This window comes from Equus quagga, chromosome 4, assembly GCF_021613505.1.
Source record: "Equus quagga isolate Etosha38 chromosome 4, UCLA_HA_Equagga_1.0, whole genome shotgun sequence".
In the NCBI taxonomy this organism is placed as follows: domain Eukaryota; kingdom Metazoa; phylum Chordata; class Mammalia; order Perissodactyla; family Equidae; genus Equus; species Equus quagga.
In genome coordinates this window covers 41777238-41838185 of record NC_060270.1, presented here as the reverse complement: position 1 = coordinate 41838185, position 60948 = coordinate 41777238, and the positions used below count along the sequence as shown (strand labels likewise).

At 39.1% G+C, this 60948-nt stretch overlaps 1 protein-coding gene across 2 annotated transcripts; it reads right to left on the bottom strand.

Moving 5' to 3' along the window:
- Positions 1-1558: 1558 nt before the first annotated feature.
- ZMAT3 (zinc finger matrin-type 3) lies at positions 1559-33305 on the bottom strand. Of its 2 annotated transcripts, XM_046659224.1 has the most exons (7): positions 33109-33305; positions 32845-32934; positions 29281-29607; positions 14121-14240; positions 11620-11786; positions 11406-11506; positions 1559-9242 (listed from the first exon to the last, which is right to left on the bottom strand). In XM_046659224.1, the coding sequence occupies exons 3-7, from the start codon at positions 29548-29550 to the stop codon at positions 9034-9036; spliced, it is 867 nt and encodes a 288-aa protein (XP_046515180.1). In that variant the 5' UTR covers positions 29551-29607; positions 32845-32934; positions 33109-33305; the 3' UTR covers positions 1559-9033. The 2 variants fall into 2 exon arrangements, with proteins under 2 accessions (XP_046515180.1, XP_046515179.1); XM_046659223.1 differs by lacking the exon at positions 32845-32934.
- Positions 33306-60948: the final 27643 nt, after the last annotated feature.

Sequence of the window (60948 nt, the reverse complement as noted above, 5' to 3'; positions counted from 1 at the left end):
GTGGCACTAGATACCTTTGGTCAAAGTCCATACCCTAGTGAGCTATTTCTAGAAAACAGGGGTAGAGAAGAGCCTCTGGCATTAGCAAAAGATTAAAAATTGAAGCTAATATTAAAGACATCTTGTTCCTGTCTGGAGGGACGGCTGCCAGCCAAAACACATTTGAAGCTCTAATTACATACTTAAAGACATCCAAAATACCAAGCAGAAGTTATAGACTGCCTATCTGCCTATGGCGGAGCACATTTCTTCCAGTGGCAAAGTTACATCTGTTCCTTTGGACATACTTCATTACAAGTATTTGATAACCTTACACATATTTCCATTTACCCCTCACTAATGCACAACCTCCCTCTCCCTCTCTGCAACACACACACACGGACATACACACACATATATCATGGAGTGTATTTTTAGGTGACTTTTTATCTTTTTGGTAAGGACCCAATCACATCCCTATTAAATATTTACATTTCATAATTGTTACTTATCTTCATCTTTTTCTAAGTTCCCAACTTTCAACAGTTTATGAATATCTCATAAATAGAAATAAAACTTGCTGGGTTAAGTCTCAACTCAGACAACAAAAATCTTAAAACTCATCACAAAAAGATCTATTTCTTATCTCTTTACAATCATATCAATTTATAATAGATTGGGGAAGTTCATCGCAAGCCTTTTACATGCAGGCAATTTTAAAGGATAACACCCAGAGTTATTCTATTCTATTCTGATCTTGAATAGAATTTCAGTGAACGCGAAAGCCTCAGAAATGTCCGAAGAAAGAAAAGCTGAAAAGCTCTAGTGGCTTAAGACTTTTTTTTTAATACCCATTATCATGGCTTTCTTTTAAGCTAAAAAGCTCTTGGAGATGATTTAATAAAATGTGCTGATGCCTTGAGTATTTCACAACACAGAGACAGGCTCCATGTGATCTATTCATTTCATTCAGAAACATTTTTTTTGTGCAGACACAAGAATTTTTCCCACGACAGAAGTGTATGTGTCTTGCATCCCAATTAAACAGACCCTAACGTTAAGAACCTCCCAGGTCTATAATCTACTTTTTTGAATGAGCGTTGAAATTCAAAAGGACACTGCATACAGTAAACCAGAGTGCTTAAATGACCATATCCCAATAATATATTGGATACATAAGCTAATTACATTTCATATGTGAAACACCCAAAAGATTAACAGGTGTATGCCTTTTACTATAGGTTTATTTCCAGAAGCAGCAGTTATGGTCCTGCTAAGCCCAACTTTTCTCAGAATTTGAAGGGAAGATAAATTTTTAAATATATCAATAAAATGGAGAACTCACTCTAGTCCCAGGTTAACTCCAGCGATGCAGGGAGAGGGTAGCGTGGGAAGCTAGAACAATTCTACCGCAAACCCAAGAGCTGGCAACACTCTGCATGAGTTCAAGAAGTCCAAGGCAGATCGTGTGCAAACTGATGGGTGGGGAACCCACAGCCGTCGACCATCGGCATCGAAAATAACACCTCAGTGGTGACAATGTACCTTCTTCCCTTGATCTCCAATTATAACCAAACAATTTGCAGACAAGACTCAGAAATTGTTTTATTAAATTGAACACAAAATGCCTGTTATAATAACGTCAAGCCTTTATCAGAAATCATTACATAAGTGAGGATACACAGCCAAAATGAGCCATCAACATAAGCAGTGTAAATTTTAAATAACTTTCAGATTTCTATATTCAATATGCTGAAGAAAATAAAACCAAAAGAGCAATTTCAATTTCACAATTCACAGTTGATTGGTTTTAATCCCACGACACTTTTGTCATTTCTGGAGCCCCAGAACACAGATTTCCAAAGCAGTGACTGGCACTTGGCCCCAACAGCATACACAGATGTTAAGCCCCTGTACGACAGTTGCAGAAAATTTTAGGAAGCAATCCCAGTTTCATACAGTTTGGGCTGGCATTTATAAGCTATATCCTTTACCAGAGATATTGTTCTAGTGAAATAGCAGAAGCGGTTTTAAAAGTGTGCCATGCCATTAAATGAAGGGTTCTAAAGTCACCCTTGGTTTTTCATGATTTTATTCTCTAATTTAAAACAATAACTGCACTAAGATGCAACCTGAACAGTGGAGGCAAAATCAGTTTGCTTCTGGATCTAGAGCATACATCCAAGAGAGGCAACTTATTGTCCTAGCAAATACAGGGAATGCATTAGAGCAGAGTTGGACATCTCTAGTAAGGCATTTCAAAGCAGACACACCATACCCAAACTAAACAGATGATGATCAGCCGAGGATACCACAAGGTGAACACCAAGGAACAGAGAATCAACATGACATTCTTACAAAATGACACACTGATTTACAAAACCACAGAAAGGTGCTCAAGTAGCAAAAGAAGGAGAAACGACAACTAGCCACTCTAAAAGAGTTTTGTTCCTGGAAATGCCAGATTTGCAGAGTAGAAATAAACTTTATATGTGCTTTGCACAAGGATAATATCATTCATCCTGACACATGGGGTTACTTTTCCTTAAAAAAATATATCATGTAAAGAATATACATGTAATCAGTGATAGAGAACATCTGTTGTCACTAGTGAGGGGGTCACTTAAGCACTTACATAGAAAGAGCATTGTGTGAATCATGGTCATTTAAATGTAAAAAGAAATTTGATGAAAACTGCATTATTAGTATTCAACAGTGAAGTGAAATATTGAGCAATTGCATTGGCTTATTGAGGAATGTGACCATGAAAACATCCTTAAGTTCAAAGAATCATGAGATGCCTAAAAATGAAAGTCTAATTAGTAAAAATACATATTTTCATTTTAAGGGCCCCAAAGGAAGTGTTCAGCTATTTTGGAAGCCGTGAATAGGAACAAACAAGCACAAGAATATGAATCAGGAATACTGACGTTTCAATTCTGACTTATCCATTCAATCTTCATGACCTGGAGCAAGTTGCTTAAATTCTTCAGATTTTGTCCACAAAAAATTGACACAAAAATAAAGGCATATGTCAAAAAATTTTTCTAAACAGTACTAGAATAAAGCTAAAGATGGTTACTAAGGCTCACAATTTCAACAACTCATTGTACAGTACAATCGTTTTTAATCTTGCTAATTATGGCTAGAGGAAGCATGGGCAATTACAATTCTCAGGGAATGCAAAGGCTTTGGATAAATTAATGGTTTCAACTTTCTAAACCATTTAATCTGTTTTCTAGAGTTGTTTAAAACAGCTAACCATCTACGGGTTTGACTCTACTCCTCTCTACTTTCTGGCAGAACAGGTGACAATCACGAAAGGAGACGTGATAACATGGAGAAAAGCAGCAATAGGTTGAAATGAGGTATAAGCTGATTTAATAAACCCCAATCAGTAATTTACAGTTTCTTAAAGAAGCTGCATAGTTCATAATACGTCATAAGAAGAGGGGTAAAGAAAAAATTCTTATCATGAAACTTTAAAATGTATGACAACTAAGCTTTTCAAATGACCAACACCAGAAAACTTCGGTTTGAAAAGCTGTCTTCCCTCCCTCTAAGCACATACAAAAACAGAAACTGGAAGGCTTAAGTCCACAGGAGAAAAAACTGTATCTTAATTGGCTCAGGTTATCAACTTCATACACTGCTTTTTAAAAGATAATATTTAAACAAATATTAAAGTTAATGACATTTATGCTGAAGTGTTTAAAGGAAATGTATTGTCTGAAATTTACATCAAAATATATAAATTAAAAAAAACTCCATGGATTGATGGATGAATAGAGAAATGGACGGATATACGATAATACAAGTATATAGTAAAATGTTCATGGTAGAATCTAGTGGTGGGTATATTGTAAAAATTTTTTCAACTCTGATGTATGTTTGAAACTTTTCACAATAAAGTGTTGAGGAAAATGTTAATATTTCTACAACAAAATTAATTTACAAATGTGTTTTAAAAACTCAAAGTACTCAATTTAGAATTTTAAATTAATTGAAGTAGGGAAAATTTTGCTTTAAAAGGCCTCAAATCTGATTTGTGAAGATGCCTTTTTTTAACATAGAGATGAACTAACACAATAAATCTTGTGAAAAGCAATCTCTTCACATACTTCATTTGCAAATACATAATTTTCTCCTCTCTATAGAATAGACAAGTTTGAAAAAGACCACTGGAATAATGTTTTCCCAAAAATCGGCAGCAAGCTCCTCCCCAACCCCCCTCTCTATCATTCACTAAATATAAATGTAACACAGATCAAGGTGAAAAATAATCTATGACTGTTGCCCAACCTGGGACAACTGGATTCATTTTCAGGGTGTACAGTTCCTGATCAATAATGGTAGTTTTATTCAATATCAAATTGAGATTGCATTAAGGAAAAAAAAAAGATGTAGAACACAGAATCCACGCCAACCTTTGCTATTCCAAGCTCCTGTTTTATGAATTGTGAATAATGGCAATAATTCTATCGACTCTTCTCTCTGTGAAATGCGAAAACTTGCTAAAGGCACTCATATTCTGGGCTTAACGGAGACAGGGTCCCATAGGACCATAAGCCAGTATGTTTTTTGGTAGCGACCCAGAATGGGAGTTTACAAATGATTCTCCCATTCATAATGGGAAGAAAAAGTCAAACAGCTATCAGTAGAAATGTCAAATGAGAGGCTATTTACACAGCTATGTGTCCATTCAGCTAGACTGACAGTAACAGCTCACAATGTTAGGAATCCACCGCCAAAAACAAAAGCAACAACAAAACACTCTTTATTATGTAAGAAACTCCTAACCTGGCTGGTTAAACAAAAAGAAAAAATAGGTGGTAAGTTGGAATATTTTTTAAACATCTGTTCAAAGCCTGCATTAAATTTCTGCCTATATGGACAAAACATTTCTCTATTTCTAAAGCAGCTCTAACATCCTTAGTATATGACTCACCAAGTGCTTTAGAGAGCACTTCCAGCCTAAATTCCGACACTAAGGAAACAAAAGAGATTCAGTTTCAAACCCAGCATCCCTAAGCCTGTCTGTGAAGGATACCGTGTTGAACGGTTCCATGTGTCCCCTGACACAAGCAAGACTCATTTACATAGGTCACTGGACAGTCCTCAAACTGTCGTTGCTCATAGTCTCAGCCACTTCAGGCGTGAAAGAATCAAATTCCACTGCTAATCCTTCAAATCTATCTACAGAGGAAGATTTAACCAAATATACATATATGTTTATATATATATAGATATATAGATATATATAGTCATGCGACACTTAACAGGGATACGTTCTGAGAAATGCAGCATTAGGCAATTTTGTCACTGTGCAAAGATCATAGAGTGTACGTACACACACCTAGATGTATAGCCTACTACACACCTAGGCCACATGGTACTAATCTTGGGGGACCACCATCGTATATGCAGTCCATCATTGACCAAAACATCACTATGTGGCTCATGACTGTATATATGTTTATATATAAACATGAAATATATATATATATATATATATAATTTCTCCTTTTACCCTTGTTCAAAGTGTAGATATGGTAGCTATAAGCAAGCATACTAGTTCTGTAGAACAGCTTTGTAAAATAAGGTGGAAGATCTCATGCTTCCCTTTAGCTGTTTAAGTCAGAGGGACATAGGTTGATCTCAGACAGCCACACTTCTTCATTCAATCTCAGGGTTTCAAAAATCTTAAATGGTTTTCTAAATTTACCAACTAATTAGAAGAGGAAATAGTGAAGAAGAGTTGAAGAAGGAACTTTTTCAAAATGAATGGTATAAAAAAATATTCACCTTGCAGAATTCAGTGCAATAACAGACAAGCAGACAAACAATCATAATAAACAACATGCACCTATTTACAAGTTGCAGCACGTGATATACAAAGACGAGACCAACAAACTATTTTCTGGTCAGTGTCGAGTCAAAAGGATTACATGGCACACTCAGTTTTGTAGCTTAACTTTTTGAAAAAAGCATTTCGAAGGCATATGCAATCCAATCTTTTAATTGGAACATGGAATTATTCCTTTATGACTTTTTGCCCTCAATATCTTAGAAGAGGTCCTAAATGTTGTCTTCTAACATTGATTCTGAATGACAACTCACATGAAAATATTCACAGAGAAAAGAGACCTGGATGCTATGAGTTCTTGCAGATGATTACTGAAATCTACTTAACTCATTTAACTAAAGGTTTTCCGTCATTTAGGCCTCTGTCCGTCCTTATATACAGCATATAAAAAGATACTCACGTGATTCCTGGGGAGGACAGGGAGCAAACGCTAAAGCATATTACAGAGCAGGACTGGACTTCACAAATGAAACCAACGGAGATCACGTACCACTGACTGCAGTAGTAACAGCCTTCTTTGACAGGGAAAAAACACTGTCTCTCAGGAATGCATGAGTATGAGAAACTGTACCATGCAGAGATGTATTTATTTAGGCATTTCCTTTCTGGCAACCTCTGTCACCCTTTGTTTCACCTATGGAACACAGGAGAATTTTGCAAGGTAACAAGCCCAAAACACAACCCGCTGTCATAGGGATCTGAGATTCTTTGGGAGGGATGTGTATGTAACCTCTATAAATGATCACGGAACTTTGCATGGAACATCAACTTCCTAGAGTTTGGAAATCAAGGAGCAAACCGAGTATTGTAGGCAATATGGTATCTAAAGTGTCGTATAAAACAAACACATAGCTCTCTTTTAGTGCAAAAAAATACAGCAAGTAAGAAGGAACACTATAAATCTAACTTTTTCCTTTAAAAGAAGATGCATCTATGCATTCATAACATCCATTAAGGGCACTGGGAGACTGGAAACCTGAATACACAAGGCCAGGAAAAACATCAAGGCCTTAAGTCCACTGCTTTTTGTATAAATATCATGAAATCATTAAGTGGGCAGAGGGGGGGAAACCCTTCCTTTAGTTTTATTTGTAAAGCAAAAACTGAAAGTGAATGAATGCCACTTTTACAAAATGTAAATTCTTATCCACAATCTTTTACTATTTTCTGAAATAAGGATTCAATGGAATCTTCTCTATGGTATCACATAAAACTATATACACATAGTTTTATATATATATGTGTGCGTGTGTGTGTGTATATATACATACATACATGCATACACACACATACACAGAGAGAGAGGGGGGGAAAAAATGAGATTTTTAAATAATCATAGAACCAAGTGGCCAGCACTATAGTATTAAAATCTACCAAAAAATTATACTTAGCAGCAAAATGAGTAACCTACTAACCAACAAAATAAGCTCTAAATTGCCCTAAACTAACCAACTGTACTTTATAGATTACTGCAAAAAGAGTTTCTAGATTAAGAGTCACAGGTCTAGATAGAATCGCAACAGGACATTATTTCATTCTTCCGCGTCTAGAAGAAAAAAATTACTAAACAACTCTACTTTTCAAAAAACCACCACTTCAACAGAAGAGTAACTGTATATTGTACCAGAGGTTAATCACAAAACTGAATTTTAAGTATGGGTCTAGGTTGTTCAAAAATTGTTCAGAAGCATTAAAGGAAAGGAATGATGATTATAATTTCCCTTCTCTCCATCTCTTTGCCTACAGAATTCTCAAGGAAAAACAAGAGTTTTATATTTAATTAATAATATAAGCAATCAAATGTGAATTGACCATAGTGCAAAGATACTGCTCAATATAAACTTCCTGGTGAATGTGGCCTCTCAAAAGAAGTATGGATGAGCACCGGTCTTATCCACATAAATACAGTAAGTCGATAAAATACAGTCAGTCAAAGTTCATAGAGTGTTCCACTAGTTAATCTAGATATACACTAGAGCTTCTTATTTTAAAAACAGAAAACAAAAGTAATACTGCTGTAATTATCACATACCAAAATAATCAATAATGTATTTCTATTATCTTCATGGAAGCTGAATTATAAAGAATGAAACCAAAGTTCATGTATTTTTCTACTGGAAATGATGATACTGAAATTTGATTAACTTTTTAAAATTCCTCTCTATCTATGAAACAGTAAGGCAGTGGTATTTTTCAGGACAGCCAACAAACCAGCAAGACAGAAAAGAATGTAAGTAAAATGTAAGGATCAGTTTATCTGAAAAGTCTGCCAAAACAAATATCAAGAGATCTGAACTCATGATTGAGGCCATCATATAAATACATGTTACTATCAATGAAGTAACTCTAAACTGAAAAATCAAACACATCTTTACATTTCCTAAAATCAGTTGAAAAATATTTTTTAAAAAAATATCATATCTATCTTAAACTCACTGGATATTCAAATGTGAGGCTTGGAAACCCCACAACACAGCTGGGGCATAAAAATGAGCTTACTAGACAAGCTAATTCAACTAGGGGGAAAAAAAAGAGGAGGGAAGAAGGTGGCATTTAAACATGGGAAATCCACAACTGGAAATGAAGTTTCACTGTTTGGAAGTCCACAAGCACATTGGGAGTGTCTGAATCCAAGAAAACCTGCATTTCAATAATGGGAGGACATGATAAGGGGAAAAAGCATCCTGGGAGAGATTTTAATGCAGTTTACAACACTATATCCTACACAATCCTACAAGGCATTGAGTTGAGGTGATGGTTCTAAAGAAGCCTCAGGAAACTGAAATCTCTGCTTGTGTTTTTGTTGTGATCTGAAGTGAGAACTCAATAATATTCTTTACTTAATGGTACATAAAACTAAAATTACAAAAGATGAAATTTTCAAATAGTTAAAGCTCTAAGTAGTCAGGTTACTAGTTGACCAGATCTTGGTCAAGATAAAAAGTTATTTCTCATGGGGTAGGTAGGTCACATGCTCTAAGTAGCTCAACACAACGGACCTGCAAAAGCATCATGACCTAAGAAGCACGTTCTTTTCCTTCCCCAGTTTTGACATCTCATGGTACCACTGCAGGTTACACAACATTAAGCAGAGAAATGTACTCATATCAAAAGGACCAAAAGCAGGGCACGTTGACAGAAGGCAAACAACAGGCAGGACAAGCTGCTCTATCTGGATACAACCATCACTATACATATCCCAGATTCTCCATCTCATTCCTGTACCGCTGTTCCGACACCTTGCTTTTATGTTGCTTGCTCTCCAAGTGCTGTCGGAATTCCACCTCTTCGCCAGCCCCAACATTACACATTGAGCAGTAAAACTGGCCACTGGGAGTAACACACATGGCCAGATCACGTGGAATCCTCTGCCGAGAGCGGGGATTGAAGTAAGGACCTGGGAAAGCAAGAGATAAAAGTAATGTAGTCACTTCAAAATATTCACTAAGTGAATGATGACAGTTTGATCAATTATCACTGCAATTTGTAATTCTAAGTTCAAATTATGAAATTCACAGACTCTTAGCTTTAAATGAATGGGAAGCTAATGGATTTTTTTAAATTACAATTTTATACTAGTTCAATCTAAAAAGCTAAAATGATTCCTCTAACTATTGTCAGAAAGGTTATTCTGGAGCCAAACCCAAACTCTAAATGACAATGTCTCTAAGAAAGTGAATGCAATTTTAAAAATAATTTAATTTCCAAGCATTATATGGAAAGTTTTATAATTATACTAACTCCTTAATCCAAAAATTCTACTTCTAAGAAAATATTGAAAATTTTTGCATAGAGATTTATCAACAAGGACATTTATTTCTTTCATCAGTGTTTATAAAAGCTTTTATAGGTGGAAGTGGGGAGAGGAGAGATCAAAAAACACAATTTGAAAAATTATGGTAATAAATGCAATGGAAAATTATGCAGTCACTAAAAATAATGAAAACTCTTTAATTACATTAAAATGTGATTACAATATGCTATTAAATGAAACAAGACTATCACAAAATATGATCACATTTCTATTTAAAAAAATAGATTAAAATGACATACAAAAATGGTAAATTATTGATAATTTTTTCTTTTTATATAACTGACCTCTTAAGTTGGACCATTAGCTTATTAATTTTCTGCTTTTCTTTTCTACTATAATGTTTAAGGCTTTTCTCAAAATATTACTTTCACTGCATCCTATAAATTTTGATATACTTTTATTACTGTTTGGTTCTAGGAATTTTTAATTTCTAGTATAGTTTCTTCTTTGACCCATGAGTTGCTTCAAAGTGTTCTAAAATTTCCAAACTGGGGCCAGCCCAGTGGTGCAGTGGTTAGGTGCGCATGTTCCGCTTCGGTGGCCCAGGGTTCACTGGTTCAGATCCCAGGTGCGGACATGGCACCACTTAGCGAGCCATGCTGTGGCAGGCATCCCACATACAAAGTAGAGGAAGATGGGCACAGATGTTAGCTCAGGGCCAGTCTTCCTCAGCAAAAAGAGGAGGACTGGCAGCAGTTAGCTGAGGGCTAATCTTCCTCAAAAAAAAAAAAAATTTCCAAACAAATACAAATTTTGTGGGGCTTTTTATATTTTGGTTATTGACATTTCATTTACTTGTACTCTGGTCAGAGAACATAGTCTAAACTGCCTTCTGTCCTAAAGTTTATTTTATTGAATATTAATACAGCTATCTCAGCTTCCTTCATTTCATGTAATCTTATAATCTTTGTCTTTTAACTGGGACTTTAGTAAATTTACCATTATTGTAATTACTGATATATGTTTAGAATTTTATTAATTATATTACATTGTACATATCCCTTTCTATATATCCCTGTTTTCTATCTATCCCTTTTTTCTATGCTTCTCTTGCCTTTCCAATAAACTTCGTTTTTCACTTGTTTAACTGTTCACGTGAATGACCTGTGCTGGCACGTGTATGCCCTGCAGGCTGGGGCAGCAGGAGGATGAGGGATGACTCAGTCCTACTCTCCCTACTGAGGATAATCAGAAAATGCAGAAAACGTTCCTATAAACTAGTAGTTCTGAACTGAAGGTGTATGTCAGAAGCCCTGAGGAAGCATTTTCAAAACACACGTTTGCGCCGCCCTGTAAATTTACCGATTAAAAACCTCTCAGTCAGGGTGCAGGCATGTGTGTTTTATAAAAACTCCCAAGATAGTTCTTATTCACCACACTGGTTAAACACCACTGCAATAATCTTTTTATTTTCCCCAACAAACGGGAATTTAACATGGTGCAACTTTAAACCAAATATCCCATTTTTACGATGTATTTCACATTTCTCAGCTGGCAAATACCAGCAGCATAAAGGGATTATGATAAGAGATCTTAAAACATACACTATGGTTTAAAACCAAAAGAGATAATATACTAAATAGGAAATAAATACAACCAGAAATAAAAAGCAGCTTGAAAAGCCACCAGACCAATTCAACAAAACAATAGCTAACCCCAAATTCTCAGGGCTATCTATAAAGGAAATCAAAATAAAGAAGACCATTTGCAGAATGCAGCTGAGGTCTGTCGGAGCCCAGGGAGTACCTGCATTATTCTGCACTGCATACATATTTCTCCTATTAGGCATCATCTTATATTCATTCCCTTCTTTCCGGGTCCGCCTTTGACCAGGCTCTGAGGATTCCCTGGAAAAAAGAAATTTCAAAAGTTAGACTTCTCAGCAAGGATCCCTTTCGATTCTTTTTCTCCAAAGACAGCCTCACACAACACTGGCCTCAGAGAAAACGGCAATACCTACGAGAACGAGTTACTCTGAGCCTCCGCCAGCCGGAGCCTCTTGGCGTGGTTCTTCCCGCGGTAGTGAGCCTGGGCCACAGCCGGAGAACTGAAGGAGGCGTCACAGAGCTTACAGTAATCGTTCTCGGTGGCCAGGATCACTCTGCCTCCCGGCTTAAAGGAGCCCATCTGATGTGGAAGACACAGAACACAAGGTCAAAAAACATGGAGTTTATTCCCTCCTTCACCTCAAAGTTCCTTCTAAGAAGCAAAAATAACCGAAGGTTATGGCATGACCACAAGCACTCAGCTTTAAAAGGAAAGAAAATAACTCATTGCAAAAAAAGAAAGCAAGCAAGCCTAGGAGACACTTCATCATGATTTTGCATGACAACCACCTACGTGTCAAACAGATGAATAGCTCATTGCTATCTCCATTGAAGAAATTTTTTTTAAAAAGTTTAAAAACCCAGCATGGAAGATTTTGGGCAGTAAAGGTAAGGCCTAAGGTCACATTACCAGAAAGAGTAAAGTCTGCCCAGAATCCACCAACAAACATTTGTTGAACGCCAGTTTCTCGGGCTTGCTATCTAACACGGAAGGGATGTAGACATATATTAAGAAGTGAGCCCCTGCCCTCAGAGAGGCTACAACTTAGCTACAGATATAACAGAATTAGGAGGAAATAACCAGCAGACCCAGACCATGGTACTCAGGTTGGGAAACAACGAATTGAGAGAAACCTAAGACAGTGCCTGCAAGATAGCATGCACTCAAATACTGTTGGGTTAGCAAAAAACGACAAACTAGATTTTAGCTAGAGGACGATAACACACACCAGAAAGAGTCTGGAAAGCGTATCATACGAGGACCAGCTGAAGGAAACAGCACTGTTTCAGCTGAAGGGGAAGGTTTTTCTGGGGATAAGATAGCTGTCTTCAAAAACTGCGAAGGGCCAGGCTATGAAAGAAGGCGAGGGCAGTTTGCCCAGGAGGACGGAGAGGGCTGAGAACAGTCCTGAGAAGGAGCAGCCATCCAGTTCCCGGGCAGCCTGCAGGAATCAGTACCGGGACAACTATTCTGCCCGAAGCTCGCTCTGACTATTTTCCTGCCCTCTAACTGGGTTTTTAACACATCTCATTTACCCCACAAATCCATGAGGACAGAGGAACAGCTGGTATTGCCATCCACACTTTAAGTACTGGAAAACTGACATTCAGAAAAGTAAAATTATACTGTGGTGGTTAGGAGTAGCAGTGTACGGTAGAAAGAAATTCTTGCTCCACCACTTTACAAAACGTGTAACGCCACGTGTTACTTAGCTTACCCGAGCTTCTAACTCACTTCCAGGTGACACTCATGCTGCTGGCCGATGGACTACACTTTGAGTAAGAAAACGAATATCGCTAAGTTGTTGTGAGCTTTAAATAAGTCAGGGCCCAGGAGTACAATGAGGCACTTTCCATGCGCACAAAATTTAAGGGAGCATCCAAAAAACTCAGCAATCAAGATAAGTAATATTTTAATGGAATATTTTTACAAATCACACAACGCAAAAAAAGAAATCAATGAGGAACAAAATATCAAAATTTTAAATAAAGATAGGATCAGGAACAGTGCCATGCCAAGCTACATTGCGGCCTGACGCAAACAGAAACTCAGTAATGCTTAGCTTGTGTTTCAGTTTTTGATGTTTTGTTTACCATTGATTTTTTTCACATTAATTTTGAATTTTTTAAATATTGTATTAAAATATTTATCTTGATGGAGGACTGGGTTTTTGGCTCCCTCTTAAATTTTGTGCCTAAGTCGAGGGCATCCCTCACCTCATCCCAATCCAGCCCTGAATGAAGTAATGCATGAAAAGTGCTTAGCAGAGTGCCTGGCATAGTAAGTACTCAATTAAAGCTATTATTATTTATGACCATTGTATTGTTCTACAGACAGTTAATACTTCAAAGACAGGTTAAGGAGTAGAATGCATATTTCAGAGGCTATTAAAATGCAGGATATCTTGCCTAAAACACCTGCTCTATCTTCCAAAGAGTGAAAGGAACTTGGCTCTCAAGTGTGCGTCATCATACCAAAGTCCAGAGAGGGTTTATGCAGGCTCTCTGCCTGTAAGAGGTAAGAAGAGGGCAACCTCAAGAAACTGATCTTGCTGGAAGGCAAAATACAAGGTAAATGAAATTAACTGCAATAAAGATATAAATATTTAAAAATCTCTCTTTTCATTCAGGGCTTAGCCTAAACACTCAGGGTCACTTAACCCAGAATTCTGAGAAATGCATAAAGACTCACAAAACAAAGTGTTTCATCATTTGAGGCATCACAACCAAAGTGAATGAGAAATCTCAAGGTCCATGGATTTGGGTATGCATTAAATCCAGAATGTGAGTTCAAGGAGTGAAAAGCACCAAGTAAGATCTTGGAGGAGTGGTTACAGATGGGCCCATGGCCCACAAATTTCATCCACGACCATCTGTGCCCAGGACAGCTTCCACCCAGATACACGTGTCTCACCTGCGGAGGGACTGGAACCGCTGGAGTAGCCACAGCTTCCACGGCACTGCTCACCCTGGCAGGAGGGGGACAGCTGTTTGCTGCATAGTAATTTCGGAGTTTCTTACCATGATTTTTACCCTAGAAGTAAAATGAAATGAGTAATCACCATGAGGAAAATTTATCAAATTGAGTGAATCAATGTATTCACTGAAAAAAAAAATAAAAAAAAAAAAACAGAAGCAATACTAACTACATTTTATTCTTTTGGATAAATGTAACACTGGGGTAAACAGACCACTAGCTAGATTTGATTACTAGATCTTCAAGGAAAAGAGTCTACTCTTTGATTCTAACAAAATGATTAAATTTCTCTGGGAAAGATAAGGGAACAAAGCCAGAAGAAATTAATTTCCTATATATTTCTAGAAAAGTATCACATTTTCCAGGGATCTGTGTCCTCCCCCAACTTGCTGTCCCTCAGATGCCACTGCCTAAATATGAATTTCATGACACTCTGATCTAATCTACTTTATACATCAGTAATGAAATGGATAATCCAATTATTTTTACAAAAATAGCACTTACAGAGTATCTTTTTACTTACAAAGGACTCTCATGTGCATTAGCTCATTTGCTGCTCACAAAATCCTGTACGAGGAATTTGCTAATATTATCCACATAGGACTGCTGAGGAACTGTCATCCAGAGAGTGTGGGGCACCTGCCTCTGACACCTCCAGCAGGGCATCAGAGAAGCCAGAGCTTGAGGCGGGCCTTTGGAGTCCAAAGCAAGGCCTTTTTTCACTACAGCACGACGGCTTCAGGATGCACTGTGAACCTCTATGAAAATGCATTTGCCTCTCTGGTTGTGTTCTGTTTATTATTCATGTGATTATATTCTTTGAATTGATATAAACTGGTGGGAAGGGTCAGTGGCCTAAAAGCATTCTAAATGAGGGTAAAGAGTATATGATTCTTTAAATTGCAGTGTAAAATTCAAACCGGCAGCCAGACATTTATTCACCATCTACCATATGTTCAGCCCTAGAAATAAACAGGACCGCACACACTCTAGCGGAGACAGATCCATGAGCAGTTAAAGTAATGAGCTAAGTTCCACCTTCTGACCACTGGGATGCCCAAGGGGCTCTTACCATGGTCACAGGGACCTGCAGGGAGTCAAATCCAGTGGTCACGTCTGTGCCTTCGTCATATTCTAACTAAACAGTGTGACACAACTGATACTCCCTTCTGTTGTCTTCTACGACTCCCTCTTACCTCCCTACCTCTCATTCTCTAAACACTGCAGTGTCCAAAGCTCTACCCTTGGCCCTCTTCTCTCTCCATCTGCACTCAACCTCTTGGTTATTTTACTCAATCTCACAGTTTAAAAATATAATCAATAAGGTGGTGACTCCCCAAGTTATCTATCTCCATCCCTGTTATGGGATGAATATTTGTGTCCATCCAAAACTCAGATGTTGACACCTAATCCCAATGTGATGGTATTTGGAGGTGGGATCTTTAGGAGGCAATTAAGTCATGAGGGTAGAACCTAATTAGTGCTCTTTTAAGAAGAGGCCAGAGAACTCCCTCACCCTCTTTCTGCCATGTGAAGATACAAGGAGAAGTCGGCAGTCTGTAATCTGGAAGATGGCCCTCACCAGCACCCAACCATGCTGGCAGCACCCCCATCTCCAACTTCCAGCCTCCAGAACTGTGAGAAACAAAGGTTTGTTGCTTACGCCACCCAGTTTATGTTAATTTGCCATAGCAACCTAAACAGACTAAGACAATCCCTGACCTCAAGAGCTATATATCCAATTGCCTCCTTGCCATCCACACTTTACAGTCTTATGAGGTACATCCAACTTAAAATATCTAAAATCTAACTTATGATTCCTCCCCCACAGAACTTTCTCATCACTGCCACCACCACTAGGTAGCCACATGTCAGTATATGACACCACCATCCACCCAGTTACTCAAGAAAAGTCCAAGGGTCCTTTTCTTGATTCCATCCCTCCTTAAAACCAACACATCCAATCCATCAGCAAGTCTTTCCAGCCTACCTCCAAAATATACCCAAAGTCTTTCCTCTTCTTTCCATGGACACTACAAATACCAGAGTCATCCAAGCTATCAACGCTTTTCATGTGCAGTAGGTAACAACTCCTAACTGGTCTATGTTTTCCCTCTTGTCTCCCTATAATTCTCCTCATCTCAGTCAGAGTGATAATTCTAGACTTAAATCACATCATGTCATTCTCTCACTCAAAATCTTCCAATGGCTTCCCACTGCATTTGAAATAAAAAATTGACAGAGCTTACCTAGAGGGCCCTACATGATTTGGCCCTGTCTACTTCTTTAATTTTATTTCATACAGCACCCCTTCCCTTTTCTCATCATGCTCCTGCCTCACTGGCCTTCTTTCTGTTCCATAAACACGCAAAAACCATTCTAGCTCCAGGACCTTTGTACTTTCTGTTCCTTCTGCCTGGAATGTTCTCTTTTCAGATCTCTGCATGGCTAGCTTATTGTTATCTTTCGGGTCTCAACTCAAACAACTTCTCACTCAATCTGAAGTGTCAAACCCATCTCTCACCCCCCACTACTCCCACACATTTCCATCACATGGCCATACTGCCTCGTTTTATTTTACCATAGTAAGACATCGCTATCTAAAACAAAACTTTGTTTACTTGTTTTTTCTCTTTCCTATCCCCTGGAGTGTAGACTCCTTGAAAATAAAGACCTTGTCTATCTTGTTTACTGTTTTATCACCAATTTCTAGAACAATTTCCAGCATATAGCAGGCAATCAATAAATATGTGTTGGATAAATGAATCAAGTATTATAATGGAGATAAAAAATAAACTGCCAGGACAACACAGAGAAGCAATTTCTCATTTCGAACACAGAGAAGCAATTTCTCATTTCTGCCTGAATGTGTCAGGGAAGACTTTCCTAAAAGAGGGACATTTGAGTCATCTTTTAAAATGAGCAAAAGTTTACCAGGCAGGTAAGCAGTGAGGGGGAAAAAAACTGTCAAGAGAGGAAAGTGTCTGAGCAAAGGTCTTGCCTGCTGGAGAGACGGTCTTCAGGATCCTCTAAAGAGTGAGGAGTTGATAGACATTATCCTTAATGGTTTTGTCCATGATACAGAACTTGGACTTTGCAGTCAGTAGGGGGCCTCTGAAGGACTTCAAGCAAAGCAGTGACATGACCAGACTGCCCCTGATAAGATCATCTTGGGACCAACATGGGGGATAAATCAGAGTAGATCAGAACTTAGAAGCTGGCACTATAGGGAAGAGAACCAAAGACAAAGCTGTGGGACACTATCATACAGAGTGCAGTAGAGAATGAAGATCTAGAAAATGAGCCTGAGAAGGCCTGGCCTGTGAAGTAAGATGAAAACCAGACAAGTATAGTATCCTGGAAGCCTAGAACAAGGTATTTCAACAGAAGAGTCTACTTAGATACATTATGACTCAGGAACTTTTACTTCCAGGTATTACCAAACAGAAACACACATAGAAGGAGACAGCTACAAGAACGTTCCTAGAAGGACTGTTTGCAACCACTGAAAACTGAAACTTAAGTGTCCAACTACAGGATAATGGATATGTTGTAGCCTAGTCACACAATGGAACACTACAGTGAAAAACATTCTAAGGCCTTGCAGTGGCAACATGAATGTTTCTCATAACAAAATGTTGAATAAAAAAAGCAAGTCACAAAAGAAGACATGTAAGAATAATCTGTTTAATATGAGGGTTAAAAACATGGAAAAAATACTATATATGATATAGAAAAACACATATATAGCAAGAGTACAAAAAAAAGTGGGATAACAATAAATACCAATTCAGCACAGCAGCTACATCTGGGAGCACGAGAGTGGAAACTATTGGGAAAGGATACTGGGGCTTCAATTGAGTTGATAATTTTCACTCTTTAAGCCAGAGGGCAAATACACAGGTTCATTATATTATTTTTAATACTTTTTTATGTCTGAAGTATTTCATAATAATTTTAAACCACCACCAACAAGAAAAGGAAATGGTTCACCAGGTCAGGACAGAGAAGTAATGCTTGGATTTGAAAAGACAAAAGTCAAGAATATCGATGGTAAGAACCATTTCAGGAAAGGAGTAGATGATAAAAGATCCAATGGAGTGGCTTAGGGAGAGAATGGGAAACATGAAAATGGAGACAACCAGTATAGGCAACCATTTAGAAGAGCTCTACTAGGACAGGGAGCGAGAAATAGGGTAGAGAGTGAGAGGGGGAGATGAATCAAAGGAGGACTGTTTTAAAGATGGGTTTTACTTAAGCCCTGTTTGCATGACAACGGGAGAAATCAGTAAAAAGGGAAGAACAGATGAAGCAGGAGCTAAAGCATGGCTCCAGGAGCACAGGCCACAAAACGGCAGAAGAAGATGAGATACACAGTACTGTGGGAGGGGTCAACTTTAGACAGTATCACATATTTTATTTCCAAAGCAGTATCCACAGAAGTATTCAAGCAGATATTGCATCCATACATAATGATAGTAATAGCAACTAACAATTTTTGAGCACTTATGTGACATGCAGTGTTCGCATACTTTATAAATATTATCTCCTTTAATACTCATGAAATCTCTACCAAGTAGGTATACTTATTATCCCCATTTTACATATGAGGGCACTAAGCTCAGAGAGTTAAAAACTCGCCCAAGAGCTTCCAGATAGCTAGGTAGTGGCTGCCTAGATTTGCATCTCCCGATATATCTTCTACAAACAATGGAGAATAACAAGATAAACAAATAAAACTACACAAAAACCATGCCCCCTACACAACTAGAAGCCACAAAATGCCCAGACTTAGAAATAACTGTAGGTAAAAAAGAAAAAACATCAAACCCCAGTGAGCAACCACTCATGCTCCTGCCACAAGGCTTCACAGTAAGCAAGAGCAGTCTGACAAAAACTGCAGGAAAGAGAGAAGACGGAGCTGGCAGCAGACCCAAAATTGCTTTATAACCTCCACTAGAAAAAGTAAGTCCCCTACGGCTGTAAATACTAAAGCATGATCTGGTCACTGATTGCTGGAGAGGGGCTTAAATGTACACAAGATCTGAAGTGATTCTCTTCAAAGTGGCTTCTGGAGGAGAAAAAGGCAAAAGGAAGGGAGAAGCACCCTTTGGCAACTGGAAGGTGAAGAGGAGGAAAAGAAGCAAAACTGGAAAAGCTAGCATCCTCCGAGACAAAAACAAACAGAACGAAAACCAGAGGACATACGAACCTCCCCCTGACCACCAAAAAGGACAAAAATTATTAAAGAACTGGACCCTGCTGCAGTTATAGAAGAGGCTGCCATGGAATTAAGAATCTCATAAACCACCCAAAATCCACAAACTGAACAGATGAAAAGTTAAGCCTTTACAAAGTTACTACCAAAAAAAATCAACACATCTCAGCAAATGAACCCCCCCAAGAAAAAAACATGAAACAAAAGAAAACCATCAAGACAACAATTCAGATTGAATAAAATATATTCAAACAAGAATTTGAGGATATGAAAAAGCACCTTAAATCATGAATTCAAAATGTATACTTAAAAAATGGGCAAAACATAGTGAGAAATAAAAAGAAGGGTATTTAAATTCAGAAAAGAAAAAGAGAGTCACATCAAAAATGAGAAGTAAATACAAATACCAAAGGAGAATAGACTCAAGTAAAAACATACTAAGAGGTGTTGAAGGAAGAAAACCAATCAAGAAAATAAAAATGATACAAACAAAAAATTTAAAAGGGTCAGAGAGAAGCAATAGAAAGAGAAGATAAGTAAAGAAGGAACAACTTATGTAAAACTGCAGTCCGTGAAGAAGAAAAACAAAACAATCAAATGGAACCAATATTTGAAACTATAATTCTCCAAAATTGTCCAAAAATAACTGAAGACCTGAATCTACGCACTGAAAAGGTATACCAGGTATCTGGAAAAATTAACCCAGAACAACCAATTCTGGGGTATATCTTTTAAAAGGTATGAGACTTCAACAAAAAAAGAAAAAAGTCCTCAAGCTTCCCAGGCAAAGAAATCGAGTAATTTACAAAAGCAAAAGAATTAGAATGGAGGTGTCAGCCCATTGGTGTAGTGGTTAAGTTCACAAGTTCCATTTCACCAGCCCGGGGTTCAGAGGTTCAGATCCCAGGCATGGACTTATACACCGATCATCAAGCCATGATGTGGCAGGGTCCTACATACAAAATAGAGGAAGATTGTCACAGATGTTAGCTCAGGGACAATCTTCCTCAAGCAAAAAGAGGAAGTCTGGCAACAGATGTCAGCTTAGAGTCAATCTTCCTCACCAAAAAAAAGGAATTAGAATGGCATCTACAATATGCAAAACAAGGCAATAATGGAGCAGCACTTTTCAAAAACTTAAAGAATGAATCAAGGATTTTGTGTCCAGCCAACTCTCCCTGGATCAAGTGTTAAGGCAATGGAAAGACATCCTCAAACATACAAGACCTTAAGAATTCAGTACTCATAAGTCCTTCTTGAGGAATCTATTAGAGCTTCATTCAACCAAGAATTGACTGGAAAATTTTCAGCAAAAGGGCTGATGGTAAGTATTTTCATATGTATAGTTGTAGATCAAAGACTAAAAAAAAGGTGGAAGTGAGGGTAAAAGATTAATGTTGCACAATGGAAACAATGTAATGAAAAAGGGAAGAAGAAAGTAAAATAAGCTCATTGATTCTGCAATAGGCAAAGGCTAGGATACTATTAAAAACCGACAAACCAGATAGTAAAACATTAAATAGCCAAACAGTGTAGTAAAGTCATGTAAAAATGTATAAACAATAGAGGACTGAGAATGGACTAAAAGAGATGTTTGGATGTGACACTTTTCTAAGTATACCTTTTTGTATAGTTCTGACTTTTAGAACTATCTTAACATTTCAGACTTAGAAAAAGAATCAAAGCCAAAAGGACTGGGGAGGACCCAAAATAAAATACGAACAGAAACAAACAAACCAAACTGTATGAAAAAAATGAATAACATAACCCCCTAAAGGGGGAAGGAAGAAAAAAACTATTCACATATTCACGTAGCCTCAAAGTATCTCCCCCATGATACTAACTAAACACGAAAAGAAAAATGTAACTTTACAAAGGAAAACCCTAGCAGGCAGCATCTTTGTAACCTAAGTAACTTTGTAAAACAGTATATTGTAGTGCTATGCTAAAGACAAAAAGAACAATACATAAATATTATCCTCTGATGAGTAGGTTTGTTTTTCATAAGGATATAGATTATCAATCCCCAAACTATTTTATGTGTACTAAGAGTGTGTGTGTGTGTTTTGTGAAAAACAAAAGCCCAGGTTTCTTACTATCAAAGAAAGGAGTTAAACATTAAGAAAAGATGGAAAGCTAGAATGAAGACTGATATGTTGTACTGAAATTGGAAGTATCAGTCTAAACTCAGTTTTCAATATATGCACATAAACATAAATATGCGTATACATAATACATCTTACTAGCTCTGTCATGAGAGGATCCAGAAACAATAACATCCCAGTACCAAAGAGCACAGCTAGACCTCAGATTTTGGTTTCTAAATACCATTCTCCAACAAAAGAAACCTGGCTCCTTGAAGAAATAGCTGGCATGGGGAAAGTACAAGAAAATCCTAGAATATTTTGTATTGTTAGAAAGTAAGGAAGTAGGCAAAAAATTATGGGGACCTGTCAAAAGGACACAAGCACCAACTTGAAGGGACTCATACTGGTCAAATGTGAGACAATTTAAACACCAAAACAAATAATGATAGTAAGAGATTATACCCCTAGAATAAAATAAGAATCCATAATCCAGTGATATAAATGAATAACTGAATAAATAAATAAATGGGAGAAAAGGGAAAGTTCTTCCTTAAAGTAAAATTCCAACTACTAAATGTAGAATGATTAAAACAGAAAAATCACCATTTGGCAAACACCACACTAATGATCACTACAGGGGAGAGTCATCAATGGATGGTAAAATCACAGAGCAAAAATATGATGAGAAATAAAATATTCACATAGTCTCAAAATATCTCCTCAACATGATACTTATTAAGCACAAGAAGAAAAATAGTAAGTTTACAAAGGAGAACTCTGGTAGGCACTACTTTACTCAGTGATCAAAGTTAACAGTACTAGTGCTCCCATATATTTACATCATCTCCTTCCTGACATGTTGCCCTGGTAAGGAAACAACACAGCTTCCATGGTATTCTTGCCCAAAAAATACATAATCTGAATTTAATCATGAGAAAATATCAAAAAGAAACAAATTGGGACACTCTACAAAGCAACTCTTCAAAAACTGCAAGATTGTAAAAAGCAAAGACAAATTAAACTTGTCCAGCTTAAAGGAGACATAACAACTACATGCAAAACTTCACCCTGGATTGGATTCTGGAACCATAAAATGTGTATCAGGAGACAACTGGTGAAATGTAAATAATCTGTAAATTAGGTTACAGTATTGTTATCCGTGTTAATTTCCTCATTTTGATAACTGTACTGTAGTTATGTAAAATATTAACATTTGGGGAATCTGGGTGAGGTGCATGCAGGAATTTTTTGAGCTATTTTTAGAACTGGTTTGTAAGTTAAAAGTTAGTCAAATTAAAAAGTTAATAAAGTAAAATAAAACTTGCCCAAAGTCACAAGCAAGTGTCAGATGGGGATAGTCTTGTTTCCGAGCCCGTGCCACTAGGTTCCACCGCACCCTAGGACAACTGAACTGTATTAAGGACTATCTCAGGTACCAGGAACTGTTCCAAACGTTTCATGCACACTAACTTGAAGGGATTATCAGTATCATCATCATCTTCTTCATGAGGCATAGAGAAGTGAGGAAATATTTCCAACATCATACATCTAGGAAGTCGTAAGACTACAATTTGAACACTAGTCTGAACCCAAAGTCCATTCATGTTCTTAACCAATATCCTATAAAACAGATGCTAGAAGAGGACAATAAGAAATCAAGAAATCCTTAAAAATGAAAGATACGATTGTCAAAAAAATTCAATATATGGTTAGAATTCAAGAATACCTCTCAGAAATTAAAATAAAGAAATAAAGGAATGATAAAAGAGAGAAGAGATAAGCAATATAAAGAACCAATCCAGCTAGTCTAAGATAAGGCTAATAGGATTACCAGAAAAAGAGACAGAAAAAATATAGAGAAGAATATTATCAAGAAATAGTATCAAAGAAAATTCCCGAGAGCTCAAGAGAAACAAGAGTATGCAAACTGAAAGGATCTGCTAGTGCTGACCAGGACAAATGAAAAAAGACCCAGATATCTAAACACATCCATCACTGTGAAATTTCAGATACCAAGGGTAAAAAGGAGAACTTAAAAACTTTCAGGGGAAAAAAAAAGCCTAAAATCAAAGTAGGTCACCCACAAAAGAATAAGAATCACCATAAGACTTCTCTTCAGCAATTAGAAGACAAAAAACAAAACAAAACAAAAAAACCCACACACACAATGGAGTACAGTCTTTAACATTCTTAGGAAAAATCATTTTCAACCTGGAACTGAATTGTCAAATACGAAGACACAATACAGACATTTTTAGACATACAAGGGCTCAGAAAAATGTATTTCCCATTACTCTCTCACTTTATTTGAAATAGAGCTGTTGTAATATACATTTATATTTATTCTTTATTCCTGCAAGTAATGTGAAGATGTAGTCCAACAAAACAAGATGAAAAAAAGAAAATATGTACATTTAGAAAAAAGTAGTCCAACCAGAGAGCAATGATGAGAAGTCCAAAATTGACAGCTGTGCAGCAAACCCAGAAAGCAATCAGCTGAAAGGGAGCAAGAGGATAGAGAAATCTAGGCTAAAAAGGGAATTCCACACAATACTGAGTGTGGTTGAGAGTTTGGAGGAGAAAATGAGGATATGATAATGATACATTATGTAAGGAAAAGAAGAAAAGCCATTAAAAATTCTAGGAAATACACAATGAAGTCATGATCCAAATATGAAACTAGTCCAAATTAGAAAAGGAAATCAGTAGTTTCATGAAGATAAATGAAATGTATTGTAAGCAATAAATAGAAAGATTAAGAAGCTGGTAGATGGTTTTTGAAAAAGGCATAAGATTCTTCTCCCCAGATTTTTAAAAGTGTGAGAAACTCACAGAAAAGCAAAAAGCTATTTCAAAGCTATAATCCACACATGAAACAAACTAAAATGGACATGGTTTTGAGCAATTGGTGGCACTCAAGAAAGGGTTATCCATTTGAACATCTCTTGAGTAGCATGGGATCATGACACTGGAAACATCAAGAAGGAAACAGCTCTGCAGTGAACAGTATTCCCCTACTCATAATAATGCAAAAGTTGAATGTCAATTTTCAACAGTTGGAATCAAACTGCAAAAAGAGCATGGAAAACTTAATTTGATTATGGAATAAACAAAAATGTCACCAACCATGACAGTGTCAAAATAAAACTATAGCTAAGCCAAGATAGGAGGGAGAAAGGAGAAAGGAGAAGAAAAGGTAGAGGATGACTGAGGAAGGGAGAACAGGTGATTACTGCTTTTCATTAGAAGTCCTTTGTTCCGTGGTCATTATTTTGAATTAAAATATCTCTAAGTTTTAAGGAGGAAGCTGTTACCAGCGGCAAATGCTACAAAGAGGTCAAGTGAGAAAGAGCTAGATTTGGCCTTTAAGATCACAGGTGACCTTGGAAAGCTTTTTAGTGAATGTCGGGATGGAAACCAGAGTGCGGTGGGCTGAGGAATGAATGGGAAATGAAGAGCCTAAGAGGACAACTACACGGGCAGAACTCTAAGGACAGGAGGGAGGAAGAGACAGGTTGCTAACAAGGTGGATTAAAAGGAAAAGGAAGCTTGCTGTTGCTATTTTTATTTATACAGAAAAAACTTGAGCATGTTTTTAATTTGACCCAGGAGAAGTGATGACAGGTGATGAAATCTGGAGTGGAGGGTGAGGAATCAGCCTTGGAGAGAAGAAGGGATATCTACTCTTCCGAAATAAGAAACGAGGTAGGGGTGGATTCAGAGAGGGAGACAGACGGCTGGTGAGATCCAGCTAACAGCAGGATTCTGGAGCGCTTCTGGCTCCTAATGAATAGTATTTCGACCATTCTCAGTTCACTGCAAGTCCCTTTGGAAAACGATCAGATGCGAGAATTTTGAAAACATGAAAATTAGCTGAGATTAGAGTTGCTGATCATGCCATCCAAACCTGGGTGATCAATGTTAAAATGTATGTGCCAAAATCAGTACTTTAAATTTTGGGATAACATCAATTGCATTCTCCACATTATGAATTAAGATTATTACATTTAGCATCATAATTCTAGAACTACTTTTTTTTTACCTGTATTCTGTCTCTCTTTCAAACTAATCTAATTAATATGGAAGGTTATTTGGCTACTAAACACTACAAATAGAAACCTATGTTTTATGATAAATTTTAGAAATATACTTTGAGTAACTAGTTCTTTTTCAAATAGAAATGCAAATTAGCAGATAAATTGGTTGACTTTATTTTAAACTGTGAATGCCTTAGGAAAATTTATCCATGCTTTTTTGGGGTCTTTTTTATTTCTGTTAATGACCTTCCATCCTAAAATGTTTCTTCCTCTGGGCATTATGCTGCTGAAACAGTGTTGTGTCACTCCCTGCCAGGCTCGCCCTAAGTAACCTGAAGCCTGCAGACGGATTTTAATAAAATGAAGACATTTTTTTCCTCCAAAGATTTTATTTTAAATTAAGATATAACTAAAGCCATAATTTTGAGATTGCAAAAATAGGCAACCTCATTAAAAATAAAACAACAGCCAAGGATATTTTGAAGCAGACTGACCGGGTTAAAAAGTCCTGGGAATAAAACTAAATCTGTGGTGACCACAGACACACGTGGGTCATTGCTAAGGCAGCCCCAGATTAGGAACATCAGAATGTCAGGGAGAGTTGGTAGTGAGCTAAAAGGGAGGCAGTTTCCATTGTGTGTCCTGGATTACTGGAACATGATACAGCCAGACTCTAGTGTAACAGCGCTCAACCCAGACCGAGGGTTGTTTACAATACCCAAGGCAATTTGAAACTTCGCGATTTCAACAATGGCATCAACTGACTGAAATGTTTTTGAGTAATGTAATCACAGCGATTTATCACTTCACACGAATGTGTTTCTCGCCTATAAACAGGCTACCACTGACTCCTTCTAACTCACACATAACTGAAGTAATGAATTTGCCGTCTTAATATCGCTCTCTATTAAAAAGGACAAAGCAGGTTTTCAGAGTTGAAATAAAACTTTACTTCCATCATCTCATCAACCACTTTGTTTTATTAGCCTGCAATCACTGCCATTCTGCCTAGTCCTGGTTCTCGGTGAGCCGTACTCATTGTCCTACCCTTGTCTTTAGCAGCCTTTTCTAATCACTGCCTGTTTATGAACCCTTTGTGCAGCCTCTGACACATCTTTCAGGCTAACATTCCTGTGCTTTCCTTCTGTGTTGGTTTGCCCCTCTCTAGGTCATGTTCACTCTCTGTTTATTACTCTGATCTACTCTTTGATCCACACTCTTCTTATTTTGACCATTTCTACCTTCTTGAGATCCAGATTTCACTTCTCAGATTAGCCTTCTTCTACACTAGCCTAATGAAATTGCTCTGTACTTTCATATATTAACTGCTTACCTTGCTTCTCTGTAAAAAACCTGTCCCTCTTTAAGAATTACCACTAACATTGCTTTCATTCAAATCTTTGCTTCTAACCTCTTAGAAACATGCTCTTATTACCCCCAAACTTTTCATTTTCCATTAGGTTCTACTTTCTTAACACCTACTTGCTGCTTCTTTTCTGTCTTTCCCCTAGTTCTTGGCTACTTAAATTGTTCCCTATGACAGGCTGTCCTTCTCCAACTTTTCCACTTAAAAATCTGATTATTGAGGAATTGACCTAAATTTGACTTCCTTTTCCTTGTATTTTCTAATTTATGTATTCACCGTCTCACTGAGGGAGCTGAAATTAAGTATAATTACTAATTTTGTCATCTAAAAAGTTCAGAGCACACGCACACACAAATGTACAAGAAAAGAAAAAACCTAAATAAATGCTGATTCTGTTTCTTATCTAGTTTAAGTCTTAGAATCCAGTGACCCTGCTCAAACTGAATTCTCTTTATGCATAAACTGGAAGCATGCATCACTGTCTAGAAACTCACAAATTAATATTAGCAGGAAGAAAGGTAGGAAGTATATGCATAATCATGCATACATATTAAAATTACACATTGCCCAAGAGTTTTCCCTCATAAAAGTAAACAACTCTTCTTTAAAGGGCGATCCTAGATGTGTATGGCACACAGGTGGGTATGTCCCCAAGTTAATGACTTACTAGGGGCTTTATACAGATAAAAATCAAAACGTTAGAACCCAGGCTTGATTTCTCAAAGTGACTAAACATTCCACAGGAATAAATGAAGAGGAAAGCTAGCACTGAGTTTTGGCTTTGAGAGTGATCATCCCAACATACCTGAATGGTAAAGCGGGCAATGGAAGACCCCGTACCAAACCATTACGGCAGGGAGCTATACACACAGGCAATGAGAGTGCGAGGTGGGAAAAAGGGAAACAATGGAAAAATAAAAGCAGAAGATGCCTTTCTTAACCACTGAGGACATGTGCCAAGATCTGAGAGACATCATTAACTCACCTCTCTACACCTGAGGGCAAAACAAACCCAAACAAAGGGAATGCCAGGGGAGCAACATATTGTATCTTCCCCCAAATCCAAGAGAAAACAATTCACCATCGAAATACTTCTGACGGACAATCACAAAGTGACCTTATCAGTCTTCCAGATCAAAACAAAACAGACCTACACCTAGTTTTTAAATAAAAACTTTAAGTTGGAGGAGTTATAGTGGCATAACAGAAGAAATACCTTTGTAAGTCATCTTTCTACCACACTATCTTATCGCAGATACTCATGCAGAGAATAAATAGTCAAATCAATTATGACCCACAAGACGGCTTTTCATTCAGTGGCATTTGGCCTCAAATTGTTTCTCAAGTCTTTCTTCTCCCAAAAAAGAAATTATATAACTTTAGATAGAAAACAATCTAGAAGAAAAAGAAGTACTGTACCCTCTCTTTCTGGCCAAAATTCAATTTTCTATCTGTTCTTAGGTAATAATAGCTTTAAAATTGTCCTTTCCACTAGCTATTCTACGTGGAGGTGAAAGCTTTAAATCTTAGAAATAATTATCAATTCACACTAAACGGGCTAAAAAAAATCAGAGTATGATTCTTATGAATGAAGACTAAGGCTCAATACTCCAACGTCATTTTATTCTCATTACAAAAAGATACTTGTGTTTTCCCTAGCAGTGGCAGAATATACATGAAGAGTTAGAGGTGAGAAAGAAAAAGCATAAGATTCATACAGATTACCTTGAACTGATGGAAACCGTAATAGCTGGAAGAGAATATTTATAAGAATATTTCTTCTAAACAATTTTGACACTGAACTCAGTTTGGTACGTCATGTTTCAAATACCTGTTCTCCCTCAGGATCACAGATTCGTACACCAGCACAGACAACTTACATTTTTTTTTTTTTTTTTTTAAAGATTTTATTTTTTCCTTTTTCTCCCCAAAGCCCCCCGGTACATAGCTGTGTATTCTTCGTTGTGGGTTCTTCTAGTTGTGGCATGTGGGACGCTGCCTCAGCGTGGTCTGATGAGCAGTGCCATGTCCCCGCCCAGGATTCGAACTAACGAAACACTGGGCCGCCTGCAGCGGAGCGAGCGAACTTAACCACTCAGCCACGGGGCCAGCCCCCAGACAACTTACATTTGCCTTCAACAACTGGTAAGCTATGGAATGCCACACAGCTAAGTATAGGAAGCTGAGACCCCCATTCTATGAAAAGTGATGCTTTCTTTTAAAGTAGGAACATTATGCTTTTGGTCAAATAAACTAATACTTGGTTTGTTCACTAAGCCATCTTGATTATTCCAGGTACAATTGGTCATACCTGGAGAGACAACTCGAAAATGGGCAGAGCCCTAAAATGTTCTCCCACTAAATGCCTAATTTTCTTTTCTTCCCTTACCTGATAATGAGCCTGGGCTTGCTGCGCTGAGTTCAAGGTGACATTACAGAGTTTGCAGTACAGGGGCTTACAGAGCTCCTCCAGGGCAGAGTCTTGCTCCCCTCCCTTAGGTAACTCTTCTTCCCCTGCCAGAGGCAAGGAAGCCTCCTGCCCAAAAGGCTTCTGCAGCGGGAGCTGCAAGGTTCCTGTAGACCTGGCGGCCACTGACATAGGAGGAGAGGATGAGGACCGCTTAGGTGGAGGGAGCCCGGCGTGTTGCAAGAGGATCATTGGGTAGGAAAGCCTTGGGCATGATCCAATGGGCGATGAGAAGTCGGGTCTTCAAATCTGAATCAACAGCAAAAAAATACTCAAAAATGTAACCTCAGCAATACAACATGCAAATGACCACACCATCTGACCCCTTCCTCTACTTCCCCAAACCATCTTTGGGACTTCTTTCTTTTTGCCTCATCTAGCTGACTTCCCCTGTCTGTTAATCCACATTGACACAATGCTCTTCCACTGAGACTGGCATTATAGATTTGGCTTTACTTTGCTTGGCGCAGCTCCAACTGCGGTCCCTCTGGCCCATGAACATTAATAGCCCTGTATCCATGGCTAATTAAATCTAAAAGTCACATGGCTGAAATGGACATCAAAGGTCACCTAGTCCAGACCCCTTCCCTCAGGCACACTTACATTTAAACACTCTTGATGATAATCATGCCTAGATAAAAACACCACCGGCTAAGAACCTTACAAATGTTTCCTTTCCATCCAAACTAGTCTTTCCATCCAACTAGTATCAAAAAGAGTGAAATAAAGAGTATCCTTCTCACAATCTTTAAAACACTTCTAGAGCTAGCTAAAATATCAAGGAACTCTAGGAAGAACTCAGAGTTACAATGTGACAAAATAAGTGTACCTTCTGATCATCTAGTAATAATTAAATAGTTGAGCCAATGATTCTTCACGGCAGAGGTTGCAAACAGACAGCCTGTAGGCCATGTAGTCACAGATGTGGTCTGTTTGGAATATATAGTGTTTAATTTTATTTTGCTTTCACTTTTTAAATTGAATTAGTCATCAACATTCATGGCTTCTCTTGATAAAAGGATGATCTGGCAATACTTGGCCGGCGGTCCAACACAGGCAATAATAAGCTGGTTAGTGCTGAGACACTGGCCCGCTTAGCCAGGCCTGCCTTCTCCAGGCCACCTCAGTCCGCACTCAGCCCGCTGCCTGTTTTCATGTTACCTGCCTGCTCCCTGCAGGCCCTTCAGTTTAGGACTCCACCTCATATAACCTTAGACTATCTTCATGAGTCCCTATAAAATCAAAATATTTTCTCTCCCTTAGAGGTAAATTACCTGCACAAAATAATGTATCAAGTAAACGTCCAATGGGTAATGGATCACACTACCAAAAGCCCCAATATAACCCCAGTTCCTCAGTCGTTAGGCTATTTCCTTTCCCCTTTTAATTAAATAACTGACGATCTCTATTCTGTTTCCCTCAGAAAAGACCCAGTTACGTTCCCATCCTTCTTCAGTTTTATCCATCATTTCTCCTGCCTCCCACTCAGATGGCATCTTCTAACCCCATCTCAAAATGAGCCACCGTACAGGCTTTGAGTTCCCATCATTTTAATTAACCCAAATTAAAATCCTTATTTCAAGATTCACTATTTCTTCTACTTTCTCAGTACTATTAAAACCTCTTTTCTTGGTCAATAGGATATGGCTATTTTAAACTGCTGAAATTTTCCATCTGCAATAGAAATGTATACATTTCATGACAACATATTTACTAAAATTAACCAAGTAAATTTTGCAAAAGTAATAATCTCTTTTATCACATTTAATAAGTACACATATTGGAAACTGCAATCAAGTGACTTTTCTACTAAATTCACGGTCTGGGGGCAGCAGAGGATATCAGTGCAATGAGGAAAAAAATGTAGTTAAGCACAAAGTACATAAATTATTAGTCATAGTACTAAACAATACTTCTCATTAATCACAATATTTAGAAAAACAATAATATTATTTTATTCTTAAGCAGAAGTATGCTGTCCATATCTCTGGGAAGATAAAGAAAAGCAATACAGATTTAGAACATTTAAAAAGTCAAGTTCTCTATAATCGTATTATTTCTCTCAATTAAATCAAGCAAAGACATTCAGAAAGCAAAGATGGATACGGACATTTTAAAAAGTAAAACTAAGGAGACAAAGACCACTTTTTTAAAAAGTTTAAGTATCTAATTATAATAATTGATAATATTAAAAGCCTACACATTTCACCTGTACAGAGACATACTGATACCAAATTGCCACAAACAAGCTGCCAATTCAGAAGAGAAATGGTAGATGAGGGTGTCAAGACATCTGGATAAAGGAAATCAGCAATATAACCAGAAAATCAAATGCTACCAATTGCCGAGACATGTCTGGACTTGTTTTATGAAAGCTCACTCCCACTTGAGGAAATTCCGGTATGTGTCTCCCCCAGTGTTGCCTACAGGTTTCCATCAAAATAAAGGCCCTTCTCAAAGCACAGAGGTACAAGAAGACCCCCTTCCACAGGTGATAAAATCCCCTGAATTAAGGAAAAAAATTTCGCCAAGTACAGACTTAACCATTATCACATTTTATCTTTGTAATTTTTAAAGAATAGCCAGATATTCCAAAATTATTTCTTGTAATATTTAACAAGCAAAATGATGTCAACTCCCAAAAAGGATCTGTGCATGACAATTACACCAGCTTTTACTATGCTTACAAACAAATGTGCATAAAATATAAATCTGAAAGAAATAAAACCAAGCCTTCAGGGAAAGCATGAATGGTGGAATATAGAGAGACCCTATGCATATGCGACTCAGATCCGTTCAACTACTGCATCAGATTAAATGAAACTAACTTGTTGGCTGATGTAAATAAAATAATCCTCAGATCTTAAAAACCATTCAATTTGATCCTTGAAGTGGCATAAATGAAAGATTTACGGTGGTTAATGTCCTGGTTTGGAAGGGCTTGAGGGGACAATAAAGGAAATCAAAGCTTCACAGTGTACCCTGTTTAAAGAAAACGAATGACCATAGCATAGTTTTCATGATTGCTCTGGGGCCTACTCTTCACATACTGTATTGAAGACAATCACTTTCCCATTTGGAGAAATCTACAGACGAAAGAGAACAGTATAAAGGAACAGGTTACTGGCACCTCAGCAAACTAGGGAAGTCCGTAATCGGAATTCTAGAAACGAGGGAAAGACGGTAAGTATTACTCAGAGGTCATCAGAACGCAGCAAGAAGCAATAAGAGAGGGAAAAATAGGAAAATTATCAGCTGAGGCAACGGTGTATCATATAATGAAGACTCAAAAGAACGCAGGAACCTGGAGGAGAAGAGGCCTTGGTGAATTGGCGAATGTTTTCCAGTCTCAGCTGTGACGGTTCCTAATTCCTAGGGAACCGTCTACATGTTTGAATCAAAGCTACATACACTTCAGCATCGCCCACATATACCTTACATTCCTAAAACGCGCATGCATCCACACGAGCGCACCCACACACGCACCTCAATCCCGTAGGGATGCCATCACGAAAGATGGAATCCCCGGTCTCCCACGGGGCGGGGGCCAGCGCCAGGGCCAAGGCAGCTGCACGCCTAGAGGATCCAAACGGTACACGTGAAAGGCTTAAAAACAAACAGATAAATAAAAGCCGCGCAAGTCCGTCCCGTGGAGGGCAGGTGGAAAGACCGCATCAGAGAGGAACCGCTAGTCCCCGCCGCTCCCGGGCTCGTCCTGAAGCCCAGAGGCGCCCGATCGCCCGCACTTACCGGAACCCCGGGACGCGCGGGGACTCTGGGCGCCGCGTCCGCCCGGGCCGCCCGCCGCCGGCTGCCCTGCGCGCCCGGCTCGCCCGGCTCCGCTCCGCCTCCCTCGGCGCAACTTTCTCGGCTGGCCCCCGCCGAGCCCGCCCGGCAGCCGAAGGTTGACTGTCAAAAGTCAGTCCAACCGGACCCACAGGGAAACAGCTGCAGGAAGTGACTGCGGAACCGGGAGGCGGCGGAGGAGGAGACTGGAGGCGCCGGCCCGGCGTCGCTACTGCGCATGTGCCTGGCGGAGCTCGCCCCGCGGCGGCGGCGGCGTGCCTCCAGCATCCCGCGCGGGAGGGGTGCGCGCCCGGCAGGTGCGAGCGCTGCGAGCGCAGAGGCGCTGGGCGGAGATGGGGAACAAAAGCCAGAGTCAGAAGGAGGATGCTCCAGCGGCAATCTCAGCGGACAGGTCCTAAAAGCTGTTCATCACATACCCTTGGAAAGTTGATCCAGAGCAGAAGCCTGGGCAGAGCATTTGCAACTTTCCTCTCCTGTCGTTGACATCCACTCCTTTTTCATTCCAGCGCCGCCCTCCGTCTGCTGGTTGCCGGTTAAGACGGCTGAGTGGAGCTGCCAAAATGTCCAAGATACTTTTAAACTCCTGGACAGAATCTTTAAACTGCACTTTTCCCCAGCGTGGAGGAAGAAGAGAGTGGCTGGCTACTCAGTGGTCTCCAACCACACAAGAGCACGCTCACACACATACACACACACACTCACACTTGCCCTCTCCCCTAAAGTGGGCAAGAGATAGAGATTTTCTCCTGACCCCTGGAGCCTCACCTGCAAGACAGGAAAGATCAAGAAGAGAGTGGCTCCCGCTAGAACGTCACATCCCCTCATAGTCAGCCTCAACACCTTCAGGGTTGACATTGAGAGATGAGCTGAGGAAATTCCAGCTCTAAAATTCTATTAATTTGTAAATTCTCCTATGGAAGCATTTGCCAGGGTTTTTTTTATTGTGGTAAAGTATACATAAATTTACCATTGTGATCATTTTTAAGTGTACAATTCAGTGCCATTAGGTACATTCACATTGGTGTGTGTGTGTGTGTGTGTGTGTGTGTGTGTGTGTGTGTTTTGAGGAAGATTAGCCCTGAGCTAACTACTGCCAATCCTCCTCTTTTTGCTGAGGAAGACTGGCCCTGAGCTAACATCCGTGCCCATATTCCTCTGCTTTATATGTGGGACACCTACCACAGCACGGCTTTTGCCAAGTGATGTCATGTCCGCACCCCGGATCTGAACCCGTGAACCCAGGGCCACCGAGAAGCAGAAGGTGCGAACTTAACCACTGCACCACTGGGCTGGCCCCTGTGTGCTTATTTTTTAATGATTAATTCAAATGTCAAGGAGATCTGTGTATAGCAAGATGTGCCCTAGTAGAAGGCAAACTCCTGCAGGAAATGAAGGCTGTGCTTTGGCTGAAACACACCATCCGATACCATCACCAGCAAACCAGACTGACTGTTTTCCAGGAGTGGCTTCATAAAAAACAATGATTGTTTAGCAATCACACACACACAGCTCATGTATACGGGCCATTTGGGGAGAGGAATCCATCATGCCTAGGTAGAAAACAGAGTTTTTCTGAATTCATTTTCCAACTGTTTATGTATACCTACTTTATGTGTCAAAATTTTAAATGGTCACATTGTTTTTAAAGTAATAAATGCTGCTGAATTTCCCTCTCCAGCCCTTTCTCTGCATGGTCTTTAGCCACTTCACAGTCCATGCTCTTTACTAGGACCACAGCTGGGATTTGGCTTACCTTTCCAACCTGACCTCCCATCAGTCTCTGAAACAGTGAATGAAACAGAGTCACTCACGCTTGCTCACTGGGCCCCATCCATGCCACTCACTCTCCTGCCTGTGATTTAGCTCCATCTGCATCTTGAGTACAAAATGCTTTTTCTCCCCTTTCTCTGTACTTCTAAATCCTCCCCATCCTTCGAGCCTTCTCCTTCAGTGAGCTCCCATGGTGCTTTCTCCGCACACCTTGATGACACACTTAACAGTTGTTGTCCCATATTATAGTTACTTAAAGAGATGATTAATCTGCCCTGTGAATTCCTTGAGTGCAGGAAGGATATGTGTCTTGGAGTTTTCCAATTTTATATTCTATTGTTTTATGCAGTTTTGTATGTCAGGATAAAAATCTGAAATATTAACTGGGCTACCCCATCCTCTAGCTCTGCACACACACGTGCATTCCCATGTCCCTACCCCTGGTCTTATACTCTTCCCAGACAGCTAGGCATTTCCTTCCCTGCCTCAGGGAGAAAAAAGAAATCAATTCTCAGATGTTTGTTTCATAGATATTTGAAGCTCACAGCAGTGACCATAGTCTCTTAAGTCAGAGGTTTTGATTTGGAAGAACTGTACTTCATGAGTTTCAGCTCCTAAGGATCTGAAGGAAGAAATTAGACCACTAATTACTAAACAAAGTATTAGTCAGTTTGTTTTATGGCCAAAAATGTTTATTTCTTGCTTGTATTACAAGCTGTGGGTCAGCTCCATAGGTCTTCTTTTTCCAGGTCCCAGGCTGAGGAAGCAGCCCCTGTGTAGGACTTAGTAATTCTCATGGCAGATGGCAAGGGCCAGAGAGCTGGTGGAAAGATGTAAGGACTCTTAGAGCTGCTTCTCCAATGTGTCATGACATGTCCACTCAAATGCCATTGGCCAAAGCATTTCATATGGTCAAACCCTAAGTCAATGGATAAGAGGTCCACTGTTCTTATCCATAGATTATGGATTATAATCTTCTTACAGGAGGTAGTGGGTGGTAGTTAATTGTAAACAATAATGCAATCTGCCACAAACCCAGGGGAACTGATTTTCTCACCCTGGAAGTATTGGTGTGTATCCTCAAGAAGGATCTGTACCTCCATGCCACAGTCCCTAGGAATAGCTTGAAAGAAGCTATGGAGATAGACATAATAGGACCCCCAAATGTGTTTTAAGACCTAGAGACAGAGGAGATCTGAGCTATATTCCTAGGGTGGATCAGAAAAGCAACCAAAGTCTTAGGGTTTCTCTTTAATAAGCGAACAGAGAGCAGCATGTTAGCATGAAGAGTCAGAGCAATGCCCCCAAACCTGTTCTTTATTTAGAATTTATGGCATTAAAGACCATTTGAAGGGGCTGAGAGAGGACCATAGAGGGTTGAAGGGCCTAAAGTTCAGAATGAAGAAGGACAGAGCTGAGCGCATAGATCAGTGATCCAAAAGCAATGAAAAAGTGGACATCAGCTTCTCAGGCCAAAGCCAAGTGTGTTTGCATCTGAGAACCAGATGTCTCCCCTTGCCACCTGCTCACCTCCCCCCTCCCCTCCCCTCACCCCTAAAGAATTTAGAGGCTATCCTCAGAAGAACCAGGAGGAGTCAGATCATTATAAAGTGACTACATTTTAACCAGAAATGATTTGGGGGCAGGAGATTTGTGGGTAAGAGAAGAGCAAGTGGAATTGGCTAAATTAAGTTTTCTGTCCTTAGGAAGATCAAGATCTCAACATTGAGACTAATTTCAATTTTTTTTTTTTTTTTTTGGGTCTGGGAAAGATTGGCCCTGAGCTAACATTTGTTGCCAATCTTCTTGTCTTTTTTTTTCTTCCTCCCCAACATCCCAGTACATAGTTGTATATTCTAGTTGTAAGTTTAATTATTTTTAAAAAAAATAATTTTTTTACACTCTTGAGTGTTATGACTTGATACAGCATAACTAGTATGTTTGTATCACCATGGTTGATTGAATAAATAGATGAATGAATGAATGAATGAATGAATGAGGTATTTCTGTTTTCTCCCCTCTATAACAGGGACTATAGTGCCTGAGAATTGTACTTCATAGGAATGTTGTCTCTTTGGTATAACTGCTATGTGGGAAACTCTGAATTTATCAAGAGGAAATGCTTGTATTAAAACAAGGATAATTATTTTTCATTGTGCTAGATCCCATACTAAGAAAATCTACATTTTGTGTTAGTTTATTTACCAAGAAGATGGTTCTAACACCCTTTTGGTGTCATGGCTTGAGGCTTTGGAGAATCTAAGCCAGAAATCCTTCTGTACCTAAAATCAGAGAGGGAAGAAACACGCAGCCCTCTCCAGGGACTATGCAATTTGTCGGGTCAGATCCCTCTGGAATGTAAGCTTGCATCATCCTTTGAGACTCCACATTCTTTACTCTCATTCCCAGGCCATGACACATTATATCTTCCAGATCGACATCTTTCTTTAAATCATCAGAGAAAGCGTCCAAAACTCTTCATCTCTCACGCTAACCTCTGCTTTTCAACACAATCCTTCCTTTACAATCAAAACAATGCAATACAACAAAAATCTCAAATCAAGCTAAATAATCTCTCAGGCATTTTAATAACATTTTAATATATTTTAACTTAAAAATAAAACCTGGAGGAATAGTGGGAAGATGACAAGATCAGTGGCATGATTTTTTAACCTCTGATTTAACCTCTGATTCCTGACCTTTCACCCTTGCAGTCACTTTCGTGTTTGGGAGAAATACCTATTCATTATACAATCATATATTCTTATCTGCACCATTTTGTGGATGTGCTTATCAGTGCTATCCAATCGTGAGAACAATGATACATTTATTTAATGTTGGAAAGGAAGGCCACCAACTTGTATTGAGAGCCTACTGTGTCAGGCACCGTATTAGTGGCTTTCACACTCTATCTCACATAATCCTCACAGCAACTCCAGTGAGGTAGGTATTAATTTATCCATTTTCAGGTGAGAGAAATGTTTCTGAAAATAATAAAATAATGTATATCTAGTATCCAAGACATAATAGACATGTGGTATTGATTTGCCTTTCCTTGGGAACTTAGAGTATTACTATAAGCCTTACAGGTAGTCCATATGTGTAATTCTTGGTAGCAATAACATAAACACAACGAAAACTGATCTGGGCAGAAGAAATGGAAGGATCTTGAAGATTTCCTAGCAGCCCAACTACGGGAAAGGCAACCGGGTTCCTGGAACCAAGGACCCATGTGCTCCCTGGAATCTCTTTCTCTAGGCTCTGTGTCTCTCCTGGGGCAAATGGGCTTCACCCAGTTTCACTTCAGTCTTGTTTCTCACAAGTAGGAAGACTTGAATGCCAGTAGTTCTTAAGCCTTACAGCTTAAGACTTCCACCATCAGAGAAGACTGAATCTCAGGCTCTATCTTTCTATTCCAAATTTTAAAACCTTTGAGATAGAATTTACTTGCACAAGACTGGGTCAGATATCCACCCTTGGATCATCTCTGGTCAGTGGACAGAGGCTCAGAGAAGGGAATATTGCTGTGAAGCACTAGCTACTTCACTGGGTCAATTGGTGACTACTTTAGTGAAAGGTGTTTAAGTGCCAAAGGGAAGAACTTGACAAGGAGTCTGGAAACCTACGTAGTTGTCCTGATTGTGACACTCATTTCCTAAGTGCCTGTAGTTAAATCACTTAATAGCTTTGGACATCATATTCCTTATTTGCATAATAAGTGCTTTGGATCAGATGACATCTGAAGTTATATCCAAACATAAAATTTTATGAATCTGTTTATGTATGACAAACTTGTAGAATTTCTTCAAATTTAAATATTAGGTTTTTGAAAAATCTATCAATGGCACCATCTTCCATTAGTATTTTCCAAGCTAGTAAAGAACGGCAGGCATACCTGACAAGGTCCCAATGAACCATTCCAGTACTAGAGTTCTGTAACTTCAGTCACTGTAGCTTGCAAGTTATATTTGAAAGGAGAGTGTGCTTGAAGTTGATGGAAATATTCATGATTTGTTATAACTTCTCTTTGGTCTTTACAGTCAAATTAATTTTTCTTTTTGAACAAGACAATCTCACCTTCCCTCTGCTCAACAGAACAGGGGCCTGAAAAACAACAACCACAGGTAATAAAAATATATCCATGATTGAAGTTTCAGGTGGAAAGGTATGGATAGAAAAAGGTCTGCTGAAGGTTGTTGTTCCTTGAGGAGAATCTGTCACCTCATTCATGTGTCCATTTATTTAACAAATATCAATTGAAGTCTGCTATCTTTCACACACTGTTCTAGGTGCTGAGGATACAGCAGAGAACAAGACAAACAATATCTCTGAATCCTTGGTGCTTGTATGCTAATTAAGAAGATAAATAATAAATGCCTAATAAAGACATGGATAAAATAATATCAGAGAGTCATAAGTGCTATGAAGAAAATGTAGTTTTAAAAAAACGTGATCAGAAAATGAGCTAATGGAAGCAACCCAAGAGAAGGTCATTAGGGAAGATATTTCTAAGGTGATAGTTGAACTGAGGCCTGAATAAGCAAAAGGATCTGATCGCTTGAAAATTTAAAGGAATAGCATTATAGTCAGAAGGCAAGAACCCCAAGGCAGGAATTAGCACGACATGTTGGAGAAACAGAAAAAAAGTCCAACATGATGAAGAAGAGTGACAGGAGATGATGTTGGAGAAAGAGACAAGGTCAGATCATGGAGGCCACAGAAAAAAATTGGATTTTATTCTAAGTGCAAGGAGGTGTTGAATTCTTCTGAACAGAGAGTAGCATGATCTTATTCATACTTTTATGAAGATCACTTTGTTAACTGTGTGAAAAATGGTCTGCCACATTGGATTTATTCAAGAAATGTGATACTAGTTTAACACTAGAAAACCAATTATGTAATTATGCATATTAGAAAATTAAAAGAGGAAATTAATTTTTGATGATTTCAGTAGATGCAGGAAAAGCATTTGGTCAAAAATTCAATATCTATTCATGATTAAAAATATTAGCACTTCCAGTTTCCAGTCTGGCATATAAGAAGCTTGGAAGTCACCACTTTTCCTAACAACAAGTAAAAACCTGAATAAACTGAAAAATCAACAACTCTTCTTAGAGTTGAAAAGAAGTGAGATCACAGGGAAAATTGCTGACCCTAAAATTGGAGAGAGCAGCAAGCAAATACAGAGTCACAACCTCCTAGAGCAGAAACCCATAATCTAAAACCTCCTTGGGAACCAGTGGCCAGGGTAAGAAAACCTGACAAACTGCTGGAGGCTCAGTGTGAACAACTCTGAGGGTTAAAAACTCCAGGAGGACCCAGTCATCCAGCGGCCCCCACACTTTTGTGAGTCCTACCTCCTGGAGTTCTTACATGTTCTCACAGTGAACATGGAAGAAAAATCCCCCTCCTGCTTCTAGCAGGGGGAAGGAAAAAGGAGCTGTTTTGAAAAGCCAGAGCATTCTTAACAAGATCTGCCCTCAGGAGAAACTATTTAATCAGAAGCTTCTGGGTTTTATAAGAGCCCAACTGACCTGGGAGAAGGGAAATATCCAACTCCAGCCCACTCTAACCAACTTGTCCTTCCTAAGGAGTACAGGGGAAGCAGGGGTGACTAATAAGCATGTGTGAAGTTCACAGTCCAGAGGCAAAGGCTTACTAAAGGATTGAGATCTACTCATAGGACTGTAGAATGCTTCCCTCCTCCGACACCTACCATCAGATTACTAAAAGTCTATTTACAGAAGTTCCTTTTGCTCGGTACATCATGTACAGCTATCAATAAAAAATTACAAGACATACTAGAGGCAAAAAAAACACAGCTTGAAAAGACAGAGCAAGAAACACAACGAAACTCAGATACCAGATTGGGAATTTGACACAACTATGATTAATATACTAATGACTCTAGTGGACAAAGTAGACAACAAGCAAGAACAGATGGGCAATGTAAGCAGAGAGGTGGAAATTCTAAGAAAGAACCAAAAAGGAAATGATAGAGATCAAAAATACTATAACAGAAATGAAGAATGCCTTCACAAGTTTATTAGTAAACTGGACATATTAGAGGAAAGAATGTCTGAGCTTGAAGATATCTCAATTGAAACCTCCAAAACTGAAAAGCAAAGGGCAAAAAGACTGAAAAGGGGCCAGCCTGGTGGCGCAGCGGTTAAGTTCGCATCTTCTGCTTCTCGGTGGCCCGGAGTTTACCAGTTCAGATCCTGGGTGGGGACATGGCACCACGTGGCAAGCCATGCTGTGGTGGGCATCCCACATATAAAGTAGAGGAAGATGGGCATGTATGTTAGCTCAGCGACAGTCTTCCTCAGCAAAAAGAGGAAGATTGGCAGTAGTTAGCTCAGGGCTAGTCTTCCTCAAACAAAATAAATAAATAAAATAAAATAAAGTTAAAAAAAGACTGAAAAGAACAAAACAGAATATCTAAGAACTGTGGAACAACTACAAAAGGCATAACATTCTCATAATGGGAATACCAGAAAGAACAGAAAGAGAGAAGGGAACAGAAGAAATATTTGAAACAATATAACTTGGGAGAATTTCCCCCAAGTTAATGTCAGACACCAAACCACAGATCCAGGAAGTTCAGAGAACATCAAGCAGGATAAATGCCAAATGAACCACACTAAGCATATTATTTTCAAATGATACAAAATCAAAGACAAAGAAAAAAATCCTAAAGAAACCAGAGGGAAAAAAATACCTTACCTATAGAGGAGCAAAGATAAGAATTACATTCGACTCCTCCTCAGAAACCATGCAGGCAAGAAGAGAAAGAGTGAAATATTTAAAGTGTTGAAAGGAAAAAAACACCAACCTAGAATTCTGTAGCTTGTGAAATTATTCTTCAAAAGTAAAGGAGGAATAAGGAATTTTTCAGACAAAATTTGAGGGAATTTATTGCCAATAGACTTGCCTTACAAGAAACGTTAAAAGAAGTTCTTCAGAGAGAAGGCAAATGATATAGGTCAGAAACTCAGATCTACATAAAGAAAGGAAGAGCATTGGAGGAGGAAAATTTTTCTTATTCTTAATTGATACAACAGATAATTTGTTCAAAATAATAATAGCAACAATGTGTTCAATTACATACGCTTATGTATAAGTAAAATGAATGGCAGCGATGATACAAAAGACAAGAGGGAGGAATTAGGAATATTTTGCTATTATAAGGTACTCACAGAACCTGTGAAGAAAAATAGTGGTATTTGAAAATGGACTTGGATTAGTTGTAACTGTATGCTGAAAACTCTAGAGCAACTGCTAAAAAAAGTAAAAGAAGAAGTATGATTGATACGCTAAGAAAGGAGAAAAATGAAATCACATAAAATGCTCAGTTAAAACCATAAAACACAGAAAAAGAGTGAAAAACAAAAATAGGAACAAAGAACAGCAACAAATAGAAGACAGTAGCAAATATGGTAGATATTAATCCAACTATCTCAATAATTACTTTGAATGCCAATGATCTAAATGCACCAATTAAAAGAAAGAGATTGTCAGAATGGGTCAAAAGACAAGACCCAACACTGTGTTGTCTAAAAGAAGCCCATTTCAAATATAAAGACATATATACTATGAGAGTAAGTAGGTGTAGAAAGATATGCCATGCTAACGCTAATCAAAAGAAAGGAGTGACTATATTATTTTCAGACTGAGCAGACTTCAGACCAACGACAGTTATCAGGGATAAAAAGGGGGATTATACAACGATAAAGAGGTCAATTTTCCAAGAAGACATAATGATCCTTAACATGCATCAATATGAACCATAACAGAATGTCAAAATACATAAAGGATAAACTGACAGAACCACAAGGAGAAATAGATGAATCCACTGTTATAGCCAGAGATTTCAACACCCTCCTGTCAGAAATGGACAGACCCAGCAGGCAGAAAATCAGTAAGGACATGGCTGAACTCAACAGCAGCATCAATCAACTGGATAAAACTGACAACTATAGACTACTTCTTCCATCAACAGCAGAACACAAATTCCTCTTGATCTCACATGGAAAATTCACCAAGATAGATCACATTCTGGGCTATAAAACACACCTTAAACAATATAAAAGAATAAAAATCACACAGTGTTTGATCTCGGATCACATTGAAATCTAACTGGAAATTACTAATAGAAAGATAGCTGGAAAATCCCAAAATACTTGGAGATTAAACAATATATTTCTAAATAATACATGCGTTAAAGAAGGAATCTCAAGAGAAATTTAAAAATATTTTGAACTAAATGAAAATGAAAACATAACTTCTCAAAATTTGTGGGAGACAGCAAAAGCAGTACTTACAGGGAAAGTTATAGCATTGAAAGCCTATATTAGAAAAGAAGAAAGATCTAAAATAAGTAATCTAAGCTTCCACCTTAGGAAACTATAGAAAGAAAGGAAAATTAAATCCAAAATGATCAGAAGAAAAGAAATAAAGAATTAGGGCAGAAATCAATGAAATTGCAAACAGGAAATCTATAGAGAAAATCAACAAAATCAAAAATAATACTTTCAAAAGATCAATAAAATTGATAAGCTTCTAGCCAGGCTAGCTGGGAAAAAAAGAGAGAGGATACAAATTACAAATACAGTCATGCGCCCCATAACGATATTTCAGTCCACGGTGGTGTCATAACATTAGTACCATATTGCTTAGGTGTGTAGCAGGCTATACCACCTAGGTTTGTATGAGTATACCCTATAATGTTTGCATAACGATGAAATCACCTAATGATGCATTTCCTCAGAACATATACCCATCGTTATGCAATACATGACTGTACCAGAAATGAAAGAGGAAACATCACTTCAGATCCCATGGACATTAAAAGGATAATCAAGGAATACTATGAAGAGCTCTATGCCCACAAATGTGATAACCTAGATGAAATGGACCAATTCTTGGAAGGACACAATCTGCCAAAACACAGGAAGAAAGAAACAATTTGAATAGGCCTATATCTATTAAAGAAATTGAGTCAATAATTAATAAGCTTCCGAAACAGAAAGCACTATGGCAAGATGAGTTCACTGATGAATTCTACCAAACACTTAAGGAAGAAATTATACCAATTCTATACAATCTCTTTCAGAAGATACGCTTGCAGAGGGAATACTTTCTAGCTCATTCTATGAGGTTAGAATTACCTTAATGCCAAAACCAGACAAAGAAGTTACAAGAACAGAAAACCACAGAGCAATAGTTCTCGTGAACATAAATGCAGAAATTCTCAAACAAAACATTAGCAAATTGAATCCAATAATGTATAAAAAGAATTACATACCATAACCAAGTGGGATTTATCCTGAGTATGCAAAGCTGGTTCAGCATTTGAAAATCAATATATATACTCCATCACATCAACAGGCTAAGGAAGAAAAATCACATGATCATATTAATAGATGCAGAAAAAGTATTTGACAAAATCCAACACCCATTCATAATAAAAATTCTCAGTAAACTAGGAACTTTCTATACTTGAGGAAGAATATCTATAAAAAGCCTATAGTTAATATCATACTTAATAGTGAGAAAATCAAAGCTTTCCCACTAAGTGTTTTATTAATAATATGATTCCAGTTGTTAGAACTGCTTTCTATACAATTGGTGCAATTTTTCCCATTAGTGTTGTCCCAGTGTTGTTTCTAGCTATGCATTCTCTTTCATCCCACGGCTGGTTCATGGATTTTCATTTGGGGCAAACAGGGTTTATTTCCTCTGCTTTAAAAAAAAAATCATTGTAAGTACTTTCCAGCAATTCAAACTCTTCTGCTTTTCCTTAGCAGGATGCCATCTGTACATACAATAACTCTCTTCCTATTGTCTTTAGAGGAGGAACATCAGCTCATGCATTAGAAACATTGGTGACACTTCTTTCCTTGAAAGGGGAAGAATAAGTTAAACTACATACAGATTTATTAATGTCCTATGAGACATTATATACCTAGAGTTATCCCTCAAACGGGAGAACCATGATAGTGAAGCAAGCTTTGTGGGAAGGGGTGGAGTAGGGAGAGGTGATTAGATGTGGCTTGTATGCCCCTCCCTCAAAATAGCATGACTAGGACTTCTAGGTAAAACTCAGGGAAACCTTAGAGATATGAACTATACACAAAGTTGAATTAAGATTCAACCTTTATTTATTCAACAAATATTTTTGAGCATCTGGTGTATGCCAGCCACTCTTTAAGCATTGGGGATAGTGCAGTGAATGAAATAGACACAAATTTCTACCTCATGTAGCTTACATCCTAATAGGAGAACATAGATAATTAATAAGATTTAAAAGTAAAAACATAATAGACGATGGGTTATTTAAAAAAGTAAACAAAGAGTTCTGGGGGTGAAAGTTTAAATGGAAGGAGGGGGCAGAAAAGATCTTGGTGAGATACCATGTGAATAAAAATCTAAAGGAGATGAGGGAGATACACCGTGAAGATAGGCAGGGACAGCATTCGGGCAAAGGGAATAGCAAAAACAAAGTCCTATGCTTGGTATCTTCAAGGAATGGCAAGAAAATCAGTGTGGCTGAAGCAGAGTGAGTGAGCAGGAGAGTGATAACATGGGGCCAGGGGCTTGAGGCCAGTCTAACAACTGACAAGAGAAATCATTGGGATATTTTGAGCAGAGGAATGACATATCTAACCTAGGTTTTAACAGGTTCATTTTGGTTGCTGTGTTAAGACTAGACTGAAAGAAAGCAAGGCAGAAATAGTATTCAAAATACTTAAAGAGCAGGATCGCACAAGCAGCGATTAACCAGAACAGACAGACTCTCCTTGGTATCGCCTGCAAGTTGTGCCAGCTAAATATCCACAAAAGGCAAGAGCAGAGACACCAGGTCAAAGGCGAAATCAGAGATAATGGTCTTTCAGCTCAGGATAGTATCACTGGGGATAGTGAGAAGTGGTCAGATGGTGTCTATATTTAAAGAAGAGCCAATAATATTTGCTGACTGATCAGATGTGGGGCATGTAAGAAAGAGAAATGTCTAGAATGATTTCAAAGTCTTTGGCCTGAACAACTGGAAAGATGAATTTGTTATTTCCTGAAACCTATTAGACATCCAAGTGATGTCAAGCAAGCAAATGGATTTCAGAGGAAGATCTGAGCTGGAGATATAAACCTGGGAGTCATAAGGATATAGATGACACATAAAGTCATGAGACTGGATATGTCAGTTCACACCCTCCAATAAAAAGAGATGGGCTTTGAAGTAAAAACACCTATGAGAGAGAACAGAGGAAAAAGCAGGAGTTGGCAGGGAAAGCCTTCAGAAAACAGTACAGATCTAATAAGACTCATCCAAGCCAATGGGAAACTCCAAAGCAGAGACTGTCCAGTAGAGTCCAGTGTTGGGCAGAAAAAACCAGGCTTTAGTACCTCCACACACCCAGTCATAGACTTAGGAGTGTGGCTTTGACTCAAAATGCTGCACTAGATTCTAAAGGTGCTGCAGGTGGAGGCTGTCAACTCACTGCACTCCTCAGTTGAATGAGAAGTTGAATGAGAAGTTCTTTCTTAAAGGGAGATCTGAGTGGCACACCTCCAAGGCTGCCATGGCACATCCCTCGCACCAAATGGATCCACTATTCCGCACTCATTTAGGAAGCAGCTTCTGTTCTCTTCCTAATGAAGAAACTTGAAGAGAAATGTTAGTGGGACAAACTACAGCCCCATCCCTGTAGATGATCTCAAGTCTGCAACTGGTACTCCTCCTCTAACCTCCTCCACTACCCACTTTGCATTCCCTACCCTCAACTCTCATCTCTGCAGGTCTTGATGGCTTACATTTAGTTGTGACTTAAACCCTCATTCCTAGGAGTCTGAGCCCCGGGCAACCACTCACTTTTCAAGCTGTACTTCTTCATTCACACTTCCAATTGAGCAAGGGAGAACCAAGAAGCACACAAATGGATCCCTTGAGTTGCACATTGTTCTTCCCCGCCCCACTGGAGAATACATTCTACTGTCAGAGATAATTACACCTGCCAAGATGATGACTCCTCTTCTCACCTGCAGATTCCTAGACACCCAAAGTCTAAAGTGCCTAGGCCACAGCCACATCTTATAGTTCACTGGGATTATAACTGTGTCCCCTGGAGAGTGTACCATTTAGGACAAGGGCCTCTATCCTACAGTTGCAGGGGGATTGCAGGGATAGGAAGTATTATTTTCTCCAATGGATCATTATGAATAACAGTAAGTGAGGCTGCTCCTATCTCAATCCCTTGCTTCCTGGACCTATGTATTCTTCCTGTTGGGAACACAGTGCCATGTAGAGGTCTCTAAATCATATACATATTAGGTATCCTGCAGGATAATGCTTTAATCTCACAGAATGTTGTGTTTGAGCTATGTGTCTATTCCTATGAAAACCAATCACTGGACCTTCCAGAATGGAAGAGGTCCAATATAGTCAACTTGCCACCAACAGGTTGATTGGTCCATCAAGGAACAGAATCATATTAGAGGCTCAACATTGGTCTCTGTTGCTGGCAGTGTTGACATTCAAAGGCAGCCATAGCTAGACCAGCTTTGGTAAGTGGGGCTGTCAGGCTCATATGTAGACTCCATCTCTGCCACCATGACAATTCCATTAGTGTCATCATGCCAGTTTCAAATGGCTGATGACAAAGGCTGGCCAGAATGCCCAGTTATATTCAGTACCTCTTCTAAGGTGAATGGTTTCTTGTGGTGTTTCTTGTGGGTGTTATAAACATGTGATTCAAAGATCTTCACATTTCATGACTGCTCTCATTATGTCCATCCACATCTCTCTACTTCAGACTTTCTTTTCTCTGATCTTCCAGTGTTTTCTCTTTCCAGACTCCTGACTAGTGTGCCAAGCCATTCACCATTGTTCATGCATCTGTATATATTTCTTCCTTGGGTAGAACAGTATTTCCAGGTGTGGAATGTGATTCCTCCAGAACCAAAAGAATCCTGTCGGGCTTTGTGTTTCCTTCTTTGTGCTAAGAAATACAAGATAAAGCAAATCTTTACTTTGATGGAAATGTCTTGGGATGCTCCTGACAATTGGACCCTAAAATTTTACTGACGCGGCAAGCCCCTGAATCCTCTTAGTGATCCTAGAGTGTGTGTGTGTGTTAACAAGACTTTCATCATGCTAGCCACTTCTTGTTCACCCTGCTCAATCAGCATGATGTCATTGATGCAACAGATAAATGTGAAATTCTATGGGATGCTAGATGATCCAGATCTCTATTGACTATATTACGACAGAGAATTTTGTTGTTAACTGCCATCGAGTCAACTCTTGCCGCTAGCAACCCTGCATACAGCAGACTGTAACCCTGCCTGGTCTTTTTGTGCCATCCTCTCATCTTCCAGCACTACATCAGACAATGCTCTGCTGCTATTCCTAGGGTTTTCATGAATGATTTTTTTGTAAGTAGGTGGCCAGGTCCTTCTTCCCGGTGACAGGGAATAGAGGAGTTAATATAACCCTGAACCCTGAAGTTGTGTTTTGTTATCCATTTCATGTGAATGCAAATTGTTCATGATCCTCTTTCCTCCCTGGGATGGAAAAGAATGCATTCACCAAATCAGTGACCACAAATTATGTGCGTGAGGCCATATTTATCTGTTCTGGAAAAGATACTACACCCAGCATGACTGCTGCAATCAGAGTACTACTTGAGGTACTCTCCCGTTATTCTCCAGGATCTATCTGGTTTCTGCAGAGGCCAAACTGGTGAATTAAATGGAGACCTTAAAGACCATCATCTTTGCATCCTTTGGATATTTAAGCAAGGCACTAGTCTCCACTGTCTCTCCCTGGGATGCAACATTGTTTTTGATTTACTACTTTGGCTGGTGGTGAGGGTGGGAAGTTTCAAAGGCTTCCACTTGGTTTTCCCCAGTATGATAATTATTACCTCGCAAACCAGGTAGCCACTCTGGGGCTATGACATAACCAAGCATGTCACTCCAAGTTCAGAGACATGAAAATGAATACCAGGTGGCTGTGCAGTTTAATGGATCCACGGGAGGCCAGACTTTGGCCAGGAATCCATTTATTACCTGGCCCCCATGTGCCCTCACTCTAAGAGAGGGTGTTACGGACTGAATGTTTGTGTTCCCCTCAAATTCATATGTTGAAGCCATAACCCCCAATGTGGCTGTATTTTGAGATGCGGCCTATAAGGAAGTAATTAAGGTTAAATGAGATCCTAATGTTGAGGCCTTGATCCAATAGGATTAGTGCCCTTGTAAGAAGAGACACCAGAGAGCTCACCCTTCCTCTCTTCATGCACATAGAAGAGGTCATGTGAATATGCAGTGAGATGGCCACCACCTGCAAGTCAAGAGAAGAGGCCTCAGAATGAAACCTAAGTTGACAGCACCTTGGTTTTAGACTTCCCAGCCTTTAGAACTGTGAGAAATAAATTGTTTAAGCCACTCAGTCTGTGGTATTTTGCTATGGCAGCCCACGCAGACTAATATAGGGGGTATGATGACACTTTGGGTTTCTGGTTGTAAGTGTCAACTTATTTCCTGTGTTCAATAGTCCTCAACAGGTCTGGTTAGTGCCCTTTCCTCAGTGAACAGTCCCCTGAGTAAATGGCCATAGGTCCCTTTGAGCAGGACTGAGCCTATCATCAGAGCATGTACTTGCTGTGATGTTTCAGGGTCTTTCCTCTTGGGGACCTGGCCACCTCTGCAGTCAGTGGGTTCTGGACCCCAAAGCTGACTCAGGTCTGGGCAAGGGGTCATCTCTTTTTTTAAAATTGAAATAAAATTCACATAGCATAAAATTCATCATTTTAAAGTGTACAATTCAGTGATTTTTAGCATAGTCACAATATTGTATAGCTATCATCACTATCTAATTCCAAAATGTTTTCATTACCTCTAGAAAGAAACCCTGAACCCATTAAGCAATAGAGACTATTCCCCATCCCCCTCAACAGCCCCTGACAACTTCTAATCTACTTTCTATCTCTACGGATTTGCCAATTCCAGACATTTCATATAAATGAAATCATATAATATGTTACCTTTGAGCATTGCTTTTTAATGGGAGATAATCCTCAGCCTCCTACTCATCCATTGCCACTTTCTTTTGATATGTATTAAATAGCACCTTCATTGTCTGTTTATCTATTTTGTCCCTTGGGCTGACATGCTCTGTTAACTATCTCCACAACTCTCTGTGGGTCAAGCCTCCCTGGTTGCTGCTATGAACTGAATGTTTGTGTCCCCCCAAATCCATACGTTGTAGCTTTAATCCACAAAGTGATGGTATTTGGAAGTGGAGCCTTTGGGAGTTTAGATGAGATCATGAGGGTGGAGCCCCCATGACAGGCTTAGTGTCTTTGTAAGAATCAGAGGACACCAGAGACCAGAGCTTCTTCTCTGCCTTGTGAAGATACAGCAAGAAGGTGGCCATTTGTGAATCATGGAGAAAGTTCCACCCAGAAACCACCACCCATGCTGGCACCCTGACCTCTGATTTCCAGGCTCCAGAACAGTGAGAAATAAATTTATGTTGTTTTAGCCATCCTATATATGGTATTTGTTATAGCAGCCCAAGCCAACTAAGACAGCTGCCATTCAAACCTCTCTGGACATTATAATAATTGCAACCACTTGGCTTCTGGCAGATAAGCATTACTCCCTGGTCTCTATAGCTAAGGGACCTCATTGTGCCCATTGCTATTATGAGCCAAGTTCTGTGACAACCTCTCCTATCATCAATCATAGCTTGCAAAGAAGAGCCACCACTGACCTTGTTAGTGATGCCCCTCTCACTCATGCATTTATGATGGTCTTGGTGAATGGTGTGTCCTCTGGGTCTTGGACCATAATTCTCTGGTGGGTTTTCTGGCTGCATATAATATAAACATTCTGGCATTCCCAATCCCTAATCCTTTTAATCCCTTCTTCCACCCTCAGCTGTTGTAATTCAGGCATTTCAATTTCATTCAACCTGGGTCATTGCCTTCTTCAAGCTTCCAAGAGTCACCCTAGCAATGAGTTTGCACCATCCTCTGGGATCCTTGTCAAGATGGTAAGTCTCATATCCCAATAGAGTGGCTCTAAGTCAGGAACTTCATGCTTATCTAGTCTTAAATGTTAGCCACTTTGATCAAGAACCTCCCTTGGTTCCTGCCAGTACCTGCTGACTAATTCTTGCAGCTCCTTTGGGGTATAGACTCCTTCTTCCCGTGTCAAGTCCAGCTTGTCCTTGGACGAGTTATACTGTGACAATATTAGTTATTGGCCCAGAAGCCAAGAGATGAAGCAAGGACAGATCTTGAGGGAGCCTTTGTTGCCTTACAAAGGAGACAGCTCTGTAGTGTCTTCCCCTACGGGGACTAGGAGATGGGAGTGCTCGATTTTAGTAGGGAGGGTTGGGTCACTTCTGCAGGCTCTGAGGATTCAGAGGAGTCTGGGGATTCAAAATCTTTGAGGTTATTCATACAAATGTCCTCATTTCATGTGTCAGGGACCCAAGTTTTCCAACCAGAACACTAAACTTGGCATAGCAGTAGCAACTTAGCTGAGCAGTCAGTAGTCTTTGAAGCTTGGTGACTCAAACTATTAAGTCCTGGGTATGGTTTTCAGCAATTTCTGCTCTCCCATCGCAGAAGATAAAGGCCCTTTGTAGTTACCAAAGAGGCCCTATGACCTTGATACTTGATTTTCAAGTGTTTGTTAAAAGACTTCAACATTTCATTATCTCTCTGTAGGGCATCAATACAACTTAATAACAGGCAGCCAATGTCACATCCTTGTATGCATTGTCTGCCCACCACCCCGCCCCCCACCCGAACATTTTTCAAAAGCCTGAGTTATTGTACCAGCCACAGTGTTCTCCACCACCAGAACGTTTTCCTAAAACACCACTGGTGAAAGTGTTAGCAATTTGGCTGCCATCTTGCGCTAGAAACTATCTTTGCCTCACATACCATCTGGGATGGGGCTGTGTTTGCCAGTCAAATGGTGAATGGTTCAGTCCCCAGTGTTCATTGCCAGTATCTTACTGCATCACTTCAGGTGTTTGAGTAGGCAGACACCAACGTAGTAATATGAGTGCAAGAGGTTTATTGGAGGGGGATGTCTGAAAATTAAAGGGAATGAAGCAAGATTGGGTAGGAAAAGCCTTGAAAAAACAATGCAGATCTGACAGTCTTGGCCAACCCATTGGGGAGCTCCAGGACAAAAACTGTTTATTAGAACTCTTGCATCCTACTTTATAATATGCTTGTTTGAATAAAGAAATAATGTTTTAAATCAGTTACTGCTTGGGAAAAAAATGAGTAAGAGCATGTCTTGTGGTAAATGAACAAAATGTTACAGCAGCGAATGTATCAATTTTGCCAAATTGTATTGAAGCAAGCTCCTACCAAATATGTTTTCAATTTCTTGTCAGTTTTCTCTTATCTCTTGAGGTAACAATATTTTTGAGACGCCAGACTCCCACAGATGTTTGGATAGAGATGACAAGAGGTTTGCTTGTGTATTTGCTTGTTTTTGCTACACTCCAAGGTTTGAAGGGAAATCATCAAGAGGAGATTCCCAGAATGCAGCTACAAAGATAATAGGGTGCAAGCAGGAACTTCAGGCATTCTGTGGGAATAAGTCACTAGTGACACAAGAAAACTGATAGGTTTCTTAATCCAGAGTCAGTATATTTTACAATCTTGGGATTACATGCCAAAAGACAGGTTTGATAAAGAAAGTGAGATTTTACCATTAAAGCTATAATTTTTATCCCATATAAATTTAAAAGTCTCAAATGGTTCATGATCCTCTAGATCAACTTTCTTTGCATACCCTCAAAATTCATTTTTCATCTAAGCAATGCTGTTGTTTTCAGTAAAAACATTCACAATTTATCATTTTTACTGTCCTGTCAAACACACTAAGTAAAGAGGCAAATTTTTTCAGATGAAATATTGTCAGTAAATGGTGCAGTATTAGCTAATAAATTCAGGAGATGACCACCTCCACAGTTTTATATGTGACAGATTTCACCCCATTTATTACTTTTTTTCAGTTGCTGTTCTGTTGATTAAAAACTCACACATCTTATTGAAAATATTTTTGTTTGCACTTTGCAAATAAACATGACTTCACAAATACTCTCATTGTAAACAATAGTAAACAAAAATCAACAAAAAGATAGATCAATAATACTTATCTTCAACTTGATATGTTATGTCTATTTGAGTACCTGTCTTGAGCATATGAAAATGTGTCCCTCGATGGTATAGTTTAAAAAGGTCAATTGTTTCAGTTTGGATACTAATTTTTGAGGCAAAAAATATTTTGGCTAAATCTACAGTACCAAATCCTCACCAGTTTTTTTCCTATTCAGAAGCTTCATTGTCCACAAGAATTCTGAAATTGATTTTAAAAGCAGCTTTAATTATTTCATTTTTGTTTACATTTTTTTAGTGATTTTTCTTCATAATTTGTGTAGCTTCTTAAAAGCCACTGAAATAGGGATGGTGTTATGTAGTTACTCAGAGTTTATCCCCATAAGCCATACTAAGGTTCAAGCTATTTTGCACCTCCATAATAATAAGACTTATGCTTGAAGAAGAAGCCATTGCACAGACACAAACTGCTCACCAACCATCCATGTGCTCCTCCACATTTCCTTATACACATGCAGTTAGATAAGCCCATGTGACTAGATTTGGGGTGAAAAAGAAAATAATGTATGTCATTTCTAACACAAAGCATTTAAGAGCCAGTATGTGATCTTCCAATCTAGAAATCATGTTTTAAGATGGCAGTCCAATATGAAAGTGGACTAGATCCCTGAGTCTCTATTTGGAACAGAGCTTACCTGGAGAGTCACTGGATCCACAACAGACTAGTCGAGTGAGAAATAGCCATCATACTGTTAAGCCACTAAGATTTTGAGGTTAATTTGCTACCACATGTAATCTAGCCTCTGAGTATGTTCTACATTTTTTGATTAACTGCTGCTTCTTACTGCTGACTCTCACTGCTACGATTGGAGTAATGCTAACTCTTTTATTTCTGCCAATGAAAGGGTCTTCAGGGACACTGCCACTTGCTCACAATCTTTGATCGTTTCAGTTATCTTCTTTATTTGAGTATGAATAGTTTACATATTCATAGGTTTTAAGCATATACATCAAAATTTTCATTTGCCACCACAATTGGGTGGACCTAATTGAAACTGTAATTTTAAATGTATAATATTACATTTTTAAGAAGGCACAGAGAGGTATTACAGTAATTTTTAAAGCAGAATTTCAGGTATATTTGTATTACAAGGGAACTAACTGCCATGGGAAGTGAAGTTTCATGTTTAAACAAAAGATTTGATTATGGGAAATTACGTTAGGAAGTTGAACTGATTTGTGAGAAAATTATTTTCTATGATCAAAATCATGAATAGAGGAGCATAGGTCAGGATGGCAGTTTAGGCGGACTCTGAACTCACCTCCTCCCACAGACCAGATAAATTTACAACTACTCTGGGAACAACTACCCCTGAGAGAGAACTGAAAACTGGATAAAAAGAACACCCACAAAAAGGAACAGTCCTGACTGAGGTAGAAGAGGCAGAAATTCCTTTCCATAGAGGAAAAAAGCCCCCTTCACAAGCCATGGTGCTTCATGGCCAGTCAAGAGCAATCCTAAGGTATACAGCCTTCCCCGGAGGAGTAGGGGACCTGAGTAGGGGAGCACTACTGCTATAAGCATCCTTTGGACTCAGCACAACTGAGGTGAGTGTCAGAATATCTGGCTTTGAAGGCTACTAACAACAATAGAGAATACCCCCCAGAAAAGCTATCGGACGTAAGAGGAAAAAAGTCAGTTCTTAAAGGTCCCATGCACAAATTGACCTATTTCAAAAAGCAACCTAAAATCACCAGAAAGAAAGGTGCACAGTCCTTTCGTGAAAAGAGACTCATCTGATAGGCTCTAGGTGCATCTCGGTGTCTCTCCAGGGGCTGAGACAGCGGCAGCAGCCGTTACTGTGACTTATGGCATGCTAACACAGACACTGGCAGACGCCGTTGGAGTTTTTCCCTGGCCTGTTAACCCAGGGTCTGCCCCACCCACTAGAGCACCAATTTAATCCAGCTCAGCCAGGACAGGCAGCCCACTCAAGGCAACAGTCTCGCCCAACAGCAAGCCATCAGGCAACTTGTAAGCCCAAGGCTGAGTGCCTGGATCCTGTGCAGTGGGGCGAGGGGGTCTGCCTCTAAGGGGCAGGTTGTACGTGAGGAGCAGGTGGAGTGTGTTGGCCATTTGTGGAGTGTGTGGGGCCTCTGGGGTGACTGGGTCCACTTTAGGCAGTCAGTGTGTGCACACAGGCAGGACTGTGTTGATGGTGTGTGTGGACCTGTGGGCTGTGGGGCTTGTTAGCTGCAGAAGACTTGTGCTTCTCAAACAGCCACATAAGGGATGGGCCATATCTTTCAAAGCCTGAAACAATTGGGTACTCCCTTGCCTGGGGCCAGCCCCACTCAGCTGTAATCCTGAAAGAGCTGACAACAGCATTGCAGGCTTGAGGCCTACAGCAATTGTAAGCCCCTGTGCCTAGCAACTAGCCACGCTGGGGACCTACTCACTTAACAGAAAAACTGCAACAGGAATGTGCTATTAGACCCTGCAGCCAGCTGTACTGGGGCTCCTCCTGCCTGATAAAGTGACTGAAGGGTCCATAGCAGTCACATGCAATTGAGCATTACAACCAACTGGCCAGGGGGACAGCATATCCTCCCTGGACACCAGCAGCAAAAGCAACCCTGCCACAACAGAAGGACACATGTGGCCCACACAGGGGTCACTCTTGGAACATTTGGAACTGCTGACAAGAGGGAAGCATACTGCTGGGCCTGATAAGGCATTTCTCACATAAGGCCACCTCTCCCAGATCAGGAGATGTAGCTAACCCACCTAACACATAGATATAAGCATAGAGAAAGAGGCAAAATGAGGAGGCAAAGGAATATGTTCCAAGCAAGGGAACAGAAGAAATTCCCAGAAAAAGAACTAAATTAAATGGAAATAAACAACCTACCTGACAAAGAGTTTAAACAAAAAGTCCTAAGGATGCTTACTGATCTTGAGAGAAGAATGGATGAACTCAGTGAGAACATCAACAAAGAAGTGGAAAATATGAAAAAGAACCAATGGGAAATGAAGAATATAACACTGGAAATGAAAAATTCACTAGAGGGACTCAAGAGCAGAGTAGACGATACAAAAGAACAAATCAGCAAGCTTGACGAAAGATGAGAAGAAATCACCCAAGCTGAACAGATGAAAGAAAAAAGAATTAAGAAGAACAAGAGCAGTCTAAGGGGCTCTGGGACAATATCAAGCACACTAACATGCATATTATAGATGTCCCAGAAGGAGAAGAAAGAGACAAGGGGGCAGAGAATCTATTTGAAGAAATAATAGTTGAAAACTTTCCTAACCTAAGGAAGTAAACAGACATCCAGGTATAGGAAGCAGAGAGCACCAAACAAGATAAACCCAAAGAGGCCCACACCAAAACACACTATAATTAAAATGTCCAAAATTAAAGACAAAGAGAGAATCCTAAAAGCCACAAGAGAAAGGCAACAAGCAACATACAAAGGAAACCCCATAAGGTATCAGCTGACTTCCCAGCAGAAAACTTACAGCCTACAAGGGAATGGCATGAAATATTTAAAGCACTGAAAGGAAAAAACGTACAGCCAAGAATACTCTACCCAGCAAGGTTATCATTCAGAATGGAAGGAGAGAGAAAGAACATACAATGGGGAAAGGAAAGTCTCTTCAATAAATGGTGTTGGGAAAACTGGACAGCCACATGCAAAAGAATTAAAATAGACCATTACTTTACACTATAAAGAAAATTAACTCAAAATGGATTGACGACTTGAATGTCTGAAACCATGAAACTTCTGGAAGAAAACAAGGCAGTACGCTCTTTGACATCGGTCTTAGTAGCATATTTTCAAGCACCATGTCTGACCAGGCAAGGGAAACAATAGAAACAATAAACAAATGGGACTACGTCAAACTAAAAAGCTTCTGAACAGCAAAGGAAACCATCAGCAAAATGAAAAGACAAATGAACAATTGAGAGGTGAAATTTGCAAACCATATATCTGAAAGGGGTTAAGATCTGAAATACACAAATAACTCATACATCTCAACAACAAAAAAACTAACAACCCAATTAAAAAATGGGCAAAAGATCTGAACAGACATTTCTCCAAAGAAGATATACAGATGGGCTACAGGCACATGAAAGGATGTTTAAGATCACTAACTATCAGGGAAATGCAAATCAAAACTACAATGAGATGTCACCTCACTCCCGTCAGAATGGCTATAATTAACAAGGCAGGAAACAAGTGCTGCAGAGGATGTAGAGAGGAGAAAACTCTCATACACTGCTGGTGGGAGTGCAAAGTGGTGCAGCCACTACGGAAAACAGTATGGAGATTCCTCAAAAAATTAAGAATAGAACTACCATATGATCCAGCTATTCCACTGCTGGGTATTTATCCAAAGAACATGAAAACACGAATGTGTAAAGATACATGGACCCCTATGTTCATCACAGCATTACTCACAATAGCCAAGACTTGGAAACAATCTAAGTGCCCATCAAGGGACAAATGGATAAAGAAAATGGGGTATACATACACCATGGAATACTACTCAGCCATAAGAAACAATGAAATCCGGCCATTTGTGACAACATGGATGGACCTTGAGGGTATTATGCTAAGCAAAATAAGTCAGAGAGAGGAAGTCAAACCCTGTGTAATCTCACTCATAAATAGAAGATAAAAACCACAACAAACAGTCACCTAGACACAGAAATTGGATTGGCGGTTACCAGAGGGGAAGGGGGGAGGGAGGAGGACGAAAGGGGTGATTAGGCACTTGTGTGTGGTGATGGATGGTGATTAGTCTTTGAGTGGTGAACATGATGTACTCTATACAGGAATCGAAATATCATGATCTACACCTGAAATTTATATGATGTTTAAACCAATGTTATGGCAATAAAAAAATAAAATAAAAATAAATTTTAAAAATCACAAATAAATAAATATATAAATAAATACACTCAGGGGTGTGAAAAGAGGCCACCTCATTCTTCAAAATGCTAAATGTGAGAGCCTCCACAGGCTGACTGAGAAATCACGTGGTCCAGCTCTAAGCACCGCTCTGGTCGTAGGGGCAGGGAGCAGGCAACAGGGAGGAAGTGGGCTGCAGCAATGACGCACCCAGTTGAGTGGGGGGAGGGGTGAATAAACTAGGCTTCCTCAATGATAGAATTCCCGGTGTATAAAAATATTAAAACATACAAAACTTTAACAAATGCAAAACATAAAATTGGTAAAAACCATAAAAACATAAGACAAGATAACTGGTGATTTTTCTTGTGGATTCATGTGGCAAAATGTTTTAATAAAAAATATTCACAACTTTCCTCCAAATCTGCATGTAAATTTAACGCTTCAGAAAGATGGAGTATGTTAATCTTTTGTTTTTAAGTATCCTTAACACACTCATGCGCATAATCCCAGGGATAAAATTACTCCAATTTGAGAAGCATCACTCCAGTTTCCCTAAAGATTTTCCTTGTATTACGCTAGTACATCTCAACACTTTGAATTTTGACTGATTGTGTAAATTTCTCATATCCACACTTTCACTTAGTGATATTTTGTTTTCATCCCTTCAGTTTGCATTAAGGGGTATCTTAGTCAGTTCAGGTTGCTATAACAGAATACCACAGACTGGGTGGCTTAAACAATAGAATTTTAGTTCCCACAGTTCTGGAGGCTGGGAAACCCAAGGTCAAGGTGCTGGCAGATTCAGTGTCTGGTGAGAGCCCTCGTCCTGGTTGGCGGACGGCCATCTTCTTGCTGTATCCTCACACGGCAGAGAGAGCAAGCTCTCTGGGTTCTTCTTATAAGGACACAATTCCCATCGTGAGGAACCTAGTCCCATGACCTCATCTAAACCTAATTAGCTCCTAAAAGCCTACCTCCTAATGTCATCACATTGAGGGGTTAGGACTTTGACACATGAATTTTGGGAGGGCACAACCATTCAGTTCATAAGAAAAGGTAACATGAAAAACATCCATCTATAACTCATACCAGACCTCTTCTAGGTGTTTATCATTGAGAGCATGTTCTATAATTTCATATAACGTCCCCTTTATACAGTTCCATGAATTAAGTTTCTTTCATATCTCAGTCCAGGGGGAAAAACCTATTTTTCCCATGAAGCTTCTTTTTTAAATCAATAACACTGAATCTTTTAATTTGATCATTTGGAACCATCCACCAAGATGGTCCCCAATGATCCCCATCTCCTGATATTCACATTCTTGTGTAGTTGCATCACACAATGCAATCGAGTTGGTCTGTGTGACCAACAGAATACTATGGAAGTGATTATATGTGATTTCCAAGACTAGATCATAAAAGGCAATAAGGCTTCCTCCATTGCCTTCTCTCTTAAATCACTCTCTGGGAAATCCAGCTGCCATGTTGTAAGGACACCCAGGCAGCCTAGTGGAGAGGCCCGGTGAGGAATTAATGCCTTCTGCCAATAGCCAGTGAGGAACTGAAGCCATCAGCCTCAGACAACAGCCATATGATGAACTATCTTGGAAGTAAATCCTGCAGCCCTAGTCAAGCCTTCAGACAACTGCAGCCCCAGTTGACATCTTAACTTCAGCCTCATGAAAGACTTGGAGCCAGAACACCCAGCTACACCACTCCTGGATTCCTAACCCTCAGAGATGATAAAGGTTTGTTATTTTAAGCAGCTAAGTTTTGAGGTAATTTGCTCTACAGTAATAGATAATTTATCAATCTGCTTCCTTTTTTCTTTTGGCATTTAGGAATACTAGGTTCCAATATGAGTCTCACCTCTAAAATTTATACAGGACTCTCAGCAAGTATTTTTGTGTTCTAACATCCTTTCCTTATTTTTTCCTCTTATTTCAATTTACTCTTATATTTATTTAATTTTATTACAATATACACTACACACCACCTCAAATAGTTTTTTGGGAATGAGGCAAAGTGTATTTTATGACAAAATGAAGAAATATAATCAGAGGAAGATAAGATATAAGCAAAGAAATGAACACTGCAGGGAGCAGGTCCCTTGGCCAAGTGGTTAAGTTTGTGCTCCGCTTTGGCGGCCCAGGGTTTCATCAGTCCAGATCCTGGGCGCGGGCCTGGCACCGCTCATCAGGCCAAGCTCAGGTGGCGTCCCAAATGCCACAACCAGAAGGACCCACAACTAAAATATACAACTATGTACCGGGGGGCTTTGGGGAGAAGAAGAAGAAGAAAAAAGATTGGCAACAGATGTTAGCTCAGGTGCCGATCTTTAAAAAGATAAATAAGTAAATAAATGCTGCATATTAGACCTAGGTCTGAAGCTTTCTTAAATATTGAAGTAACAAAATATTACCTGAGGCCTTCTTAAAGTCTTTGAACATAAACTCTAAGTAGGAAAAAATAAAAATATTCACAAAATTTACAAGTTATTTGAAGTGAAGATTATGCTTTTATCCTTTGAGTAGTGATTCCAAATCACCAGTCCATAAAGATATTTTCACCAGTCTGCTAGAAAACGAGAAAAATAAGGACAGTGCAGTCAATTTTCCATTAAATTAAATTTATTCAACTTACATTTGGCTGTTTATGTTGAGATTACGTTCTTTCTAATCTTGATGTGTCTTCCTTTGGAATACGATAATGATAGTGTACTGTGGTGGGTTTTCTTAATGTTCTTAATCACACAATTTCCCCATTTTCCTCAGCATTTATGATTTTGTCTTATTAAATATTCTGTGTGTGTGAAACCACTCAGTGCAGGAACCACCGTTCCTAGAGAATTATTGAGGGATGGTAGGGGAGGTCGCAGGGCCGTGCACAAGTCTCAAGGCAGGGGAATGTTTGCGGGGGAAAAACATGTACTTTC

Bases quoted from the DNA above. Each gene is read 5' to 3' on its own strand.
- ZMAT3 (XM_046659224.1), bottom strand. From the start codon at position 29,550: ATGATCCTCTTGCAACACGCCGGGCTCCCTCCACCTAAGCGGTCCTCA. The intron at 14,241-29,280 runs GTAAGGGAAGAA...TTTTACTTCTAG, and splicing joins AAGCCCAGGCTCATTATCAG to GGTAAAAATCATGGTAAGAA. The intron at 11,507-11,619 runs GTAGGTATTGCC...TCTTTTTTCCAG, and splicing joins GCTCAGAGTAACTCGTTCTC to GGAATCCTCAGAGCCTGGTC.